Below are 72,089 nucleotides of genomic sequence, written 5' to 3'. Positions count from 1 at the left end.
CTTGGATTTTTCAACACCTGAATATAGACTGAACTCTATGATTATGAATGCTGCCTACCACAGGCTCTATAAACCAGCACGGACCATGGATGATATTCCTTCCAAATCATGCCGCCAGTTCCTTAAGCTCAAATGTACAAACAAAGGAATAGATGCCGTCAATATAAGCAACATTCTTCGTCATAAAAGGGTTCAGTCGTGTATTCCAACTTATTTCAAGTTCAAGTCTACACCCTGTATATCCTACAGCTATACTTCCACTAATGCATCCAAACTTTTTAATTATAAACAAACTTTACAGTGCTTAGATATAGACCATCTTATACGTAATCCACCAACATGTTCTTGATCTTCATCTCCTTTCAACTATAGTGCAGCTGGACATGTCATTACTGGTGATGTTGATATAGTTGGAAATGAGGACCTCAAATCATATATTCTTAAATGTCCTAAATACAGAGAACCTCAGTCTTTTAATTGGCGACGAAACTTCATCTCTATTATGAGTTTTGTCAAAGATTATGCCAAACGATGGGCTAAATATGAAAAAGAAGAACTTGATACATTGTCAGAATGGGTTAAAAGCATAAGAGGGATATTAAAATCCCGCATTAGATTAATTTGGCTCCACGTTTTTGGCACGCTGTTTTTGGCTATATTTAGCTCTAAAACTTCCTAGTTATTTCGGATTTCAAACATTTCGGTTGAGCATCACTGAAGAGATATTATTTGTCGAAATGCGCATCTGGTGCATCAAAATTGGTACCGTATAAGTTTTACATGAAAACAAAAGTACGTATCATCTATCCCTCTGTGTTTAGTAAACCAGAAGTGATAAAATAATTAGATAGGTTACATGAGGAATATGTTTTGGTTCCAGCTGACAAAGCTAGTAACAACATTGTCTTTGTTTGTAAGGCTCATTATTACAACTGTATTTTAAACGAATTTGGCATTACTTCCACTTTTGGTAATCATACTTATACTCCAACTGCCCTTTCAAAAGATGAAATTCTTCAAAACCATGCTTCAGTTTTAAACACAATTAATATTCCAGTCAATGGTTCGAATGAATATGAGTTACCGTACCTATACTGGATTCCTAAACTGCATAAAAACCCTTACAAACAAAGATACATTGCAGGATCCAGTAAGTGCTCTACCCAGCCCCTATCTTTGCTCCTCACGAAAATGTTAACAGCTATGAAGGAGAAACTTCAAACTTACTGTGCGACTACATATGCCACAAGTGGTGTAAATCACATGTGGATTCTGAAAAATTCTAAAGAACTTTTAGTAAACTTCAAATCGCAGAATTTTTCCCAAACCAATAACATTAATACATATGACTTTTCAACACTATACACGACCAATCCTCACGTTAAATTAAAGACTAGACTTTTCGAAACCATAGACAGTTGCTTCTTCAACAAAAACGGAAAAAAGAAATATTCATATCTGGTGATCAGTCATTCAAAAACTTACTTTGTTAAACACCACTCTGATTCCACGCACAAGTACTCTGAAGTTGAAATAAAAAATATGCTAAAGTTCCTCATTGATAATATCTTCGTGGTCTTTGATGATCAGGTCTTCCAAGAGTCTGTTGGAATTCCCATCGGCACGAATTGTGCTCCTTTGTTAGCTGACCTGTTTCTTTATTCATATGAAGCAGAATTTATTCAAAAACTTCTACGTGAAAAAAAAAATATCTCGCTGTGGCCTTCCATTCGATTTTTAGATATATCGATGACGTTTTGTCTATTAACAATGATAGCTTTCATTCATATGTCGATTTGATATATCCCTCTGAGCTCGAAATAAAGGACACCACAGAGTCGTCCACTTCTGCTTCATACTTAGATATTTTATTGAAAGTAGACATTAACGGCAAACTGACAACTCAACTGTATGACAAACGGGATGATTTCAGTTTCTCCATCGTCAACTTCCCATATTTATGTAGCAATATTCCATTATCACCTGCATATGGTGGTTATACATCTCAACTGATTCGATATGCATGAGCTTGTTCTGCGTATAGTCAGTTTTTAAATCAAGGTAAGCTATTGACAAACAAATTGATGGTTCAGGGATTTCAACAGTCTCGATTGAAGTTAGCATTTCGCAAATTCTATGGTCGTTATAACGATCTACTTCGTCCATACAACCTCGCATTGGGTCAACTACTGTCTGACGTGTTTCATACCGATTGTTATACCGTTCTTGGCACATTGATTTCGACTGCTGATAACTCCGTTTACCTGATTAGGAAATAGGGCTCACGGTGGGTGTGATCGGTCACCAGGGGATACTTACTCCTCCTAGGCACCTGATCCCACCTCTGGTGTGTCCAGGGGTCCGTATTTGCCCAACTATCTATTTTGTATTGCTTATAGGGGTTATTAGATTGATCACTGTTTGTTATCTTCACTTTGCATGGAGACGTCACCAAGACAGGTGAAGGACCTCAAATTCAAGCCTTTTCTCGGCGCTTACGGCCATTGAGCAGTGAGGGTTCTTTAGCATGACATCCTACTATGACATGGGACATCCGTTTAAAAAATAAGGTCATCTCTGAGGAACGTTGACATTCACACCTCATGGCGAGCGGTTGGCGATGGAACTGTCACTAACGACTTAGGTCTGTCGTGGCCAGTATTCGAACCCCAACATTCCGCATGCGGGGCGAGCGCTCTACCTCTAGGCCAAAGCGGCGGCTGAAATAGTTTAAAATGTATTTTCGTTTCATATATTTTTTACAATAGTTTGAAATGTATTTTAAAAAGAATATGAATATGATCGATATTTCGTATGCAATCACAAAAAAAACCAAAACAAAAAAAACCCAAAAAGCTCAAATGTATTTTTGTACAAAAATATTCTTACAGTTTAGTAATATTATTTATTTTGAACTTTATTTGCTTTAAAACTGTCAAATCTCCAATGAGGATCCCATCAACTGCTGTAAATCCATATTGAATTTACATGTACTATGAAATACTGAAAACGATTGTGCAGCGTCAGATCGTAAGTTGCGAATATTTTATAAGTTAAGTTTGCGATGGACACTTAAGAACACGTTAGTAAAACAGAAGCATCGTATCATAAATTAAAACGTACAAAATTCTTAAGTCAGAATTTCTTGATAAGAAGAAAAGAAGTTTAGTAAAACTCAACCCTGGGATCTGCTTTAATATGTCTTCCGGGTATATTTATTCGTGTGTCCTGTAAAAAAATCTCTTCTTTAAAGAGTCTGTTTGAAGACACCGACATTGCTTAAAATCACAATTTTCTTCTTGCTGTGTGCTTCAATAACTATCACTTTTTAATTCAACAGGTCTGTTCTAACCGAATCGTAGGACTTACACTTTGCCATGATATACCTACAGAATAGCTAGGTTCTAATACAGCCATAGGTGTTATCACGATATAACTACACAATACATCTGTTCTAACACAGCCATAGAACTTATTACGACATACCTACACAATACATATGTTCTAACACAGCGATATAACTTAATACGATATACCTTACCTACACAATTGGACTATTGCAACATAATCGTCAAGTACCAATTGCAGTATCAGCGGAGAAGAAATGAGTATTGAGTACAATTTAGGCATAATGGAAAATACGGAATAGAGACAAGCTTTAGTAGATAGTAAACACTCACATGACAAGCTTTAGTAGATAATAAACACTCACATGACAAGCTTTAGTAGATAGAAAATACTCACATGAAAAGCTTTAGTAGATAGTAAACACTCACGTGACAAGCTTTAGTAGATATTAAACACTCACATGACAAGCTTTAGTAGATAGTAAACACTCACATGAAAAGCTTTAGTAGATACTAAATAGTCATTTGACAAACTTGAGTAGATAGTAAACACTCACGTGACAAGGTTTAGTAGATAGTAAACACTCATATGACAAGAAACACTCACATGACAGACTTTAGTAGATAGTAAACACTCACATGACATACTTTAGTAGATAGTAAACACTCACATGACAAGAAACACTCACATGACAGGCTTTAGTAGATAGTAAACACTCACATGACAGATTTTAATAGATAGTAAACACTCACATGACAGGCTTTAGTAGATAGTAAACACTCACATGACAAGCTTTAGTAGATAGTAAACACTCACGTGACAGGCTTTAGAAGATAGTAAACACTCACATGACAGGCTTTAGTAGATAGTAAATACTCACGTGTTGTTTCCAGGTTTCTTAGCTGCAGACATAAATCTTATGCAAATGTAATTATCTACGCTTATAATGTCAGGTCGCGGAATTTATCCATGCTTTTAAAATATTTATACTCGTTCGTCGTTTGCTTTGGAAGAGTTATTGTTTTGACAGAATATCCGAGATACCCATTCTCCATGTAGACAAAAGTATGGAACTAAGAGACCTTTTGCCGTAGAGTTTCCCTGCATAGTGAAAAGAGGAAATCAGAAAGAACTTTTGCTGCAACACCCATAATGGATCACTTCAGAAATTTTTAGTTTTGAGCCTAATTAATCAATTAATTTTAAAACACACTGCTAATACATTTATATACAAACTCGAAATGGTATGGGTGCTCAATAAGGCACTGTTAAATCTCTATACGAATTTGAGATTGTATGAATTTCTTTTAGTACTCAAATAGAATCTCAGACCGTCTTTCTGTGCATTATTGTTTCGGAATAAAACATTTAAGTCGTAGAAAGAAAGTGCCAGCTATGTTTCTATGAATGTTTAAATTGAAATATTTAGGGATTATACTAAAAAGGAGCGGACCATTTTGTAAAGCTAAAAGGCACTTATATGAACAAGTGCAAAACGCTATGTATGGTGTGATACGAAAAATTAGACAATTTAATTTATCTGTAGAATGTCAACTTGATCTATTTGATAAAGTGGTTGTACTTGTTTTACTTTATGGGTGTTAAATTTGGGGTTACGAAAATCTAGATATAATTGAACGTGTACATTCAAAATTTCTGAAAACTATTTTTAATTTGAAAAGCTCAACTCCTAATTATATGATATATGGAGAATCTGGGCGTTTTCCGATCTATATCAAGGTTTTTACAAGAATGGTGACATACTGGGGAAATTTGTTATACTCAGAAAATAAAATTGTTAATATTGTTTATAGATATTTTTGCATTCAATATGATAAAGTTGGATATAAAAACCCTTGGATTGACTGTTTTTAAAAATTTTCAATCATGTGTGGACTTTCAAATATTTGGAATGAGCAAGGTTATTGTGTAAATGTTAAATGGTTATCTACAACAGTTAATCTAATTGTGAAAGATCATTTTATTCAAAAGTGGTCTTCTGATGTTAATGACTCTTCTTAGGGTCAGATTTATAAATGTTTTAAACATTGTTTTGGTTTAGAAGAATATGTACCTACTTTGTACTTATTTTGCCTGTAAAATTAAGAAAATTATTTATGAAAGAGGGTGTTGCACCGAAGCGGGATTTTTTCCTAAACGGAGTTCCGTGCCAGCACTCGTGACGTAGAACTGTCCTCATCCACATTTATTCTCTTATTGCGTATTTACCATTTAAATACCTGTATTATTTCCCAGTACTAAGGGCAAGCCTAATAGATTTTATGTGTCAATACATTATACATGTAGTCTAAACATAATTTTTGAAATCGTGAAAATTAAATTGTCTTTCTTTTCTAAGTATCAGATGAAAGTAAACATTAACGGCAAACTGACAACTCAACTGTATGACAAACGGGATGATTTCAGCTTCTCCATTGTCAATTTCTCCATATTTATGTAACAATATTCCATTGTCGCCTGCGTATGGTGTTTGTATATCTCAGCTGGTTCGATGTGCAAGAGCTTGTTCTGCGTATAGTCAGTTTTTAAATCGAGGTAAGGTACTGACAGGCAGGTTGATGGTGCAGGGGTTTCGACAGTCTCAGTTGAAGTCGGCATTTCGCAAGTTCTATGGTCGTTATAACGATCTAGTTCGTCAGTACAACCTTGCATTGGGTCAAATGCCTTCTGACGTGTTTCATACTGATTGTTATGCCGTTCTTGGCACACTGATTTTGACTGCGGTTTACTTGATCAGGATATAGGGCTCACGGCGGGTGGGACCGATCAACAGGGGATGCTTACTCCTCCTAGGCACCTGATCCCACCACTGGTGTGTCCAGGGGTCCGTGTTTGCCCAACTATCTATTTTGTATTGCTTATAGGAGTTATGAGATTGATCACTGTTCGTTATCTTCACCTTGCATACAATGTATACGGTTACATGTTACGAGGGTATCAAATATTTAATATTTTGTACTTTTACGGTCTAAAAGCTCTTATACTCGTATGTATTATTTTCTACAACCAACAGTTGGCAACTGTAAATAACTCTGACCACAAAACAAAATATGGAAAGTTTAATAAGCATTAATAAAGTTCAACATAATTCAAAGTACATTGATTCACCATTATAGGAATTCGCTACTGGAATACATATCATCTTTTCCACTCAAACTGTTTAACAGTTATTTACCTTGTTTGGCCTTAAAGTTTATCTTTCAAAGCTTTGCAAAATCCACAACGGTTTTTCGTAAAAGGCACCATGCCTTTGTCCTCAACTTTCAGTCAGAAAAACATACACATTCTCGTTAGCCACCTTGCATATTAAAACACAGGTATTGCATGCTGTATTCAGCTTGTTTGTTGCGAGTCCTATTCACAAACTAAACAGTGTCCTTAAAAAGAAAACATCGATGACCTTTTTTAATTTATGTTAAAGTCGATGACCTTAACCACTGAACCACGCAGTAGACCTTAAATTACTGTGGAAAATTAACGTACAGGTGAAGTTGAAAATAATATCAGTAAATTTGCTTCGATTTTATGAAATTTACAAAAAATGCCCTCGTGAAACAAAATTTCAAAGCTACAGATTTTTAGTAGAAAACTTGAAGAACATGTTCTAACTAAATTCATTTTGTTTCACGGAGGCATTTTTCATTAAATTCGGGGATATTACCCCTCCATTTTAACGCTAAAAATCAAATAAATCGCTTATTGCTTGATTTAAACTCGAATTCAGAAAAGTCATAAGATATAACATTGCAATTACCTCCAAATTTAGCTCTGAAACTATTGAAAATCAGCTTTTGATAGCTAGTACCCCCTAAAAAAAATAGACCCGTCCTAACCAGGTAGCAAACCTGAGTGAACACAATTTCTTGCTTTCAATTTTAGCTCTCGATGAGTGTGGTCGATTGTAAATCTCGGAGTTTTTTGCTTAAGTTTCTTTCTGTGGAATATGACACATTCTCAGCTACATTCTCCCTAAGCTTCAGGAAGATGTACTCCTAGAGATCAATTACGGGTGGGTATTTCGGATTCAGACCATTTAGATTATGAGTCCTCGGACAATGGACGGGACAGGAGCCTTTCACCACGCTCGCCATTACAGGGCACGAGAATTGAACCGACCATTCAGGGCACGAGAGAAGAAACGCCTATTCAGGGCACGAGACGCTCTCCTGAGAGTAGAGCAACAACCACAAAGCCTCTAAACGCAAACGTAAGCGACAGTAGTTCTGACAGTTCTTCAGAAATTAATTCATCTGAGGGTCTGATTGATTGATAGATTGATTATTGTTTAACGTCCCTCTCGAGAATATTTCACTCATATGGAGACGTCACCACTGCCGGTGAGTGATACAGATTCGGACACAAATTTTAACCCGTCCAACTTGATTGATAAGGGTTGTAAAGTTTCAAAGAAAATCACTAAATATATCGAAAAATATGCGAATTTAGGAATATCCAAGAAGATTCGTCAAGAAGTAACGAAAACAGCCCCTCTCAGACAAAAAAGAACGCACTATTATCAATACCCAATCAAGAATTTTAGATGCAACAGGTCCACTGGCTATTTTGTGGAATGAGGCAAAAAAGCTGAAAAAGCGGTGATCAACATTGTGCAGAGAACACTTATCCTTATTGGGAACGCTCATTTTGTGTACATGACAGATAGAAGGAAGGGTCTACTTAGCAGAATTCTACCTGACTGTGTAGATTTGATCGATGACACTATAGGCAAAAAAGCTTTGCTGAAATCAAGAGGTTACTTGTTTGGTAAGAAATTTCGAAAATGTTTGACAAATGATGGCAAAGATTACAAAGAACTGTCCGAAATGATTCCATTCCAGAGAAAAATGTCGAGTAAGAATTTCAATTCTGGTCCGAATTCTAATTTCAGGGGTGAAAACAAGCAGCAACAGTTTTTTCGCTACGGGCCCCCAAACAATTACAGCCGATTTGGGGGCCAGTCCAACCGAGGTCAAAATCAGAGATGGACCTGGCCAAAAGAACAGTATCAGAACAAGCCAAACAAGAATTAGAACAGGTAAGCAAGAACTATTTCCTTTTTCAAAGTAATCAAAAAATGTGTTTGTACCAATTGGTGGAAGGATGAAACATTTCATTTAAAACTGGAATTCCATAACAAAAGATCAATGGATATTACAAACTGTTCAAGGTTCGCAACTCAAATTCACTCAAAGTCCCCATCAAGTTCAATACCCAGTACAGCCAACATTCAATCAGGTAAAAAGAGATCTCATAGACCAGGAAATGAAATCCATGTAAGAGAAAAGAGCAATACAGGAAGTAGAAGACGATCACGGGTGTTTTATGAGCTATCTCTTCCTTGTAGAGGGAGGGGGCAACGACCTGTAGTGAATCTGCAGGAACTCAACGAGTTTCGTGTTGATCATCATTTCAAAATGGAGGGTATTCATCTATTAAAGGATTTAATTAAAAAAAGATTGGTTAATGAAATTAGACCTAAAAGACGCTTATTTCACAGTTTCAATTCACAAGATGTATCGAAAAATGTCTAAGATTCAAATGGAAGAACACAATATTGCAGTTTCTTTGTCTCCCATTCGGAATATCGATTTTCACAAAACTCATGAAAGTCCCTATAAGTTTATTGAGAAGGTTGGGTATACGTCTAATCATTTACTTAAACGATATTCTCACAATGAACCAATCAAAAGAGGATGTAATAAACGATTACAAATGTGCAGAAAATCTTCTAGAAAATCTGGGTTTTGTAATAAATCACGATAAATCTGTGTTAGTCCCATCAAATTCAATGGAATTTCTGGGATTTTCTGTCAACTCGGTAGAGATGACGTTATCACTCCCAAAACAAAACATTAAAAAAAACAAAGGACATAAGTTCACAAATTTTACAGACCAATCTACTGTCTGTGAGAAAACTATCAGAAATGTTTGGAAACTTAACAGCAGCACTTCTGGGAATATTCCCGGCCCCATTACATTATTGATATCTTCAGTTAGAAAAGAACAGAGTGTTAAAGTCGGGAGGGGGATACAACACAGAAATATCTCTCTCAAAACAAGCCCAGGACGAATTAGATTGGTGGGCAAACCAAGTTGAGTTTTGCAACAGGAAGTATCTTATCATTCCCAATCCCTCGGTCTCCATTCAGAAGGACGCAAGCAAAACAGGGTGGGGTGCAGTGTCCGAAGGTGTGCGAACAGGTGGGTTATGGCTTCAAGGGGAATCTCATCATCATATAAACATTTTAGAGATCAAGGCCGTCATGCATGCAGTAAAGGCATTTCTAAAACACAAGTCAGATCTACAAGTTTTGATTCAAACAGACAATCAGACCACAATGACTTACATAAACAAAATGGGGGGGGGGACTCACTCAGTCCTTTGCAACCAAATCGCTTTAGATCTATGGCATTGATGTTTCCGGAGAAATATAATTTTGAGGGCAGATTACATTCCCGGAAATCAGAATTAAATTGCGGATTGGGTATCACGTCATTATTCCGATTCAAGCAGCTGGATGCTGAATCCAATATTGTTTCAAAACCTCTCTCAGATGACAATGTACTGCGATCTAGATCTTTTCGCAGACCGCACAAATGCCCAACTTCCGACATACATGATCTAGTTCCCAGACCCAGATGCGATAGCGTACGATGCACTGATACACCCTTGGAGGGAGATCAAAGGGTACGCGTTTCCCCCGTTTTATCCGATTGCACGTTGCCTCAAGAAAGTTCGATTAGAGAAAACGACGATTTTGTTAATAACACCCGCTTGGACAACACAGCCCTGGTACACGACCCTCTTAGAGATGGCCATTCAAGACCCAGTTCTCCTACCGATCCAGCATTGGACTCTTCTATCCCCCGACGGTCGTGTACATCCCCTTCTTCAGAATCAGTCCCTACAACTAGTAGGTTGGGTTGTTTCAGAAATAAGCTTAAACTGTATTCATTATCAAAAGGCACTGAAAAACTTTTATTCAGTTCATGGTCAAGGGGAACTAACACTTCTTACGACTCAGCCTGGAATAAGTGGGCTAGCTGGTGTCTGGAGAGGGAAACTGATCCCCTTTTGGTATCTATATCCTCAGTATTAGAATTTTTAAGCTGGTTACATCATCAGATACAGGGAATTATTGGAGATTTATATTGTACTAAGCTATTTGAAAGGTTTACCAGAGAATAAAGATCTTTCAATTAAATTGTTGTCAAAAAAGCAGACTATGCTTTTAGCAATTGCGGAACCGAAACGTGTGTCTGAATTAGCCCGCTTAGACGTACGATTCATGACAATGACCCCTGAATATGTTACTTTTCGTTTGCCAGGTTTGTCAAAAACTCAAAAGAATTGTACATCAAAAGAGGTAACTTATCATGCAATTTTTGATAAAGATCTTTGTTTGGTAGAGTGTTTAAGTATTTACTTACAGGTACCAAAACCATACAGAGGGGAGCTCAAAATTTTGGTGAAAATGACCTTTTCACACCGTAGTCAAACCACACAAAGGGTTATCTGCAAATACGGTGGCTAATTGGGTTAAACAGATTATGTCTCTATCTGGAATTGACACCGATAAATTTCAAGCGCATTCTACAAGAGGCGCTTCCGCTAGTAAAGCCAGTAATAAAGGCATTTCTATAAGTGAGATCTTAAACATGGCAGATTGGTCTAATGCAACGACTTTTAGAACATTCTATTGTAAACCAGTATTAGAAAAAGGATCATATGAGAACGCAGTTTTATATATTAGTGAGGTTTTTTTTATCGATCTTTGAACGTGCAATGTCATATCTTATGACTTTGCTGAAGTATAATTAAAGATTTTATGAAGGTGCTTCAGTGCCTGATATGAAATATAAATTATACGAAGAGAAGTCATAAGATATAACATTGCAATCCCGCCAACCCACCCATGAATTAAAAATTTGAATTAATTCAACACGTCAAAAATTAGAGATGCAGGTATATATTTTCATACTCTTTCTTAGATTTCGTTCTCTAATTTAAGGTGGTGGTGTTCTGGAAAAGGAAGATTCTGTGGGGCGTCTTGACAGTCATCGGATAGACGAATCATAACTTGTGGGATTGGCCATTGCATATTGACAGCTGTTGAGCAATGTTCGGACAGATATTTTGATCTTAGAATTGAAGATGTGCAATAAATTTCTGATTGGAAAACGTATTTTTTTTCGTATTGTATATAATAAGTTTCATAAGCCGTTAAAATTGAAAGCGAGAAATTGTGTTCACTCAGGTGTGCTACCTGGTTAGGACGAGTTTATTTTTTAGGGGGTACTAGCTTTTAAAAGCTGATTTTCAGTAGTTTGAGAGCTAAATTTGGAGGCTATTGCAATGTTATATCTTATGACTTTTCTGAAGTATAATTTATATTTAATATCAGGCGATAAAGCGACTTCATAAAATCTTAAATCATTTTGACTAATTTTTGTCAATACAGTCACGTCTTTAAAACTTATTTTCAAAAATGTTTGAATCAAGACATAAGTTCCGATTTGTTTTATCATATATTTGAATGACTTAATTTTATCGATCTTTCATGCAACACCTTTAGGGAAACTACCATGAGATGTGCAACACCTTCTTTCGCACTTCAAATCACCGTTTACCCAGAGACAGGAAGATGGTATAGTATTCCCCAGAATGAAAGACTATATACATTTTGTAATAAAGGACAAACAGGAGATGAATTCCATTTCATTTTACAGTGTCCAACTTTTTCAGAATTAAGGAAAAATACTTTAACAAATTCGTTTATGAAAGACCAAATATTCTGAAGTTTTCTAATTTATTGTCAACTCAAGATATGAAAATATTAAGAAATCTCTGTGTTTTTGTTTGCCATATTTTTGAGATTGTCTGTTGTTTTTCGTAATATTTCTTCTGCTACCTCTTAAACGTATTACTATTATGTTTATTTATACATACAGTATATATTATGTTCCCCTCTGGTATCTAAGAAAGTTGTTTTGTTCCATATATGAACCTCTGACGAATTTTCTTGCATGTATTATATTTCTTGTACCTGATGAACCGTTTAACATGGTTTGAGCAAATGAATTAAATTGAATTGAATTTTTATATAAACAAGTACCTGCTTCATTTAATTCCTTAAGACCATGTGTTATGTATTGGTGTAGGAGTAGGAAATTATCGTATTACTCTTTAATCAATTTCAAATATTTAGACAGAATAACAAGTTTCTATTTTCATACGAGAGTGACACAAAACTTTCTTTTACCAAAATAAAGTTTAAAAAATGCGAAACTATTAAATACGGAAACTGTTCATAAAATGGAGCTTGGTAGGAATAAAGTAGTAAAGTCGACAAATGCTGTATTACATTAAAATGAATTATTGGATGAGGAACAAAACGTTTAAAGGAATAGCAAATAACCCTTTACGTGTGCACCAAAAACAACATGCGGTCCATTGCATTTGTGTTGTCTGGTAGGTATTCCCTGTAGAACGACAACACTCGCCGTAAGCCCTATAATTTAATTTAGCTATTGAAAAAATCCGTACTCAAAGTTAGTATATATAGAACAACTCAACAATTGGTATGAATCACGTCAGAGAGAATTCGAGCTGATGACAGGTAATTTATAACTTAGTTCATTATAATCATTTGATATGGATAGGTCTTTATGTTTGAATGTTTCCAAATTCAATAAAAATTTATATTGTACTGTAAAGATTTCCATTGTATGTTAAAAGGTGAGTGTTTTATGGCAACATCATAGTTTTCTAATTTGAGAGATGATTGGTGAATGTTGGTCCGTTTGTTGTTTACGTCCCATTGAAAACACGGACATTTAAACCTTTCATACGAAACAGGTGGAGGAAACGAATAATAATCATTCCTATAATTCAATTCAAAAGAGTACAACATTGAGAGCAGAACAAACACTAAACCCTGGACTCACCGGTGGTGGGATTAGGCGCCTAGGAGGAGTCAGTATCCCCTATTGACCGGTCATACCCGCCGAAAGCTCTAAATCTTGATCAGTATCAATGGTGTCAATTGTAGCCCACTTTCGTACGATACTTATGTTGTATATTCTGTAGTATCTGATGATGGGTCACTTCAAATGAGAGGGAAGTTCAACCAGAAATTTCATCTAAGCACTTTTCCAAATCCAATTCCTTGTTTGTGAAGGTAAATGAATACTGGTAGAACGTTGGGAAACATTTTGTTGTTCACAAAACCTATGATACTGCCTTAGTAATGTGATCTTTATAATGGGATAATAATGCGTTCTACCTTTGATTTGATGTTGCTGTTGATTGGTTTATTTGTGATATCACATGCCCAGACAGAGATTCCTGGAGTCTGCTCAAAGTATGTAAACATTTTATTGTATAATACTCCCTTCATGATGTTTTATATATTTTAACATTCTGTTTTGGAATTTTCCATTCATTGCTTTATGAAAACTTTTCCTCCGAACAGAAATGGTAAACCTCTACAATGTTGTCGTAATTACAAAAGACGTGGTGATTCATGTGAAGGTAATTATCAAAATATTTGATATATCACTGAACTCGTTTTATTATGGTAATAGATGTATTATATAAGTAATGTCTTCTAACAGAATGTTGGCCAGGCACGTTTGGCATAGCTTGTGAGGATGACTGTCCTGATGGGTTCTATGGACGTTTGTGTGCAGAAGTCTGTGATTGTTCTTCGTGTAGCAAGGTCTCTGGGTGTCATTCTTCAACTCAGACTGGTAAGAAAATATTTGTGTGTAATTTTCGGTGTTATTTTTCTGAAATCGCAAACTTTCTAAGATCACATTGATAATTTCATATTCCTAACCAATAGGTCTTACAAATCCACTTTTATCTTAAACCACGAAATTGTTTGTTTGGTGCTAATTTATTTCATTTTGATACATCCAGGATCTCCCTTTGTTTATAGTGTGATATGGTTAATATTCAACGAGTTGTGAGGTTTTTTTTTATCGCTGAGCCTTGATGAGGGGATAGAAAACACAACGAGTTGGATATAGATCATATTAAACTACAAACCATGGAATATTATTTTTATCACATGTTAACTCTCCTTCCCCGATTGTTCATTTACGTTGTTGTTTTGCCGGGAATTTTGTTTCAAGACATTTTGTAAACAAACTACGTAAAATTGACGTTTGTTTGTGACGTGACAAACGGCGTAGGAAAACAGTGTAATAATTAAAAATTGTGTAATAGGTGATATCCACTGGATAAAGGAGTAAACACGTGATACATGTTCATGTTGAATCTATCTATTGAAAGATTAAAAGTGAGCGTATGGAACATTATTTCTTCTCCCATCCTTTTATATTGACTGCAGAAAAGAAAAATCTAAACATTAATGTTATAGTAGAATGTCATATACGTGTGAAGTGATATGGGGGGGATGCAAAGATAACAAACAGTGATCAATCCTATAGGGAATACGATGTTGAAATTTGGGGAAACGCGAACACTTAATCACCAGAGATAGGATAATGTACCTAGGAAGAGTAAGCATCCCCTGACGATTGGTCACACCCACCGTAAGCCCTCTCCATCTTTAACCAGAATTAAAATTGGTCACATAAACGTTATCAATTAAATATGTGATAGGATCAGTTACATGGCCTTCCCATTACCTCTGGCTAGTGCGTTGACCCTTTAGCTCGATCTTGTGCCATAGGTCCAGGGTTTGATTCCCAACAGAGGCATATACCAGTTTCGCTTACAAATAGAGTTACCGATGTCAGATAATTTTAATCAGAAACTCATTTATCTCTTATTCTTATATTTCCAGGTAAGGATATCAATTTTATTTCAGAGAATTCCAATAATGAGAGCGTTATCATTGGTTCATCATTGGCAGGAAGTCTTACTTTCATAATAGTTATCGTCATCTACTGCAAAAAGAGGTAAAATGGGAAAATTTCACTTGGCATTGGATGAGAGTTTGGGAAGTCTTAAGAATCATTTGATGATTTGATAATTTTATGGTTTCTATAAAAGAAATTTATCTGGTGTTTTCGGAAATATAAATGTTTCTAGAATTTTTGAATACATGATATGGCGATTCAAATGCCATGTGAAATGGCTTGTATCGTTTTGGCTGTATATCTACGTAGCTCAGTAGACAAGTATCGGGGTACTGACACGCAGATCCCGTGTTCAAATCCGCCAAACCACCGCAGTGGCCGAGAGGTTAGAACGGTCGCTCGCATGCGGAAGGCCGGTGTTCGAATCCCGGCCGCGACAGACCTAAGTCGTTAAAATAGGTAGCGACAGTTTTATCGCCAAACGCTCGGCATCAGGTGTGAATGTCACGAGGACCTTAAAAACGGAAGTCCCGTGTCACAGTAGGTGTGGCACGATAAATAACCAACACTGCTCAATGACCGTAAGCGCCGAGCATAGGCCTAAATTTGAAGCCCTTTACCGGTCGTGGTGACGTCTCTATATGACTGAAAAAATCTCGTGCGGAACGTTAAGCAAGATACAATCAAATCGACCAGCGTCCTTTTTTTTTGTTAAAATAAATTTTTGAAACTCGTGGCTTTTTTCTCCAAATTGCATTTTTTACCCTTTCGACATATGTACTTATTGCCTATCATCAAATCTTTCAAGACTACGGCATTTCGTGCTGATTTGATAAACATATTCAAAGTGTAAAGATACAACTTGCTGTTTCTTCTTCCGTACGAATTGCCTGTTCATTTCCAACGATTTTGATTAAGTATATACTTTTCTTGTATTACAGCGGAAACAGAACCTTAATGACTCCAGATTCATTTATTCAAAAAGGTGATTCTAACTCATATTTCGTATCAAAGATGTTTAAAGTAAATGAATATAATTGGAGAAGTATCAATTTTTCTAGAAATTTGCTAAACTATACACACAGGCGGATTACAAGTCAGTACGATACTATTGAATCGATTCCCTCAACTCAGTCCATCTTCCAGTAACGAAGCTAAAAGTGGTGATCCAGAATCAACATTTCACGGCGGGAAGTTTAAACCGTTAGAACCTCAAATGTGTTGTCAGCAAAATGATTTTACTGATACTTCGATAAGTTCAAAAGAGAATAGTCATGCTAAGCTGTCGTCTTCAGACAGTGTGTACTGTCATATGAACATGGAAGTCGACCATTACGACATAATAGATTTGCCATTCGATAGTAGTCAGGAAACTGATGAAGACTTCTACTCTTCGTCCGTAAAGCAGTACAGTGAGACTCCAAAAAAAACTTCACAAACAGGAGATATATTTGGAACCTATGACATCCACGAAATAGGACATTTTAAAACTGGTATGATGAAGAAAAATGGAATTTCATCAGTAAAGGTGAAAATAGAAGCAATGCACTTAGAAGAATTGTCAAGAAATTTGCATAACTTTAAACAGTACCCTGAAGATACCGAATTCAATGATTTGGTGTAGTTTAAAGTTGCATTCATATGCAAAGAACCTCATACAAATAAAAAAAGTACTAAAAAAACAGATGAACCTCATCCGGACAAATACTGAGATACTGAGAAACATCATACAGAAAATACTGAGATACCGAGATATTGACGAGCCTTTTACAAAGAAATACTTTTTTCCTTCCACGGAGATTGTAGACATCAGGAAATTAAGATATTGAAAGATTCCAATTTAGAAATTTGAATTAGCTATGACAGAATTTCACATTTTAAAATGGTTTGATTTATATTGGATCATTGCATAAAGCGCTGTTTTCGTATGTATGCAGCTAAGGACACCTTGCGCACTGGATTTATGGGTTACGAGTTTGTGAATATAATACATGGTTTTACATTTCTCTGTATATTTCTATTTATCTACATCGCCAACGTATTGTTTTTCTTTTATTTCACAATAACACTAATAATATTATATTCCCCGACACGTCACTGCAAATCAAAGATGAAGCAAAGCACAAACTTGCAAAGCAAAATTGCTATTTAACTGCCAGTCCTAAGGTGCCGGGGTGCAATGATGATGTCAAGATAGCGGCTTCCACAGTTCAAAAGGACGGTGTTGTATCAGTTCAGAGTTTTACTTTTACCGATCGTTTTGGATCAGTGGTCAAATCGTTCGCATCGTGAAGAAAGTCAGTGATTAATCTCTTGTATTCACCAAAGGTGACTTTAGAAGTGAGAGTCATTGGTCTTTTAAATGAGACTTTACAAACCGAGGTACCATGTTTCGCTTGGCGTTGACAAAATAAAATCAACCAATGCTAGCGGTCGGAGCACCATGTGTAGGTCTAAATTTGTGACACTTCATTTGCAGCTGGTGGCATCCCAATTGTAGGGGAAAAATACGAAGAAACACACATTTAAAAAGCATATTTCTTTCATTTGTAAAATAACAGGAAACAGATGTGCAGATATATTTTCGCAAAATGCTTGTGCTATTAGTATATATTTTTAAATTGCATTGCTTGACATTCTTACGTTTCCTGAAAATTGTTTATCCTTTCCAGTTTTTATTCATAGCACGACAATACAAAACGTAGTCTGGAAATAAAGTTCACAGTTACAGAAATGATGAACTTTGTTACATTATGCTTGCAGGTTAAGGTACATAAATTACATAAAGCAGATGATATGATTCTTCAAATCATTCAAACACTCGACATGACATCATGAATTTTGATAAACACTTCAAACATCCACTCCACTAATTAATTGGAATTTTATAACTTGTGGTTGAATCTCCACCTGTCACGATCTAACTCATGGTAACTATATACTCTCATAGTATCCAATGAATAACCATCTAACATATTGGGATGACAAAGAACCGTTGCGTTGGATTACCGAGGTTGCAAGTGAACAGTTATCATTTAAACTGCTTCCCCCACTAGTAAACGGCTGTAGATTAACGTTATTCTAGATGGCATTGGTTGTGTAGTAAATAGGGCTATACGGACCGTGGATTTCGGCCTGGGTAGCTCTGTGGTTAGAGCACCTAACTAGTAATGCAGGGGTCCCGGGTTGGATTCCCGATCAAGCCACAAATTTTCTACTCTTTCCTTTATATACTACAGTTGTCTCGTTACTGGTTTTATGAAATGCGAAGATAACGAACACTTGATCAATCTCACGACTCCTATAAGCAATTTAAAATAGAGAGTTAGGCTAACACGGACCCCTGGATATATCTAAAGTTCTCGTTTCATTTATGAGTGAAAATCTCTATCTTAAAGTTATCGTCATGCTTGCCTGTCGATAGCTCTAGACTAAACTTTTCCCTCTTGCTAATGAACAGCTCAGATTAAACTTCTTATCCTGATTACTAGTGAACAGGTCAAGATTAACGTGTAATATCGCTTCCTTGTGAACAGTTCTAGATACATGTATATGTAATATGTGTTAGATGCTTTTAAATGAATACTGAATTTCAAATGATAACGTATCTTTATTTGTAATTATGGCCCAGATGTTTCTGCAAAAAATCAACAAGCAATTGTCACCAGACCTGTGCCATACAAGGAATCGAACAGTTTTAAATAATTTAGTCATAAATTCATAATGGTGTATTCTTCCGTCCTTTTTTCTTGGACTAAATGTGAGGTTGTATTGCTAGTAAAGAATACCTAACCCTGTAGGGAATAGTGATTATGTACAATATATCTACAATTTAAAGTGAAAGTGAAAACGGTTAAGATCTTGTTTTAATTCTTAATTCCGGTCAACCTGTAACACACTGAACGAACAGAAATAGTCATTATTTTTTAACAGTGCACCAAAAATGACATGCGTTAAAGACTTGTCTTGTCTAAAATTTCAGCCCTACCACAACATTTCTGTACTTTTAGCAGTGGCGTAGCCTGAGTTAATTAATGGGTACGCCTATTGTAAGGTGAAGTGTCTAATAGAGAAAACATGCCGTAACGACAACGGCTTAGACCCGGAAAGTTGTAACACTAACAAGACATCCAAGATATCAGTACCAATAGGGAGACTAATGTACCGCAGATACTGCAGACACTTATTTTTCACCTATGTTTGTAGCATTTAATAGGTTTTTTTATGTGTACGCCCGGGCGTTTTGACGTAATCGTAGCTACGCGCCTGCTTTTAGTGACGGTAACGAACACTGATCAATCTTATCAATCCCATTAAGAATACGACATTACAATAAAGGCAAACAGGGGAATCAGACAAGGCTGTCCTATTTCAGCTATTCTATACCTCATTCTTGTCGAAATTCTGTCAAATAAAATCAAAACGAACAACTCAATCCGCGGCTTTACATCTAAAAACCTAGAGAATGAAATTTAAAAAATCCAACATGCGGACGACATGACAATAGCATTAAGTGATACCGAGTCCCTGAAACAAGCGATTAAAACTCTTAACAGTTTCTGTGAATAAGCAGGTTTAAAAATAAACTTCACCAAATCAGAATACATTTTACTTGGAAACCTTAAAAACCAGTTTGAAACAGTAGAAGGAATTAAAGTAACTTAGAAAGCCGTAAAGTCTTTAGGCATTTATATAGGACAAGACGAAATGAAGGTTACAGTAAAAACTGGATGAAATTATATCGCGAAATTGAAATGTTATTTGAATCATGGAAAAGAAGAGCTTTATCTTTATTAGAAAACTTATTTATGTTGCAAGCATCTTAGAATTACCAAATACTAAGTTTATAAAAGACATGAATACCTGTCATTTAACTTTTTTGGAATAAAACATAGAATTAAAAGGAACACATTGAAAGGAGATATAAAGATGGTGTTATAGGTAAGTTGATCTAGAGTCTAAACTGAAAGCATTTTAAAAAAGCAATGTGGATTCCACGCCTTCTTACAAGTAAACATATCATTAAAAATATATAGAGAGTTTCTGCAAAGTATTGACATTATTTAGTTAACACTTCTGTGTGAGTATAGGCCAATCCGAAAACATGAGTTATCTTTCCTTGATCCGGGACGTAGTGCGCTTGCGTAACAGTAGTTTAAGACTTTCGGGTAGTATATTCGAGAAGAGTCATTATCAACAGTGCAGAAGGCCGCAAAGATATTGCTGTATAATTTTACAGTAATCACGCCAACAAATATTTTAACATTGATAAAAAAAATCCCAATGCATAGGTTTACTTCATGCACGTGAAAATAACCAACTTTGCATGTAAAGACAATAGAAAATCAATGTTGTAAGTAGATGAGGACCCTCCCCCCCCCCCGATAGAATGTTCTATCGTTAAAGTGAAGGGCCTGTCCCGAGACGCTGTTAGATTATTCTAACTACCCCCCCCCCTATTTTCCAAGATTGTACGTGTTTTATGACTGAAATTATAATACATGTATATACTATATTGCATACATTTCCTCAAAATCTTTAGCCTGTGTTTTAATACAGTCAGATTTATAATAGAATATCAGAAGTTACTTGTTCAATATCAATGTAGTACATTCATCAATAAATATGTCGGACTGACACCTCTGGATTTTGAAAATGTCCATCTCTTCGATTGGCGAGTAAAATTTATCCCAACCTGTACTTGTAAGTGAGAGGCCACTGACATATTTCTAGCTGTCTGTCCACAAACTTTATACAGTTTCAAATACAAGTATAACCATAAAGATATTCGTCGTCACAAACCATCTTTAAAATTACTTTTTCACATGCAATGTTTTGAAAATAAAATAACTTATAATTGAAAGCCCTGAATTTATAGTCGGCTAGAGTGTGTACCTGTAAATACAGCCATTTTGGGTAAATTATTTGGAGTTTTACTCAAATTATTATGTAAATTTGTGGCGAAAAGGGGGATCTAAATCTGTCATTGCAATTTCTGTTATGACACGATACGTGCCTATACATAATCAAGTACATTTCAAGGGGGCTAAAACGAGTAAAAGAGGGAAGATACAGAGACGTCAAAAGCATTCTATTCGGGGTTAAACTTACCTTTCCCCAGAGAGTACATCTCAGAATGTGCCAGCCCCCCCCCCCCCCCCCCTCCGGATCACACAGATCTATGAAAAATAATCTATATCAATCGAGCAATATTGATCAAAATTAATTTTAAAAAAATAATTTAATTAACTATTTTTCTGCATTTACAACATATCATTTGATATTAACAATTCCACGTTATGCAGCAGTGTACAAATGATTTGCACACAGAATGAACACGTCCAGGTACTTTGGAGAAAACTACCCAAACATTGTAGTCTGGTTTATTTTTGGAAGAGTCGATTGGTAGTTGTGGAATAATTTTAGCCCTGATAAAACAATGAGAGCGTTGATTTCCTAATTTAATTGGTTTTTTACTATTTTAAAAGTGGGGGGTGTTATGCAAGATCTTTGCACGTGTCGATCCTTGTGAGATACCATCATCTCTTGAGAATCAGAAGTTCTGTTCTGATTTCATACAAAATAATTATGCCAGTCGTAAGTAAGCAAATGAATGCCTGCGTGATTTCCAATTTAATTTTTAACCCCCCCCCCCCCCCCAATCACACCCGATTCGATCAAGAAATTCGTTTTTGTTTCCATTAACATTTTCTTACTATCTCGTACAAATGATTTCAACTGTTTTCGATTTTGAACAGCACCCATACTAATATAACTCTTATAATGTATGCGAAGTATGAGTGTGTTACTACCCAGAAGTTGTCATATTCACACTAAATGTAAGAATATAAAGAGAGATAACTCACGTTTTCGGAAAGGCCTATAAGATGATACAACATATCTTTAAAAAGTTTGAATTCATGTATGAATTTTCTAATATTCCCTATATCAAAGTACAAAATAAAACCAAAACTTTGTTTTTAAAGCAAAAAGCGAAAACGTTTTACTCAACTTTGATAAAACATAAATTTCAAAAGCCCACATTTTTGGATAGACATGGTCCAGTAGTATATAAGAGCCTGCAGTAGGGAAATCAATCAGTGTGATGGGAACAGCTCCAGAAGGGAAATCAATCAGTCTGATGGGAACAGCTCCAGAAGGGAAATCAATCAATCTGATGGGAACAGCTCCAGAAGGTAAATCAATCAGTCTGATGGGAACAGCTCCAGAAGGGAACTCAATCAATCTGATGGGAACAGCTCCAGAAGGTAAATCAATCAGTCTGATGGGAACAGCCCCAGAAGCGCGTAGAGGAGAGAGTAGGTAGGCAAAAAATAAAAATAAGTAATAGGCTAGGGTAAAAAAAAGAGCATTAGTGGAAATAGCTTAAGGAATTGCAGTGGGGTACTGGGTGCAATTATCCTGAATAAGGGTTAGGCACCCTGTACTATCACTAAGAAATAGGAATTTAGCTCAGAAACGCGGTGCAAGTAGCCCAGCCAGCGAACTGCCCTCTGTATATGATTAGAAACCCGAGATAAGTAACTCGGTACCAATCAACGCTCGGAGAGAGAAATAGAAACATTTATGTTAATGATCAATCAATCGCTCAAGTAGAGTAAAAGGAAAATTATAAATATATGACCCCATCTCTTGTCAAGAACCCGGTAACGCGTTACACTATTTATATAAAGAATTGTTACTCGCCATACCATCACAATATTCTTCCGGTTGACTGCACATGTATGTACGACTGCCTTATTTTCCTTAATAATTCATGCAGCATTACATAAACTATTAGGTCCTCCGTGGCCGAGTGGTTAGAGCATTGTGCTCAAAATCACACAACCTCTCACCTCTGTCGGCGCGGTTTCGAATGAGAAAGTGAGAAAGTTTCCCAGGTTACTTTTGGAAGGTCGGTGGTCTCTTCCCAGGTAAATTGTAACTGGGTTCTTTCTTCCATCAATAAAAACAGGGCACCACCATATAACTGAAAAATTATTGAGTGTGGCAGAAAACATAAAAAACAAACAAACACAAACATAAACTATAAAATATTTTATATAGTTTTGGATAATACATGTGCCTAATCCAGGAGGACCCTATCACCCCTGGTGAGAACTATAAAACGATGGGTTCTGAGGAGACCCTGATTGTAGCATGATAAATTTAATTTGAAAAAAATATTTTTACTTTCAAAAAATAGAAAAAAAGGCAAACATGGAATCCTGGACACACCAGAGGTGGGATCTGGTGTCTGGGAGGAGTAATCATCCCCTGTTCACTGGTCATACCCACCGTGGAAGTCTATGTGATGAAAAGGTATAAAGGTTATGATTATACCACACTTTTGTGTGATAATTCCTAGCTATATATCGAGGTATTTGATGAGGAAATTTATACAAAATGAATATTCATCAAACATTGTACATGTCACTTCAAATGATACACAATAAATATTAATCAACATTTTACGTGTCACTTTAAATTAAAAAAAAAGAGGCTGAACCAGTCTGAATCACATTTCCTGTTTGTGAAAGTAAATAAATAATAAATCAACATTCGGAAATATTTCATTTTTCAGGAGAGCTTATGATACTTGCCTTGGTAATGTAATTTTTATATTGTGTATAATAATGCGTTGTACGTACAATTTGGTGTGGCTGTTGAATGGTTTACTTGTGATATCAGATGCTCAGACACAGATTCCTGGAGACTGCTCAAAGTATGTTAACATTCTATTATATGTTACTACCTTTATGGTTGTATACATTCTGTTTTTGAAGATATTCATTGCTTTATAAAAAAATTCCTCCAAACAGTAAAGGCGAACCTCTACAATGTTGTCGAAATTACAAAAGACGTGTTGACGCATGTGAAGGTAATTATCAAAATATTATCTGAGAATTCTGAACTGTTTGGACTGTTTCCAATCATGGTAGTATATACATAATGTAAGTAATATCTTCTGACAGAATGTTGGCCAGGCACCTTTGGCATAGATTGTAAGGAGGACTGTCCTGATGGGTTCTATGGACGTTTATGTGCAGAAGTCTGTGATTGTTCTTCGTGTGACAAGGTCTCTGGGTGTCAGCCGAATTCAACTCAGATTGGTAAGAAAAACATTTCTGAGTATTTTTCAGTACCATTACCCTCGATTCGCACACGTTTGAAATTCACATTGAGAATTTCATAATTCTAACCAATAAGCTTTACAAATCCACTTTTATCTTAAACCAAGGTTAGATAATGCCCCTAGAAAGAATCTTCATCCCATGTTGATTGGGCAAACCCGCTTTGAGCCCTCTACATCTTTGACAGATTTTAATTGATCACATAAAACTACCAAGATTTAATATAGATACGTGTACCTATGTCAATCAGATTTAAAACTCATGGATTTCAGATGCTAAGGATATCAATCGGATTACAGAAACAACAAAACAAGAAAATTCCTATAATAGGGCTGTGATTATTGCTTCATCACTGACAGGAAGTCTGACTTTCATAATAATAGTTATCGTCATCTACCGCAAACAGAGGTAAAATATAAATACTTCATGAGGCATTGGATGAGAACTTCTGAATCATTTGATCAAATACGTTAATTTTGTGGTTTCTGAAAAGAAGTTTATTTTTTGTTTGCGGAAATATCAATGATTTCTATACTTTTTGATAGCATATAAAATATCATGAAGACTATCTTGTGATGCTAATCATGTTTTCCGAAGAATCCACAAGTATTTCTATATTGTTTAAAACGCCATTCATTAAATTCTTTTAAAGATGCTTCCTTTTTATTTTGAATTGTCGCTTTTTCCTATCATTAAGATTAACAATAGTCTTTTCTTATATTACAGCAGAAATAGAATCTTAATAAGTCCAGACTCATCAATTAATAAAGGTGATACTAACTTATATTCCGTATCAAAGATTTTTAAAGAAGATATATACGATAGAATGAAGTAAATGTTTTTCTAGAAAATTCATCAAACTATACATTCAGGCGGTGTACCAGCCAGAACGACACCATTTGATGAATTTCCTCAACTCAGTCCATCCTCCAGTAATGCAACTGACGGTGGTGGTCCAGCATCAACATTTCACGGCGGGAATTTTGAACTGTCAGACCCTCAGATGTGTTGGCAGCAAAACGATTTTGCTGATAATTTAATGAATTCAAAAGATAATAGCCATGCTAAACTGTCGACTCTAGACAGTGAGTACAGTCATCTCAACATGGATATGGGCGATTACAACAGATTAAGTCTGACAATCAAAAACAGTCAGGAAACTGATGAGGACTATTACTCTGCACAGACTTCTAACAGTTGTTGGAAGAATACAGAATGGGGGTTTTCATCGAGAAACAATGAGAATGGATGTTTATTAACAGAAAAGGAATGCAGCAGCGCTCTAAACAAATATTCACAAAGAGAAGATATGTTCGAAACCCCAAGTATTCCAGAACAGGGAAATTCTAAAATCAGTATGACGAAGAAAGATGGAATTTCATCAGTAAAGGGGAAGATAAATGCAATGTACTTGGAAGAATTGTCAAGAAAACTAAATGGCTTTAAACCGAAAGCTCAATATATTGAATTCAATTATTCAGTTTAGTGTAAAGTTGCATTCACGCGTGAAGAACCTTATACAAAAAGAAAAATACTGAGATTCAAATTAGATGGTCGTTATAACGATATAATTGATCAATACAACCTATCGTTGAGTGAAGTGTTGACTGACATGCTTCATACCGATTGTAAGGCCGTTCTTGGCACACTGATTTTGACTACGGATAAATCCGTTTACGGGTTCAGGATATGGGGTGTGACCGATCGAAAGGGGATGCTTACTCCTCCTAGGCAACTGATCCCACCTATGGTGTGTCCAGGAGTCCGTGTTTGCCCAATCTCTATTTTGTATTGCTTATATGACTTATGATATTAATCACTGTCCGTTATCTTCACATTTCATTCAGGAGAACCTCAAACATAGAAATACCGGATTACAGAAAAACCTCATACAGAGAAACACTGACATAAGTCTTGTTTCCTTTCGAAGAGGTTGATGGCATCAATAGATAAATATTAAAGATTCACTTTGTTTTACAAACTTTATAACATAGAATTTTGAATTAGCACTAACAGGATTGTGCTTTTTAAAATCATATAATCTATATAGGGTTTTCCCATAAAACATTGTTTTAGTATGTATACAGCATACCACACCTAAATCAGTGGATTTCTGGGTTATGACTTCGAGGATATATTAAATATTTAGATATTCCTCTGTATATTTCCCAATAATCTACACCACGAACCTTTTATTCCACAACAAAACCAAGTGTCTTTAGAAGTGGGAGTCGTGGTTCTTTCTGGTGAGACCTTGCAAACTGAGGTCCCGTGTTCTGGTAGGCGTTGACACAATGAAACCACCTAATCGTAGCGCCCCGAGCACCACGCATAGGTCTCAAATTAAAGCACTTCATTTGCAGCTGGTGCCACATCCATACGAGTGGAAAACTTCAAAGGGAGGTAAGAACCAATTCAAAACATGCGGGCTTTTTTAATAATCGTACAAATAACATGAAACAAGTTTGCAGATATATTTTCACAACACGTTTGTCTTAATATATGTTTTTAATTTTCATACTTCATATTCTGACGTTCCATTAATAAAATAGTTTATCATTTACATTGCTTATCTAGAGCATAACAGGAAACAAATTTGTTCGTTAATAATTTGTACAGTCACGAAAATTGGACTTTGTGATATTACACATTTTAGATCAAATTACATAAAATACATATGATAAATGACACTCATTATGACATCTCATAAACACTACAAATATCTACTCAGTCATTGACATCTCCGAAAGTGATTTGAACCGCCATCTGTTGTACGTTTTAGCTGGTAGTAACTAGAGATTCACATTGTACCCAATGATGATCCCCTGGGAATGCCGGTTAGAATAGGTCCTCGATACCTCTTGCGTGTCGTAAGAGGCGACAAAATGGGACGGTCCTTCGGATGAGACGGCAGTAACCGAAACGCCATGTCACAGGAGGTACGGCTCGATACCGATCCCTTCCTGCTCAAAGTCTTTAAGCGCCGAGCATAGGGCTAAATTTTGCAGTCCTTCACCAGCAATGGTCTGTATATTAATAAAACAATCTCGAGTGGGACATTAAACAATATACAACCAACCAATCAATGAATATCCATCCAACATATTTAGGATGACAAAGAATCGTTCCGTTAGAATACCGAGCTTGCAAGTAAACAGTTATCATTCAAATTTGTTTCCCTTATTAGTAAACAGCTCTAGATTAAACTTTTTGTCTCGCTCACTAGTGAATGATTCTACTGTTTAAAGTCGTCGTCTCATTTACCACTGGAAACTTCAGTATTAAAGTTGTTGTTTCGCTTGCTCTAGATTAAACTAGTGGTTTTGCTTGCTAGTGAACAGTTTTAAAGTTAACTTTAAATTGTTTTACTACGGATTACTCCGTTCACTTGATCAAGATATGAAAGGTAAATATGATCAAACACAGACCACTGGATATACCAGATGTATACTACTCATGGTGAGTGTCACCAGTTGACCGGGAATCTGTACTCCTCCTACGCACCTTTGGTGTGTTCAGGTGGCCATATTTCCTCTTAATTATTGCATTCCTTATAGGAGTTATGAGATTGATTACTGTTCGCTCTCTCCGCCTTTTCATCAAACTTTCATTATGGTATATTTTCCTACGTTTTGGAACATCGTTAATAATGATCAAAGATTCTCTCTCTCTCCTTTCTCTCTCTCTCTCTCTCTCTCTCTCTCTCTCTCTCTCTCTCTCTCTCTCTCTCTCTCTCTCTCTCTCTCTCTCCGTTCGTGTGTGTTGTAAACATTTGAAGATTTGCAATTTCGAAATTTTGTCTTTTATACATGTAACACTTGTTGCGTATTGGGGCACTTTCGAATTTTTCCACACATTTGAGATTCTGCTCCAAGCGTTTGGTGGAGGAGCAATCACTATCTATGTTTTTGTCTCATGTTTGATGCGGTCATAACATGAGCGGGGACCAAATTCATGACCCCCACGTTAAGAAGCGAGTGTCCTAACACTGAGTGACATCCACCGCTAAGGATGGAATTTAACTCATTTCAATATCGACATGTTATAATATACTTGAATTTTTATTACATGGATATTTATCGTGTTTTTTTACACTTGCATGTCAACTCAGAAAAAATCATGGACCTGCATTCATACCTTTCTCATTCATGTGCGTGCGTACGTCTGATTTCTTGTGAACATTACGAGAAGTTAGTAATTATTACCAAAATCAAACAGATTCCTTACTACATCACATCCATATATATTTTCAAAAATATTAACCCAGGCCTGTCCATCATTGAGAAGTATCTTAGTCCTAGATGTAAGGAGAAGATAACGAACAATGATCACTCTCGTAATTCCTATAAGCAAATAAGCATCCCCTTTCGACCGATCGCTATATCTTGATCAGGTAAAAGGAATTATCTGTTGTCAAAATCAGTGTACCAAGAATGCCCTAACAATCGGTATGAAACACATCAGACAGCATTGACTCAATGGTAGATTGTATTGACGAACTACATCGTTATTACGACCATAGAATTTGCGAAATACTGACTTTAAACAAGGTTGTGAAACTCCAGCACCATCAACTTGTTTGTCAGTAGCGTGCCTCAATTTAAAAACTGATCACACTCAGAACAAGCTATTGCGTTTGGAATCAGTTGAGAGATATAAACACCATTAGCAGCTGATAATGGAATATTGCTACATAAATATGGGAAGTTGACGATGCAGAAGCTGAAATCATCCCGTATGTCATAAAGTTGAGTTGTTAGTTTGACGTTAATATCTACTTTCAATAAAATATTAAGTTTGAAGAGTAAATGGACGACTCTTTGGTGTCTTTTATTTCGAGTTCACAGGGATATGTCGAATCGACATATATGAATGAAAAGTATTATTGTTAACTCATGCAATTCATATGATAAGGATATCAATCGGATAACAGAAACAGCAAAACAAGAAAATTCCTATATTAGAGGCGTGATTATTGCTTCAACGCTGACAGGAAGTCTGACTTTCATAATAATAGTTATCGTAATCTACCGCAAACAGAGGTAAATATATATACTACATGTTACATAGGATGAGCACTTCTGAATTATTTGATAAAATACGTTAATTTTGTGGTTTCTGAAAAGAAGAATACATTTTGTTTGCGGAAATATCAATGATTTCTATACTTTTGATAGCATGTAAAATATCATGAAGACTATCTTGAGATGTTAATCATGCTTTATGAATAATTCACAAGTATTTCAATATTGTTTAAAACGCCCATCATTAAATTCTTTTAAAGATGCTTCCCTTTTCTTTCGAATTGTCGGTTATCATTAATATCAACAATAGTCTTTTCTTATATTACACCAGAAACAGAATCTTAATAAGGTAAGACTCATCGATTCATAAAGATGATACTAACTTATATTCCGTATCAAAGATTTTTAAAGAAGATATATACAATAGAATGAAGTTTCTGTTTTTCTAGAAAATTCATTAAACTATACATTTAGGGGGTGTACTAGTCAGAACAACACCATTGGGTGGATTTCCTCAACTCAGTCTATCTTCCAGTAATGCAGCTGGCGGTGGTGGTCCATCATTAGCATTTCACGGCGAGTATTTTGAACTGTTAGACTCTCAGATGTGTTGGCAGCAAAACGATTTTGCTGAAAATTCTATGAATTCAAACGATAATAGCCATGTTAAGCTGTCGACTCTAGACAATGTGTACAATCATCTCAAGATGGATGTGGGCGATTACAACATATTAGGTCTGACAATCTGATGCACCGCATCCTACCAAATTAACAGATCCAAAACTGGAAAACTCTTATTAGATTTCGTGAAATAAAGAATTATTCAAACCCTAATAAGATTGATTGTATCTTGCTTAACGTCTCTCTGGAGAATTTTTCACTCATATGTAGACGTCACCAAGACCGGTGAAGGGCTTCAAATTTAGGCCTTTGCTCGGTACTTACGGCCTTTGAGCAGTGTGGGTTTTTTTTTTTACCGTGCCACATCTACTGTGACACGGGACATCCGCTTTTAAAGTCATCTACGAGGACCCGTGACATTCACACCTGATGCCGAGCATTTGGGGATGGAACTGTCACTACCTGTTTGAACGACTTCGGTCTGTCGCAGCCGGGATACGAACCCCGGCCTTCCCCATGCAGGGCGAACGCTCTAACCAGTACGCCACCGCGTGTGTTTCCTTTCATTTTTCTTATGACATGCATTTTTTATATGTACCGAGCTGTGTATGGCCAAGACCACACTGAAAAACCTTCCCGATTAAAACATATCGAAGTGCTAACGCATGCGCAGTAGTTCCCAACATCATCAGGCGTACTTATTCTGTTACTTCAATATATTTCTGTTATAAATAAACGTTCAATCTATTTTTAATGCAAATGTTTTGAAGCATATAAGTTAATTTTCTAAACCAATTCAGCTTCATTGATAATAATTCTTTATGCTTTGGAAGATAAACAATGAGTCGTAATGCTTTGAAAGTTTATTTCATAATTGATTAAACAAGTGCTAGCAGGATGTCCTCATTTAAACTCTTCCCATTCTCCGTATCCAAGCTGAAATAAAAAGGAACGATGTGATGTAAATTATTACGATCTCGACATGTTATAGAGTACTTGTAATTTCTATAAGACGGTTAGCTATGGTGTTTATTTGTTTGTTACGTTTCAGTTTCTCCTCCACATCAACACAAAAAACATCTGAAAGGTGAAGATAACGAACAGTGATCAATCTCATAACTCCCACAATAAATACAAAATAGACGTCAATACGTGCAGGCACTATTCTTCCCAAAGGCCTTCCACTTGATACATACAATTATATATAAAAAGTATCAAAAACACGAGCTCAAGGTTATGTAACAAGCTTCAGTCTATATCACTTAATATAATTGAATATCAGTAATAAACAATCAAAAACTTTATTATTCCAGATTGCGATTAAAAGACAAATGAATAGAATTTTTATAAGTAAAACATGCTTAAATAGTGGTACGGCAGCTGATAATGTATTTCTCAACATTATTGTTAACACAATGTTGAGACTGGGAGAGCCTTATGTATTGGGGTAGTTTCTTCCACAGGTTTACACCTGAGTATTGTAAAGAGGTCTTGAATAATTGGACTTAATAGGACTTATCACGACATACCTACACAATGAATCTGTTCTAACACAGTCATAAGACTTATCCAGATATACCTACACAATACATCTGTTCTAACACGGCCATAGGACTTATCACGACATACCTACCCAATACTTTCTGTTCTAACACAGCCATAGGACTTATCACAACAATCCTACACAATAGTTATGTTCCAATACTTTTAAAATATTTATTCTCGTTCTTCATTTGCTATGTAAGAGTTGTAATTTTGACAGATTGTCCTAGAGATATTCCTTCTACACATTCAGGCTCCATTAAGACAATGACATGGAAGTAAAAGACCATACCTTTCCTGTAAGACTTCATAAAAGATGAAGATAACGAACAGTGATTAATCTCATCTTTTGCAGTAAAGTTTTCTTACATAGTGATTTGGGGAAGTCTTGTTACGTTTCGACACAATACTAATGAGTATCCCCTTGTATAAAAAGAAAATATTCACTTTGTAAATGTAAAAACGAAAAAAAAAATACGAAAAAAATACGATCAAAGATGTACTTGTCATTTGTTTTCTCCTTTCTCCTTCGTATTGTGATGATTAATATTTATAGTAAATTAAGTCCATGTCTTCCAAACGGAAGCGATTTATGATAGAATAGTCCAAAGATCTGCTCGCCAATTTTGGATAGACATGGTCCAGTGGTATATAGGAGCCTGCAGTAGGCAAATCAATCAGTCTTTGTTCCAGCTCCAGAAGCGAGTAGAGAAAGGAGTAGGTAGGCAAAAAATAGAAATCAGCAATAGGTTAGGGTGAAAACAAATAAACATTTGTGGAAATAACTTTAGGAATTGCAGTGGGATACTGGGTGCAATTATCCTAAATAAGGATTAGGCACCCTGTACTATCACTAAGAAATAGAAACTTAGCTCAGAAACGCGGTGCAAAGAGCCCAGCCAGCGAACTGCCCTCTGTATATGATTAGAAACCCGAGATAAGTAACTCTGTACCAGTCAACGCTCAGACAGAGAAATAGAAACATTTATGTTAATGATCAATCAATAGCTTAAGTAGAGTAAGAGGAAAATTATAAAATTTAATATATGACCCCATCTCTTGTCAAGAACCCGGTAACGCGTTAGAGTATTTATATAAAGATTTGTTACTCGCTATACCATCAGCATATTCTTCCGGTTGAGTACACATATATGTACGACTGCCTAAATTTCCTAAATAATATATGCAGCATTACATTAACCATAAAATGTTTTATATATTTTTGGATAATACATGTGCCTAATCCAGGAGGACCCTATCACCCCTGTTGAGGACTATCAACAGGGGTTTCTGAGGAGACTTTACCCTGATTATAGTATGATAAATGCAATTTGGAAAAAATTATTTATACTATCAAAAAATAGAAAGAAAGTCAAACATGGACTCCTGGACGCTGTTTCATCAACAAGTGTAAATTTTCAACTAACTAAGTCTTACACCGACTACGTAAATCTAGTTACGTATAATCTTAGTTTAGCGCAAACCGCGTTTCACGAAACGACGTAAATACATGCGTACATTACTACTCGACTAAATTTTCAACTAAGCTTACGTGCTTAGTTACCACGTCCTGAGCATGCGTACATCATACTTTCTTTTTTCACTTGTCGTCTCGACCAAAATAATGAATAAAAAGAACGCAAAGAAAATGCACAAGCGGAATTGCTTGGAGACAGAGGTGGCCATGCTGGCAGAGGCAGTTAAATTTTCCTATACCATACTATTTGGGCATTGCATACTAAATCAAACATATCAATCCATAAACAAAATTTGTTTTTATCTAGGCCTATATAGGCCTATGTACATGTATATATATTCTGCATCTCTTCTTCTACAAAAAGTAGTTGTTTTATGATTTCAAAGGTTATTATATTTTAAGTGCATGTAGGTCTACACGATACATCTACATTGTATATAGATATTAACTATACATTTATACTTTAATTGGATAATTAATGTAGACTCATAGGCCCAAATGTGTTTGAACAAATTGAATATGTATGCATATTTTACAGTTTGCAATTATATACAGGCACGTACCATCGTTTTGCAAAGTGACTGGGGGGGGGGTTGCAGCTGGGACATAAATTAGATGTTGGCTTTTCAAATAATCTTTTGTCCTATCTGCAAAATCCTTATTCGGAGGTGGGGTGTAGTGGGTGGTGTTGGAATCTTTTGCAGTGATTTCCACATTCTTTCTCTCTCTCAGGTTTCATTTTCTTCAATCGTGGGGGTGCTAGAGTCTTCTACCATGATTGCCTCAAAACATTTTCCTACAAACATCATGTGTGTGGGGGGTGGGGGGGTGGGTGTTAGACTTCTGCTATTAATGCTCATGATCATACCTCACTAAATAGTTTTTATTCATAAATACCTCTCATTCACTTACTGTACAAAATTTTAAAAAATCGTATTGTTAAAAAAAGTGGAGTAGCAACGCAGGGTGCCCCCCTCCCATTCACTCCGATTCGTACCTGATGTACATGTACATGTAGATATTTTTCTTTATTTGATAACATAAAATCTATATCTGCACGGATTATCCTGCACATCACTTATCACCGAAATTTGTCAAGTATCAGACTGTTACGAAGACCTTTTTTTTTTTTTTAATTTGGAAGAACTTTATTATCATAATATAGTTATATGATGTATCTGTTAAGACGGGATATTCTTTTCAAGATTTAAGATATACAATGGAAAATAGTCGATCTTAAAGTCACTGTTCATGAAATATACACTACACTCCCGTAAATCCACCCACCATACGACAGAGATCGAATTGAATCGGGTTCGCTAGTCATTTGTTCCAAGTTAGTCAGAGCGGAAGTTTTGAAGAGATTTATAAATAGCCTACATATAATACAACAAAGTGAATGTTCCCTTTACGGTGGACTACTTTACAAAGGGATTTAGGAATGACATTGTACATTCATCATTCATGTACAGATAGATACGTGTGAGAAATAATCATACAATAAAGACAAGCCATAAATTTACTAGTTTTCAAAGGGAAGAAACCCTTATAGCCTTACATATTTATCGTTGTAAACGTCTAAAAGCATCCTGTCTAGAAAAAAATGATCACGACGCAAAGCTCGTCGGTAAAAATTCCATATATATTTACAAACAGCTAACAGTCGGCCATGAGTTTTGCTTCCGTAGGTACTTACGTATGGGTTCGACCTGACGTAGTGTTTCTACTAGTTAGTAGAAAACTTGCGTAAATTCTAATCTTACGCCATTTGATGAAACGGACTTACGTAAAGTATTTAGTCTAGTCAGAAAGTTACGCCAAACCAAGCTTATGCAACAAGTTACGATGTTTGATGAAACGGCGTCCTGGACACACTAGTGGTGGTATCTGGTGTCTGGGAGGAGTATACATCCCCTGTTGACTGGTCATACCAACCGTGGAAGTCTATGTGTTGAAAAGGTATAAAGTTTATGAATTATAGCACAGTTTCGTGTGATAATTCTTAGGTATATTTCAAGGTATTTGATGATGAAATATACGCAATGAATATTCATCAAACATTTTACGTGTCACTTCAAATGATACACAATGAATAGTCATGAAACATTTTACGTGTAACTTCAAATGATACACAATGAATAGTCATCAAACATTTTACGTGTCACTTCAAGTAATACACAATGAATATTCATCAACATTTTACGTGTCACTTCAAATGAGAAGGAAGCTGAACCAGTCTGAATCACATGTCCTGTTTGTGAAAATAAATAAATAATAAATTAACGTTCGGAAATATTTCACTTTTCAGGAGAACTTATGATACTAGTATTGGTAATGTAATTTTTATATAGTGCATAATAATGCGTTGTACGTACAATTTGGTGTGGCTGTTGAATGGTTTATTTGTGATATCAGATGCTCAGACACAGATTACTGGAGTCTGCTCAAAGTATGTTAACATTTTATAGTATGTTTTTACATGTACCTTTAGGATTTTTATATACATAGTCTGACGTGTTTCATACCGATTGTTAAGCCGTTCTTGGCACACTGATTTTGACTGCGGATAACTCCGTTTACCTGATCAGAATATGGGGCTCACGGCGGGTGTGACCGGTCAACAGGGGATGCTTACTCCTCCTAGGCACCGGATCCCACCTCTGGTGTGTCCAGGGGTCCGTGTTTGCCCAGCTATCTATTTTGTATTGCTTGTAGGAGTTATGAGATTGATCACTGTTCGTTATCTTCACCTTGCATGTATTCTGTTTTTAAATTCTCCATTCATTGCTTTATGAAAACTTTTCCTCCAAACAGTAAAGACGAACCTCTACAATGTTGTCGAAATTACAAAAGACGTGGAGATTCATGTGAAGGTAAATATCAAAATATCATCTGAGAATTCTGAACTTACTGAATTCGTTTTATTATGGTAATAGATGTATTACATAAGTAATGTCTTCTAACAGAATGTTGGCCAGGCACGTTTGGCATAGATTGTAAGGATGGCTGTCCTGACGGTTTCTATGGACGTTTTTGTATAAAAGTCTGTGATTGTTCCTCATGTGACAAGGTCTCTGGGTGTCAGCCGAATTCAACTCAGACTGGTCAGAAAAATATGTCATAGTAGTTTTCAGTGTCATTTCTCTCGATTTCCACACGTTTGAGTTTCACATTGAGAATTTCATAATTCTAACCAATAAGCTTTACAAATCCACTTTTATCTTAAACCAAGATTAGATAATATCCCTAGAAAAAATATTCATCCCATGTTAATTAGACACACACGCTGTCAGCCCTCTTCATATTTGACAGATTCTATTTCATCATATAAACTACCTAGATTTAATATAAGTACCTATGTCAGAGAATTTTTATCAGATTTAAAACTCATGTATTTCATATGCTAAGGATATCAATCGGATTACAGAAACAACAAAACAAGAAAATTCCTATAATAGAGTTGTGATTAATGCTTCATCACTGGCAGGAAGTTTAACTTTCATAATAATAATAATCGTCATCTACCGCAAACAGAGGTAAAAGATAAATACTTCATGTGGTATTGGATGAGCGCTGGGCGAATCTTCTGAATTATTTGATAAAATACGTTGATTTTGCGGTTTCTGAAAAGAAGTTTATTTTTTGTTTGCGGAAATATCAATGATTTCTATACTTTCTGAGAGCATGTAAAATATCATGAAGACTCTTGTGATGCTAATCATGTTTTCTGAATAATTCACTAATATTTCTATTTTGTTTAAAACGCCCATCATTAAATTCTTTTAAAGATGCTTCCTTTTTCTTTCGAATTGTCGGTTATCATTCATATTAACAATATTCTTTCCTTATATTACAGCAGAAATAGAATCTTAATAAGTCCAGACTCATCGATTCATAAAGGTGAGGATCACTTATATTCCGTATCAAAGATTTTTAAAGAAGATATATACGATAGAATGAAGTTTCTGTTTTTCTAGAAAACTCATTAAACTATACATTCAGGTGGTGTACTAGCCAGAACGACACCATTGGGTGGATTTTCTCAACTCAGTCCATCTTCCAGTAATGCAACTGATGGTGGTGGTCCAGCATTAACATTTGAAGGCGGGAAATTTGAACTGTTAGATCCTCAGATGTGTTGGCAGCAAAACAATTTTGCTCATAATTCAATAAATTCAAAAGATAATAGCCATGCTAAGCTGTCGACTCTAGACAGTGTGTACAATCATCTCAAGATAGATGTGGACGATTACAACATAATAAGTCTGACAATCAACAACAGTCAAGAGACTGATGAGGAATATTACTCTGCACATACTTTTAGCAGTTGTTGCAAGAATACAGAATGGGGGTGTTCATTGAGAAACAAAGAGAATGGATGTTTATTGTCAGAAAAGGAGTGTAGCAGCACTTTAAACAAAACTTCACAAAGAGAAGATATACTTGAAACCCACAGTGTCCCGGAACCAGAAAATTTTAAAATCAGTGTGATGAAGAAAGATGGAATTTCATCAGTAAAGGGGAAGATAGATGCAATGCTTTTGGACGAATTGTCAAAAAAACTAAATAGCTTTAAACCGAAAGCTCAAGATATTCAATTCAATGATTCAGTTTAGTGTAAAATTGCATTGGTGCATGAAGAACATCATACAAAGAGACAAATAGGAGATTCAAATTAGATGGTCGTTATAACGATGTAGTTCGTCAAAACAACCTATCGTTGAGTCAAGTGCTGTCTGACGTGCTTCATACCGATTGTTAGGCCGTTTTTGGCACACTGATTTTGACTACGGATAACTCCGTTTACGTGTTCAGGATATCGGGCTCACGGCGGGTGTCACCGATCGACAGGGGGTGCTTCCTCCTCGTACGCACCTGATCCCACCTATGATGTGTCCAGGAGTCTGTCTTTGTCCAACTCTCTATTTTGTATTGCTTATATGAGTTATGAGATTGTTCACTGTTCGTTATCTTCACCTTTCATTTAGGAGAACCTCAAACATAGAAATACCGGATTACAGAAAAACCTTATACAGAAAAACACTGACATAAATCTTGGTTCCTTCCGCAGAGGTCGATAGCATCAATAGATAAATATTAAATATTTCACTTTGTTTTACAAACTTTATAACATAGAGTTTTGAATTAGCACTAACAGGATTTCACTTTTTAAAATGATATAATTTATACAGGGTTATCCCATAAAACATTGTTTTAGTATGCATACAGCAAATCACACCTAAATCAGTGGATTTCTGGGTTATGAGTTCGTGTATATACTAAATATTTAGATATTCATCTGTATAGTTCCCAATAATCTACATCACGAACCTTTTATTCCACAACAAAACTAAGTGTCTTGTGACAGTTTTGGTTTAATTAACATTTAAATTGTTAATTCATTACCTATGTTTATGCTATTATACATCCTGTAGATCATCATTTTTGTGTAAAGTCTGAATCTGATGTAAATTGTTCACTTTACAATTTTTCTCACATGTACTGTTTATACTGTTGAATTTGCCTCCATCTTGTCAATCATTCCAAAGTTAATTTGTTTTCTAACTTTTCATTGGTTTAAAGCTAGTGCCTTAAACTCGCCAGAAATCGTTTTAGATTTTCACCCTGCAGTTTTCAAAGTCTCTTAGTTAGAGTCATTTTCATTGGTTAGAGTTAGTATATAAACAGTGACAGTGGCAGTTTCAAGTCACTTTGCTAGGGGCTAAAAAACCCGCAGGTTCGTGCTCTCTCTATTCTTCTCTTCTTCTCTTAGGTTAAATCCCCGACTGCTCGTGCAATCTTATTTTTTATCTGTTTAGGAAATGGTCTAAATTCTTTAAGATGTAATTTAGTCCCTGGATAGAGTCAGACTGGTTCAAGGTTGAATTAGATATACCTTTACAACTTTACTTTATATAGCATTGTAGTTATTTTTTTATGTAGAAATATTACTGAGCTTAGTGCCTCTTTGATACTTAGGAATTTACATACAGTTTTGCTGGTATAGCGAGCCACCATGTGCTTTAGGGTTTGTTAGGTGTTGTATGGAAGCCTATTCCCTTTTCCTTTAATATTTTTAGGCCATAATATTTTCATTTTCCCCTTATTAATTTTTGTTATTTAAATTCATTTTGGTTATTAATTACTCAGTGGTCAATTCATCTTCGTTTTCTAACTCATTGACCTTTCTATCTTGTTTACATTTTTGGAGATTATTTTGAAAACTTATATGTTATTTGTTGTCAATCAAATTATTCAGTATTATACTATAATAAATGATCTGTTAAAACTTTCAAACTCTCTTCTTATTCCAGGGTGTTGCTCATAATCTAGGAATCTTATATCTGAACCTGGGTTGAACAAAAATAGGACCAGTCATTGTAAATTGACATTGTCAGTGGATTTAGTCTGTTCCTTAGTATTACGCCCTTCAGTACAGAGTTTAAGGGTACTTTGATAGTTTTTATGCTTTGGGCAGACTGAGTACACTTTGCGGCCGGAAACAGACTGGTTCCCGTTACAGTCTTTAGAAGTCGGAGTCATGGTTCTTTCTGAAGAGACCTTGCAAACCGAGGTGCCGTGTTCTGGTAGGCGTTGACACAAGAAAACCACCCACTCTTAGCGCCCCGAGCACCACACATACGTCTAAAATTAAGGCACTTCATTTGCAGCTGGTGACACCTCAATACGAGTGGAAAAACTTCAAAGGGACGTAAAAACCAATTCCAAGCATGCCGGGTTTTTTGTAATCATCGCGCAAATAACATGAAATAAATTTGCAGATATATTTTCACAACACGCTTGTCTTAATCAATATATTTTTTTAATTTTCATACTTCATATTTATCATTTACATTGCTTATTTAGAGCATAACAGGAAACAAATTTGTTCGTTAATAATTTGTACAGTCACAAAAATTGGACTTTGTGATATTACACTTTTTAGGTCAAATTACATAAAATACATAAAACTGATGAAATGATTCTTCAAATCATTCAAATACTCATTATGACATCTCATAAACACTACAAATATCTACTCAGTAATTGACATCTCCGAAAGTGTATTTGAACCGCCATCTGTTGTACGTTTTAGCTGGTAGTAACTAGAGATTCGCACTGTACCCAGTAGAGATCCCCTGGGAATTCCGGTTAGAATAGTTCCTCAGTACCTCTTGCGTGTTGTACATGTAAGAGGCGACAAAATGGGGGGCGGTCCTTTGGATGAGACCGCAGTAACTGAGACTCCGTGTCACAGGAGGTGCGGCTCGATAGAGATCATTCCCTGCTCAAAGTCTTAATACGCCTACAATGGTCCCTATATCAGTAAAACAATCTCGAGTGGGACATTAAACAATATACAACCTATCAATCTATGAATATCCATCTAACATATTTAGGATGACAAAGAATCATTCCGTTAGAATACCGAGCTTGCAAGTAAACAGTTATCATTCAAATTGGTTTCCCTTATTAGTAAACAGCTCTAGATTAAACTTTTGTCTCGATAACTAGTGAATGATTCTACTGTTTAAAGTCGTCGTCTCATTTACCACTGGAAACTTCAGTATTAAAGTTGTTGTTTCGCTTGCCCTAGATTAAACTTGTGGTTTTGCTTGCTAGTGAACAGTTCTAAAGTTAATTTTAAATTATTTTACTACGGATTACTCCGTTGACCTGACCAAGACATGAAAGGTAAATATAACAAAAAATAGAGTTGGGCAAACACGGACCACTGGATATACCAGATGTATAATGCTCATGGTGAGTGCCACCGGTCGACAGGGGATGTATACTCCTCCTAGGCACCTGATTCCAACTTTGGTGTGTCCAGGTGGCCATGATTGTTCTTAATTATTGTATTTCTTATAGGAGTTATGAGATTGATTACTGTTCGCTCTCTCCGCCTTTTCATCAAACTTCCATTATGATATATTTTCCTACGTTTTAGAACATCGTTAAAAATAATCAAGGATTCTCTCTCTCTCTCTCTCTCTCTCTCTCTCTCTCTCTCTCTCTCTCTCTCTCTCTCTCTCTCTCTCTCTCTCTGTTAGTGTGGTGTAAAAATTTGAACATTTTCAAATTCGAAATTTTCTCTTTTATACTGTAACACTTGTTCCGTATTTGGGGTACTTTCGAATTTTTCCACACATTTCAGAAAAAGCGCCAATCGACATATGAATGAAAAGTATTATTGTTAACAGATAAAACATCGTCGATATATCTAAATGTCAAATTGAAGGCCACAGCTAGATATTTTTTTCTTGTCACGCTTTGATCCCAAAATACATTAAAACAATTCTCTTGTCAAGATAGATATATCACTGTGCTTGGGGTTTGGTAGAGAAATAAAAAGATTATTAAGTTTTGGTAAAATCAATGTTTTTGCAACTGACCCTACCTATAGAGGTTAATTTTTTTCTATTCCATTTTTGAAGAAGTGCATAGAGTTTTGCAACAATTACTTTTTGGAGGAATGTACTGGAGTGATTCCCAAACGTATGGATACGGTACATGCCCATAATTCAATCCTTGTTATTCCTAAATGGGTTAACACTAAAATTAAAGTTGATAAAAAGTGTTTCATACCAATTGTTAAGCCGTTCTTTACAGACTGATTTGGACAGGGGGTGCTTACTCCTCCTAGACACGCTTATATACGCGAATCGGTCTGCTGTTGAAATGCTCCTAATTTCTGATTCTTTTAATGATTTTCAGTGATTAATCTCATGACTCCTATAAGCAATATAAAATAGAGACTTAGGCTAACACGGACCCCTGGATAGATCTGAAGTTGTCGTTTCATTTATGAGTGAAAATCTCTATCTTAAAGTTATTGTCATGCTTGTTTGTCGACAGCTCTAGACTAAACTTTATTCACTTGTTAATGAACAGTTCTAGGTAGAACTTCTCGTCCTACTAGCTAGTGAGTAGCTCAATTTAAACTTATTACCCTGCTTACTAGTGAGCAGCTCAGGTAAAACATCTTATCCGGCTTACTAGTGAATAGCTCATATTAAACTTCTTATCCCGCTTACTAGTGAACATATCCGATTATACTTCTTATCATACTTACTAGTGAGCAGCTCAGATTAAACTTCTTATCCCGCTTACTAGTGATTAGCTCAGATAAAACATCTTATCCTGCTTACTAGTGAACAGCTCAGATTAAACTTCTTATCCTGCTTACTAGTGAACAGCTCAGATTGAATTTCTTATCCTGCTTACTGGTGAAAAGATCATACTTCTTATCCTGCTTACTAGTGAACAGCTCAGATTATGCTTCTTATCCTGCTTACTAGTGAACAGCTCAGATTAAACTTCTTATCCCACTTACTAGTGAACAGCTCAGATAATACTTCTTATCCCACTTACTAGTGAACAGCTCAGATTAAACTTCTTATCCTGCTTACTAGTGAACATATCCGATTAAACTTCTTATCCTGCTTACTAGTAAACAGCTCAGATTAAACTTCTTATCCCGCTCACTAGTGAACATCTCAGATTAAATTTTATATACTGCTTATTAGTGAGCAGCTCAGATTAACTTGTAATCTCGCTTGCTTGTGAACAGCTCTAGATGCAAGTACATGTAATATTTATTACTTGCTTTTAAGAGGGTGTCCATTATGATATCAGGCAGAGCTCGGCACATGCTATCTCTCAGATTTTCATGAAACTTTGTGCACAGGTTACTACTGACCCCAATATGAAATTTGCCAAATAAAAAGTTTCTATCATGTTTAGTTTGGGTTCAACGTGGAAAAACAACTTTGAGATAATTTTCGGTGCAAAAAGGTCACGAAATATTGGAAAAAAGTGCTATGTTTGAACAGCTCTAAAATGTCATATAACTAAAAAATAGAGAAAAGCAATATTTTATATGTTAGATATACACTATATGCAATAACTAAGAGGGTTTTTGTGTGTATATTCATCCAATGAATGAATTTATTAATTGTTAAAATTGCACATATTCCACACCAATATATTTTACAAAATAATGATCAAAATATAAGATCTCACAAAACCCAATACAATGTCTCAAAAGAAATAGATTATGTATAACCAGAAACTTGAAGATGTGTATTTCAAGTTACAAAAATAAATTCAGTGGGAAAAGCAAGGTTTGATGGTGAAAAGTTGAACTGAAATCTCAAAATTTTCAATAAGTGCAAAAAGGTCAACTACTTAAATGATGATTGTTGAACTACATAAATAGAAATAAATATGAAGTAGATATAACAAATCAATGATTAAATGATTAAAATTCATGAAAAATTACTAGAACATATGAACATTCAGAAATAAATTTCATGTCTTTGTATACATTCTATATAATAAAGGCAAAAAAAAAATGCCTATGTAATTCATTGTATAAAATTTTACAATATTGATTTTTAGAGGTCATTTCTGACACAGGATTTGAGATAATAGTCAATTAATTAACACACATATATGAAGTTAAAATTATCAGTAAATCAAATTTTAATAAATTGCCTATCATGAAGAATCTAAATTCATTCACTCACATTACAAACTTGACATTGGCAGATCCCGAGGGGGTTGGGGGGGAGGGGTAGAAAACACCCTCTCCTTTTCTCTGGGACATCTAGATAGTTATTTAGCATTAACCAGAAATTTTTTGACTCTCTTGTAAAGCATTTCCCTTTGCATTCATGAAATAACATGCCATATTCCATTTTCTGCCTACATCAGATTGGCAGACTTGCTTTAATGCATGTTTACTCTGATGCTGAAATATATATTGACCACTTCCAGATACACAAAATGTTTGGAATTTTACCCAGTGACAGAAAATGTTCATAAAGTATCTTCAACTGATGCATAAAAGGTTACATGTAAGTAACAATCAATAATAAACATATTTACTTTATCAATTCATCGGATATGACCTAATGCAGATTTTAGATCATTTTTCTGGACCCCCCCCCTTTCAAATCACTGTCTCTGTCTCTGTTTAACAAATGACAATAAACAAATCATGTCTTAATGCCTGGTACTTAGTAGCATGGTTTGCAAAGTAAGAGCTAGTGCATATTTCTGACATTTGTTACAAACAAACTTTTCCCCTAGAAATTATGAAAATTGGCACTGAATTTATATTCATACATGTATATTAACAATTGATATATTTCACAGTATGGAATCTTATTTTGCCACCCCACCACTCTCTTCTAATTTATGTATAATGCCATAGCAGTGTTTCTTTTGAATATTGGTTCACAAACAGGAATAAAATTTGTCACTTCAAAAATTGAAATATGCTGCAACCATAGAGTTAAAGTAGTGGTCATCATTTAATTATCTTTGTCAGCTGCAAAGTGTTTCTGTGAAAAAACTGTCAACATATTTAAATTGAAGTGGAGCTATGAGTTCTGCAGTTCCCCTTATAACTTCACAAGTCTTTTGTCTGTAGTAATTCTGTGTTCTCTCCAAAGCCTCTTCCTATCTTGGACTCAGCTGAGATCTAAATAACAACAGTTGTGTAAATTAATGGAAATAAAATGATGAACATGTTTAAATAGCACTGTAAGCAATGCACTAAGAAAGTCAAGATCATTTGTTTGATATAGTCACAAGGTCAAAGGTCATGATATAAAATAAATTCTGGTCATTAGGCATTTCATGTGAAACAAACTAACCCAATACCTTATCCCTCAAGACATAACAGATCTGGTAATAATGAATGTTTTTCAAAAGTAGGTCAACATGGTCAAAGTCAGAAGTTCAAAAGTAAAGCTCTTTTCATTAGTAATCTATAATATGTGAAATATATATCAAAGCCCAATCCAAAGTGGCTGAGAAACTATATCCCAATTTAAAGTTTTTGAAAATCATGCTATTTTAAAGACTAAGGTCAGGTACTAAATTAAAAGTCTGGTAATAAAGAATATACATATTTTGTATATCTTTATGTAAAATATCAATATAATAAAATCTGGGTTAAACTTCAAAACCAAGGTCACAATATCAAACAGCGTGGTATCAAATGAAAGTTCTAGCCATAAGATATCTAAATACTAAACATAAAAGGCTAGACTACCTTATATATAGTTCAGGAGAATTGCCTACTGTAGGTTATATTTTGTTAAAAGTAGGCCAAGCACAAAAGTAAAAAAAAAATGATATCAAAAGAAATGTCTTATTATGCAAGGTGAAGATAACGAACAGTGATCAATCTCATAACTCCTACAAGCAATACAAAATAGATAGTTGGGCAAACACGGACCCCTGGACACACCAGAGGTGGGATCAGGTGCCTAGGAGGAGTAAGCATCCCCTGTTGACCGGTCACACCCGCCGTGAGCCCCATATCCTGATCAGGTAAACGGAGTTATCCGCAGTCAAAATCAGTGTGCCAAAATAATAAGGAATAAAAATATGAGAGCCTTATTACTAACATGAGCAAGTTCCAGACAGATATTGCCCCCCCCCCCCGACTTTAGTCATGGGTGCATAGAAATGAAAAATGAATCAACACAAATTAGGAACATTTGCAGTTTGAAAGGATTTAGTGTGGCCCTGCTAACCTTGAAAAGAATTTGTTTTAATTTCCTGTATATTCCCACATCATACTTTGATCTCCTCCATACCCTAATTCTTTAGCCTCTTTAGCCTTCAGCTCAGGTGAGCAAAAAAACAAAAACAAAAACTATATATTCATTGATTCAAAAATTAAATCACATTCTGATTTCAAAACATCACCTCTGACTTATATATATATATATATATATATATATATATATATATATATATATATATATACGAGCTAGTATTTGAAATTATCTAAACAAGAATTGTCTGAAGAGAGTTTAAAACTTGGCAAGTGGGTTAAAATCTTTTATAACAGTCATGAATTAAAAATGCATGTATGTGTTGTGTGTGGCATGGTGACATCACATAAAACTTCAATATGAAGGGTCAAGGTCGTAAGGTAAAAATGTTACTATCATATGGCATGAAGGAACACACATTTCTGAAATATCCAACCCCCATCTCTAACCATTCTTATGTTATTGTCAAAGTTAAAGTTTTTATATTCTACATGTATGTCTGTCAAGTGAGTTAAATCAAAAGGATTGTGACATCATAACATTGGATGCCTTTGGTCAGGATTTGTCTCAAGAAATATACATGTCAAATGTGGAATTAAGCTCATATCTGTAATAGTTCTAAACTTACATAATTTATGAAATATGACAAGGTCAGATGTACCATGTTCTGAATTTAAAATCTTTTGATTCAAATAAATAAATATACTCACTGATACAGTCTGATAATTGGCTTGCAGTAGGGGTGATTTGACTATAATTATTTTCCAAATCTGTACTGAAATGGGTGTTGTATTCATTATCGAGCTTTGGTAATTGGTATATACATGTATGTCACACTAATACACTTTAGTACCTGTGTGCATGCAAATAAATCATCAGATTTTGTGTCATGTTAAACCATCTGAATTTTATAGTCCATTCAGCTTAAATTTAGAGAAATTAATGATATACATCAACCTGTAACACACACAACACCCCCACCCCCACACACATAATGGTTCTTATAGTTGCATAATTACATGAATAAATATATATCATTATTTTTTTATATTTATTATTCGCTTTTTGTCACATACATACATGTACATATACTACCCTCTCACACTGATTCATTCATCCTTTAATAGTTATTAAATCTAGGAATCCAAAAAACAAACACATGTGAAAAGTAGCTAGTAAAAAAAAAATCAGTCAAAAATAATCTGATATAATTTTAATATATATTATTTTTTATGCATGCATGCTGATATGTACATAGCTTGCAGGACAATAAAAACTTTTCACCACTTTCATCTTGTTTTTGTGTGATTCTATTGTTTCTTAACTCAATGATTTGTGGATAAACATTGTGTTGTAGTACAGATTTTAAAAATCCCTACATTAACACCACCCACCACCCCCCAGATTGATTTAATGGGTTTTTTTACTGTGGGGATTTATCATTTTAATCATTATTATTTTAAAAAGAATCATTTCATCAAATGAATTGTTTGCATTGACACATCATGAGAACTTGCATCAAAATTGTCTAGCAATCAAAAACAGTTTTCAAAGAAAAATAACAGAGAAAATTCGACATTTATACTTACCACTTCCAACGGGAACAAATATTTCCCTTGAAACATTGAAGTTTACTGCTCTGTCTGCTTTACACTTTCCTTTGTGTAGTAGATAACAACATTTGGTGGTGGTTGCCTCCAGTAAATCCCAAAAGAATCGCAATGACCTCGGCATACTACTAAGCATCTGCACCATGCACGATAGTTTAAACAGTTAAACTTTTACGTCGAATTCAAAGTACCCCGATCTGTACAGCAGGAGGTCAATCTCGGTTGAATATTACACGCAGTTCCAACTTTAAAATATCTTGAATATCCACTTATGTCTTTTGAACTATTATTAAGTATTGACAAGTCCCTAAAATAAGGACCACTCCTAGAAAAACTTCACGTTTCTATCACTTGTCAGCCATATCTGTTTACCCACGAAACTTTGATAAGGTCCGGGCTGAATATTTATTTTTCACCATCAAATTAAAAAAAAATTAATTCCACGTTTACACTTGATAAAAAAATCGAGATAAGTGAAAAATGTTCTAAATAAACACTGTTTTCTTCGAAAATTACAATTTATGCAAGTTTCAGATCATTTTACATTTTTTACGCCAAGGGAGGTAACTCAAATTACTGGCATTTTGGCTACTTCTGTCAGTAAATGCTCAACAACAGCGTTGTTTCCCAGCAATTTTATTGTTTCATCTTAATTATTAAGGAATTTCCTTCAAATATTGTTTATACTTTCTGGACAAATTTTATTTTATTGGGTATTATATAACTTTACAAAATTATCTTTTCTATAGTTTATATAGTGTCCTCGAATTTATGAAATAGGCCAAGTTTTGGCATCTAACAATATTTTTTGTGAAATTCACTTTACATACGATAAAATTGGCGTATGACCTTGACTTTTATTGGGTATAAATAAAATTTTGGGGAATTGCATGTGCCAGCCGTATTATAGCTACTGCTTGATATCTCCGTGGACGGCCTCTTAAATGAATACTTACTTTTAAAGGGACTGGTTCACTATTTTCGAAAGAATTTTTTTTTTTCATTTTTGATGTTAAGAATTAGAAATATAACTAATTTAATGTTGACAAACAAAATTTGGACCGTATGAATGCAAGGATAAGAGCAGTATTTTAGTTTGATTATGTGTTATATAAACAAAGACTCGAGTCTTTTTATGTAAAAAAAAAAAAAAAAAAAAAAAACGAGGAAACGTTAATTTAATAATCTAAAGCATCTTCATTTTGTACAATCACAAATTTAACTTTTTTTTAAATGACACATTTTACCGAAAGTATACTTGATATGTAATATATATAGTAATCTTTGATCAATATCTATTTGTTTTGAAAACTTCGTAAACAATAACACACTTCAATCTTTGTTTTCAAAACAAATAATAAACGTTCTATAATGAGCTTCTGTCATGATGAATAACTTTAATTTTTTTGTGAAACCTTATAAACATATTAGAATGTAGATTTTGATCATTTAAAGAGAATCAAAATTTGAGGGTGGAGGAATAGTGAATCAGTCCTTTTAAATGAGAACTTATCTTTATTTGGTAATATCAGGCTAAATGTTTGTGCAAAAAAGAATAAACAATTGTTATCAGTCCTATGCCATACATTTAACAGTATTAACGCATAATTATTATATATTACTATAGATTCTGAATACAGCCGTATAATGGTTGGAAGACATGTACGGTGGGTACAACGTCAATTCAAAAACCCAAGGAAACAAACAGTTTTGAATAAATTAATCATAAATTCATAATGATATTTTCTTCCGTCTCTTATTCTTGATAATGATATTTTCTATTTGGGAAATTCGTCTTTTAACATCAATTCATTTATATTTCTTACGAACACTTTTTGATAATTAAATAAATATCATTTTCCTTCTAAATTAAAGAAAAATAACTGTTGATATGATTATAGTGATTTTAACAAATCAGACTAAACTTGTCTACCTTCCTAGTAAGTAACAAATGTTTGTTTTTTTATAAATGGTTGTCTCGCTTGCTATTGTACAGTTATATAAACTTGCTGGTGAACAGCTCTTGATTAAACTTTATCTCCTCACTTACTAGGGAACAGTTTTAAATTAAACTCGTCTCAATTACTAGTAAGTTGTCTATCTTGCTTAGGAACATCAGTAGAAGTTTTTAAAAGATTGTCATCTCACTTGGAAGTGAACAGGTTGAAATTGAACTTGTCTCGTTTGCTTGTAAACAGCTCTAGATTAAATTTCTCATCTTACTTGCTTTTGACTAGGTCTAAATTAAATTGTGTTCTCGTTTGTTCATGGACAGCTCAATATCAAACTTGTTATCTCACTTGCTAATGAACATCTCAATATTAAACTTCTTAGCTCACTTTTTAATGAACAGTTCTAGATTAAACTTTTCGTTACACTTGCTACTGAACAGCTCAATATTAAATTTGCTATCTCACTTGTTAACAGACAGTTCTAGATTAAACATATCATCTCACTTGCTAATGAACAACTCTAAAGAAAAAAATTGAAATGTTATTTTATTTAGATAAATCTGAGCTTTCGTTATGGTATATCTTCACACAAGTTATTGGACACAATTGGAAAACAATTTAAAGTTGTCTTAGTCTCTTTCCATCTGTCTCTTTTGTATATGGATATACCAGAGGTGAGATCAGCAATGCCAGCAGTAATCATTCACTTTCTGGTCTCTCTGAATGCAACGTCACATTTCATAAATTAGTGAAATGACGTAGTTTTGGCCCCAGAGCGATCTCCCGGCAAATTTCTCAAACATTACATTTCTACTCTATGAGGAAATTTTATTACTTGGACTAAGTACTTAACATGATGAACATATTTACACGACAAGCATCCTACCAAAACAACAGATCCAAAACTGGAAAATTCTGATTAGATTTCGTGAAATAAAGAATTATTCAAACCCTAGTAAGTTTGATTGTATCTTGCTTAACGTCTCTCTCTAGAATTTTTCACTCATATGTAGACATCACCAAGACCAGTGAAGAGCTTCAAATTTAGGACCCGTGATATTCACACCTGATGCCGAGCTATTGGGGATGGAACTGTCACTACCTGTTTTAACGATTTCGGTCTGTCGCGGCCAGGATTCGAACCCCGGCCTTCCGCATAAGGGGCGAACGCTCTAACCACTAGACCACCGCGTGTGTTTACTTCATTTATGTTATGACTTATGGATTTTTTATATGTACCGAGCTGTGTATGACCAAGGCCACACTAAAAAACCATCCAAATTAAAGAATATCTAAGTGCTAACGCATGCGCAGGAGTTCCCAACATCATCAGGCGTGCTTATTCTGTTAGTTCAATATAATTCTGTTATAAATAAATGTTCAATCTATTTTTAATGCAAATGTTTTCAAGCATATAAGTTAATTTTCTAAACCAATTCAGCTTCATTGATAATAATTCTTTATGCTTTGGAAGATAAATAATGAGTCGTAATGCAACGTAATGTAAGTTTATTTCATAATTGATTAAACAAGTGCTAAACAATGTTGAGACTGAGATAGCCTTATGTGGTGTGGTAGTTTGTTCCTAAGGTTTATACCTGAATATTGTAAAGAGGTCTTGAATAATTGGACTTAATAGGACTTATCACGACATACCTACACAATGAATCTGTTCTAACACAGCCATATGACTTATCACGACATACCTACACAATAAATCTGTTCTAACACGGCCATAGGTCTTATCAGGACATACCTACACAATAAATCTGTTCTAACCCAGCTATATGACTTATCACGACATACCTACACAATAGTTATGTTCCAATGCTTTTAAAATATTTATACTCGTTCTTCATTTGCTATGTAAGAGTTGTTATTTTGACAGATTGTCCTAGAGATACTCCTTTTACACATTCAGGCTCCATTAAGACAAAGATATGGAAGTAAAAGACCATACCTTTCCTGTAAGACTTCATGAAAGATGAAAATAACGAACAGTGATTAATCTCATCGTTTGCAGTAGAGTTTTCTTACATAGTGATTTGGGGAAGTCATGTTACGTTTCGACACAATAATAATGAGTATCCCCTTGTATAAAAATAAAATATTCATTTTGTAAATGTAAAAAAGAAAAGAAATACGAAAAAATACGACCAAAGATCTACTTGTCAAAACAAAATGGTCCAGTAGTATATAGGAGTATGCAGTAGGGAAATCAATCAGTCTTTGTTCCAGCTCCAAAAGCGAGTAGAGGAAGTAGGTAGGCAAAAAATAAAAATCAGGAATAGGTTAGGGTGAAAACAAATATGCATTTGTGGAAATAGCTTAAGGAATTGCAGTTGGATACTGGGTGCAATTATCCTAAATAAGGGTGAGGCACCCTGTACTATCACTAAGCAATAGGAACTTAGCTCAGAAAAGTGGTGCAAGTAGCCCAGCCAGCAAACTACCCTCTGTTTATGATTAGAAACCTGAGATAAGTAACTCGGTACCAATCAACGCACAGACAGAGAAATGGAATCATTTATGTTAATGATAAATCAATATCTCAAGTAGAGTAAGAGGAATATTATAAATATATGACCCCATCTCTTGTGAAGAACCCTGTAACATGTTACATAATTTATATAAAGAATTGTTACTCGCTATACCATCATAATATTCTTCCGGTTGGGTACATATGTATGTATGACTGCCAAATGTTCCTTAATAAATGTAGCATTACATAAACTATAAAATATTATATATAGTTTTGGATAATACATGTGCCTAATCCAGGAGGACCCTAGTACCCCTGGTGAGAACTATAAACGGTGGGTTCTGGGGAGACCCTGATTATAGCATGATAAATGTAATTTGAAAAAAATATTTTTACTTTCAAAAAATAGAAAGAAAGGCAAACATGGACTCCTGGACATACCAGAGGTGGGATCTGGTGTCTGGGAGGAGTAATCATCCCCTGTTCACTGGTCATACCCACCATGGAAGTCTATGTGATGAAAAGGTATAAAGGTTATGGATTTTAGCACACTTTTGTGTGATAATTCTTAGGTATATATCGAGGTATTTGATGATGAAATTTATACAAAATGAATATTCATCAAACATTGTACATGTCACTTCAAATGATACACAATAAACATTAATCAACATTTTACGTGTCACTTTAAATAAAACAGAGGCTGAACCAGTCTGAATCACATTTCCTGTTTGTGAAAGTAAATATTAAATTTATATTCGGAAATATTTCATTTTTCAGGAGAGCTTATGATACTTGCCTTGGTAATGTAATTTTTATATTGTGTATAACAATGCGTTGTACGTACAATTTGGTGTGGCTGTTGAATGGTTTCTTTGTGATATCAGATGTTCAGACACAGATTCCTGGAGACTGTTCACAGTATGTTAACATTCTATTATATGTTACTACCTTTATGGTTGTATACATTCTGTTTTTGAAGATATTCATTGCTTTGTAAAAATTTTCCTCCAAACAGTAAAGGCGAACCTCTACAATGTTGTCTAAATTAAAAAAAAAAAAGACGTGGTGATTCATGTGAAGGTAATTATCAAAATATCATCTGAGAATTCTGAACTGTTTGGACTGTTTCCAATCATGGTAGTATATACATTATGCAAGTAATATCTTCTGACAGAATGTTGGCCAGGCACCTTTGGCATAGATTGTAAGGAGGACTGTCCTGACGGGTTCTATGGACGTTTGTGTGCAGAAGTCTGTGATTGTTCTTCGTGTGACAAGGTCTCTGGGTGTCAGTCGAATTCAACTCAGACTGGTAAGAAAAACATTTCTGAGTATTTTTCAGTATCATTACTCTCGATTCACACACGTTTGAGATTCACATTGAGAATTTCATAATTCTAACCAATAAGTTTTACAAATCCATTTTTAGCTTAAATCAAGGAGAGATAATGCCCCTAGACAGAATCTTCATCCCATATTGATTGGGCAAACCCGCTTTGAGTCCTCTACATCTTTGACAGATTTTAATTGATCACATAAAACTACCTAGATTTAATATAGATACGTGTACCTATGTCAATCAGATTTCAAACTCACATGTAATTCAGATGCTAAGGATATCAATCGGATTACAGAAAGAACAAAACAAGAAAATTCCTATAATAGGGGCGTGATTATTGCTTCATCTCTGACATGAAGTCTGACTTTCATAATAATAGTTATCAAAATCTACCGCAAACAGAGGTAAAATATAGATACTTCATGAGGCATTGGATGAGACCTTCTGAATCATTTGATCAAATACGTTAATTTTGTGGTTTCTGAAAAGAAGTTTATTTTTTGTTTGCGGAAATATCAATGATTTCTATACTTTTTGATAGCATATAAAATATCATGAAGACTATCTTGTGATGCTAATCATGTTTTCCGAAGAATTCACAAGTATTTCTCTATTGTTTAAAACGCCATTCATTAAATTATTTCAAGATGCTTCCTTTTTCTTTTGAATTGTCGGTTTTTCCTATCATTAAGATTAACAATAGTCTTTTCTTATATTACAGCAGAAATAGAATCTTAATAAGTCCAGACTCATCAATTAATAAAGGTGATACCAACTTATATTCCGTATCAAAGATTTTTAAAGAAGATATATACGATAGAATGAAGTTTCTGTTTTTCTAGAAAATTCATTAAACTATACATTCAGGCGGTGTACTAGCCAAAACGACACCATTTGATGAATTTCCTCAACTCAGTCCATCCTCCAGTAATGCAGCTGACGGTGGTGGTCCAGCATCAACATTTCACGGCGGGAATTTTGAACTGTCAGACCCTCAGATGTGTTGACAGGAAAACGATTTTGCTGATAATTTAATGAATTCAAATGATAATAGCCATGCTAAACTGTCGACTCTAGACAGTGAGTACAGTCATCTCAACATGGATATGGACGATTACAACATAATAGGTCTGACAATCAAAAACAGTCAGGAAACTGATGAGGACTATTACTCCGCACAGATTTCTAACAGCTGTTGGAATAATACAGAATGGGGGTGTTCATCGAGAAACAATGAGAATGGATGTTTATTAACAGAAAAGGAGTGCAGCAGCACTCTAAACAAATATTCACAAAGAGAAGATATATTCGAAACCCCAAGTATTCCAGAACAGGGAAATTTTAAAATCAGTATGACGAAGAAAGATGGAATTTCATCAGTAAAGGAGAAGATAAATGTAATGTACTTGGAAGAATTGTCAAGAAAACTAAATGGTTTTAAACCGAAAGCTCAAGATATTGAATTCAATTATTCAGTTTAGTGTAAAGTTGCATTCACGCGTGAAGAACCTTATACAAAAAGAAAAATACTGAGATTCAAATTAGATGGTCGTTATAACGATATAATTGATCAATACAACCTATCGTTGAGTGAAGTGCTGACTGACATGCTTCATACCGATTGTTAGGCCGTTCTTGGCACACTGATTTTGACTACGGATAAATCCGTTTACTGGTTCAGGATATGGGGTGTGACCGGTCGAAAGGGGATGCTTACTCCTCCTAGGCAACTGATCCCACCTATGGTGTGTCCAGGAGTCCGTGTTTGCCCAACTATCTATTTTGTATTGCTTATATGACTTACGAGATTAATCACTGTCCGTTATCTTCACATTTCATTCCGGAGAACCTCAAACATAGAAATACCGGATTACAGAAAAACCTCATACAGAGAAACACTGACATAAGTCTTGTTTCCTTTCGAGGAGGTTGATGGCATCAATAGATAAATATTAAAGATTCACTTTGTTTTACAAACTTTATAACATAGAATTTTGAATTAGCACTAACAGGATTGTGCTTTTTAAAATCATATAATCTATATAGGGTTTTCCCATAAAACATTGTTTTAGTATGTATACAGCATACCACACCTAAATCAGTGGATTTCTGGGTTATGACTTCGAGGATATATCAAATATTTAGATACTCCTCTGTATATTTCCCAATAATCTACACCACGAACCTTTTATTCCACAACAAAACCAAGTGACTTTAGAAGCGGGAGTCGTGGTTCTTTCTGATGAGACCTTGCAAACTGAGGTACCGTGTTCTGGTAGGCGTGGACACAATGAAACCACCCAATCGTAGCGCCCCGAGCACCACGCATAGGTCTCAAATTAAAGCACTTCATTTGCAGCTGGTGACACATCAATACGAGTGAAAAACTTCAAAGGGAGGTAAGAACCAATTCAAAACATGCGAGCTTTTTTAATAATCGTACAAATAACATGAAAGAAATTTGCAGATATATTTTCACAACACGTTTGTCTTAATCAATATATGTTTTTAATTTCCATACTTCATATTCTGACGTTCCATTAATAAAATAGTTCATCATTTACATTGCTTATCTAGAGCATAACAGGAAACAAATTTGTTCGTTAATAATTTGTACAGTCACGAAAATTGGACTTTGTGATATTACACTTTTTAGATCAAATTACATAAAATACATATGATAAATGACACTCATTATGACATCTCATAAACACTACAAATATCTACTCAGTCATTGAAATCTCCGAAAGTGTATTTGAACCGCCATCTGTTGTACGTTTTAGCTGGTAGTAACCAGAGATTCACATTGTGCCCAATGAAGATCCCCTGGGAATCCCGGTTAGAATAGGTCCTCGGTACCCCTTGCGTGTTGTAAGAGGCGACAAAATGGGACGGTCCTTCATATGAGACGGCAGAAACCGAAACGCCATGTCACAGAAGGTACGGCTCGATACCGATCCCTTCCTGCTCAAAGTCTTTAAGCGCCGAGCATAGGGCTAAATTTTGCAGTCCTTCACCCGCAATGGTCTGTATATTAGTAAAAGAATCTCGAGTGGGACATTAAACAATATACAACCAACCAATTAATCAATGAATATCCATCCAACATATTTAGGATGACAAAGAATCGTTCCGTTAGAATACCGAGCTTGCAAGTAAACAGTTATCATTCAAATTTGTTTCCCTTATTAGTAAACAACTCTAGATTAAACTTGTTGACTCGCTTACTAGTGAATGATTCTACTGTTTAAAGTCGTCGTCTCATTTACCACTGGAAACTTCAGTTTTAAAGTTGTTGTTTCGCTTGCTCTAGATTAAACTTGTGGTTTTGCTTGCTAGTGAACAGTTCTAAAGTTAACTTTATATTGTTTTACTACGGATTACTCCATTCACCTGATCAAGATGTGAAAGGTAACTATAACTAGCAGTGATCAATCTCAGAACTCCTATAAGGAACAAAAAATAGAGTGGGCACACACGGACCACTGGATATACCAGATGTATACTACTCATGGTGAGTGTCACCAGTTCACCGGGAATCTTTACTCCTCCTAGGCATTTGATCCCAACTTTAGTGTGTTCAGGTGGCCATATTTCGTCTTAATTATTGCATTCCTTATAGGAGTTATGAGATTGATTACTCTTCGCTCTCTCCGGCTTTCAAACTTTCATTATGGTATATTTTCCTACGTTTCGGAACATCGTTAATAATGATCAAAGATTCTCTCTCTCTCTCTCTCTCTCTCTCTCTCTCTCTCTCTCTCTCTCTCTCTCTCTCTCTCTCTCTCTCTCTCTCTCTCCATTCGTGTGTGCTGTAAACATTTGAAGATTTTCAATTTCGAAATTTTGTCTGTTATACATGTAACACTTGTTGCGTATTGGGGCACTTTCGAATTTTTCCACACATTTGAGATTCAGTTCCAAGCGTTTGGCGGAGGAGCAATCACTATCTATGTTTTTGTCTCATGTTTGATGCGGTCATAACATGAACGGGGACCAAATTCATGGCCCCCACGTTAAGAAGCGAGTGTCCTAACACTGAGTGACATCCACCGCTGAGGATGGAATTTAACTCATTTCAATATCGACATGTTATAATGTACTTGAATTTTTATTACATGGATATTTATCGTGTTTATTTACACTTGCACGTCAACTCAGAAAAAAAATCAAGGACCTGCTTTCATACCTTTGTCATTCATGTGCGTGCGTACGTCTGATTTTTTGTGAACATTACGAGAAGTTAGTAATTATTACAAAAATCAAACAGATTCCTTACAACATCACATCCATATATATTTTCAAAAATATTAACCCAGGCCTGTCCATCATTGAGAAGTATCTTAGTCCTAGATGTAAGGAAAAGATAACGAACAATGATCACTCTCGTAATTCCTATAAGCAAGTAAGCATTCCCTTTCGACCGATCGCTATATCTTGATCAGGTAAACGGAATTATCCGTTGTCAAAATCAGTGTGCCAAGAACGCCCTAACAATCGGTATGAAACACATCAGACAGCATTGAATCAATGGTAGATTGTATTGACGAACTAGATCGTTATTACGACCATAAAATTTGCGAAATACTGACTTTAAACAAGGTTGTGAAACTCCAGCACCATCAACTTGTTTGTCAGTAGCGTGCCTCAATTTAAAAACTGATCATACTCAGAACAAGCTATTGCGTTTGGAATCAGTTGAGAGATATAAACACCATTAGCAGCTGATAATGGAATATTGCTACATAAATATGGGAAGCTGGCGATGGAGAAGCTGAAATCATCCCGTATGTCATAAAGTTGAGTTGTTAGTTTGACGTTAACATCTACTTTCAATAAAATATTAAGTATGAAGCATAAATGGACGACTCTTTGGTGTCTTTTATTTCGAGTTCACAGGGATATGTCGAATCGACATATATGAATGAAAAGTATTATTGTTAACTCATGTAATTCATATGATAAGGATATCAATCGGATTACAGAAACAGCAAAACAAGAAAATTCCTATATTAGAGGCGTGATTATTGCTTCATCGCTGACAGGAAGTCTGACTTTCATAATAATAGTTATCGTCATCTACCGCAAACAGAGGTAAATATATATACTACATGTGGCATAGGATGAGAACTTCTGAATTATTTGATAAAATACGTTAATTTTGTGGTTTCTGAAAAGAAGTTTATATTTTGTTTGCGGAAATATCAATGATTTCTATACTTTTGATAGCATGTAAAATATCATGAAGACTATCTTGAGATGCTAATCATGCTTTATGAATAATTCACAAGTATTTCAATATTGTTTAAAACGCCCATCATTAAATTCTTTTAAAGATGCTTCCTTTTTCTTTCGAATTGTCGGTTATCATTAAGATTAACAATAGTCTTTTCTTATATTACAACAGAAACAGAATCTTAATAAGGTAAGACTCATCGATTCATAAAGATGATACTAACTTATGTTCCGTATCAAAGATGTTTAAAGGAGATATATACAATAGAATGAAGTTTCTGTTTTTCTAGAAAATTCATAAAACTATACATTCAGGCGGTGTACTAGTCAGAACGACACCATTGGGTGGATTTCCTCAACTCAGTCCATCTTCCAGTAATGCAGCTGGCGGTGGTGGTCCAGCATTAACGTTTCACGGCGAGTATTTTGAACAGTTAGACCCTCAGATGTGTTGGCAGCAAAACGATTTTGCTGAAAATTCTATGAATTCAAACGACAATAGCCATGTTAAGCTGTCGACTCTAGACAATGTGTACAATCATCTCAACATGGATGTGGGCGATTACAACATATTAGGTGTGACAATCTGATGCACCGCATCCTACCAAAACAACAGATCCAAAACTGGAAAACTCTGATTAGATTTCGTGAAATAAAGAATTATTCCAACCCTAGTAAGATTGATTGTATCTTGCTTAACGTCTCTCTGGAGAATTTTTCACTCATATATAGACGTCACCAAGACCGGTGAAGGACTTCAAATTTAGGCCTTTGCTCGGCACTTACGGCCTTTGAGCAGTGGTTTTTTTTTTACCGTGCTACATCTACTGTGACACGGGACATCCGCTTTTAAATTCATCTTCGAGGACCCGTGACATTCACACCTGATGCCGAGCATTTGGGGATGGAACTGTCACTACCTGTTTGAACGACTTCGGTCTGTCGCAGCCTGGATACGAACCCCGGCCTTCCGCATGCAGGGCGAACGCTCTAACCAGTACGCCACCGCGTGTGTTTCCTTTCATTTTTCTTATGACATGCATTTTTTATATGTACCGAGCTGTGTATGGCCAAGACCACACTGAAAAACCTTCCCGATTAAAACATATCGAAGTGCTAACGCATGCGCAGGAGTTCCCAACATCATCAGGCGTACTTATTCTGTTAGTTCAATATATTCCTGTTATAAATAAACGTTCCATCTATTTTTAATGCAAATGTTTTCAAGCATATAAGTTAATTTTCTAAACCAATTCAGCTTCATTGATAATAATTCTTTATGCTTTGGAAGATAAACAATGAGTCGTAATGCTTTGAAAGTTTATTTCATAATTGATTAAACAAGTGCTAGCAGGATGTCCTCATTTAAACTCTTCCCAGTCTCCGTATCCAAGCTGAAATAAAAAGGAACGATGTGATGTAAATTATTACGATCTTGACATGTTATAGAGTACTTGTAATTTCTATAAGACGGTTAGCTGTGGTGTTTATTTGTTTGTAACGTTTCAATTTCTCCTCCACATCAACACAAAAAACATCTGAAAGGTGAAGATAACGAACAGTGATCAATCTCATAACTCCCACAAGCAAAACAAAATAGACGTCAATACGTGCATGCACTATTCTTCCCAAAGGCCTTCCTCTTGATACATACAATTATATACAAAAAGTATCAAAAACACGAGCTCAAGGTTATGTAACAAGCTTCAGTCTATATCACTTAAAATAATTGAATATCAGTAATAAATAAGTCAAAAACTTTATTATTCCAGATTGCGATTAAAAGACAAATGCATAGAATGTTAATACGAGAAGAAGATAAACATGCTTAAATAGTGGTACGGCAGCTGATAATGTATTTCTCAACATTATTGTTAAAACAATGTTGAGACTGGGAGAGCCTTATGTGTTGTGGTAGTTTGTTCCAAAGGTTTACAACTGAGTATTGTAAAGAGGTCTTGAATAATTGGACTTAATAGGACTTATCACGACATACCTACACAATGAATCTGATCTAACACAGCCATGGGACTTATCCCGATATACCTACACAATAAATCTGTTCTAACACAGCCATAGGACTTCTCACGACATACCAACCCAATACTTTCTGTTCTAACACAGCCATACGACTTATCACGATATACCTACACAATAGGTATGTTCTAACTCAGCCATATGACTTATCACGACATACCTACATAATAGCTATGTTCCAATGCTTTAAAAATATCTATACCCGTTCTTCATTCACTTTGTGGGAGTTGTTATTTTGACATATTGTCCTAGAGATACTCCTTCTACACATTCAGGCTCCATTAAGACAAGGCTATGGAAGTAAAAGACCATACCTTTCCTGTAAGACTTCATGAAAGAAGAAGATAACGAACAGTGATTAAAATCATATTTTGCAGTAGAGTTTTCTTACATAGTGATTTGGGGAAGTCATGCTACGTTTTGACACAATACTAATGAGTATCCCCTTGTATAAAAAGAAAATATTCACTTTGCAAATGTAAAAAAAAAAAAAAAAAAAAAAAAAAAAAAATACGATCAAAGATCAAAGATTTGTTTTCTCCTTTCTCTTTCGTATTGTGATGATTAATATTTATAGTAAATTAATTCCATGTCTTCCAAACGTCAGTGATCTACGATAAAATAGTCCAAAGATCTGCTCACCAATTTTGGATATACATGGTCCAATAGTATATATGAGCCTGTAGTAGGGAACTCAATCAGACTGATGGGAACAGCTCCAGAAGGGAACTTAATCAGTCTGATGGGAACAGCTCCAGAAGGGAACTCAATCAGTCTGATGGGAACAGCTCCAGAAGGGAGTAGAGGAAGGAGTAGGTAGGCGAAAAATAGAAATAAGAAATAGGTTAGGGTGAAAAAAAAAATGTGGAAACAGCTTAAGGAATTGCAGTGGGGTACTGGGTGCAGTTATCCTAAATACGGGTTAGGCACCCTGCACTATCACTAAGAAATAGGAATTTAGCTCAAAAACGCGGTGCAAGTAGCCCAGCCAGCGAACTACCCTCTGTATATGATTAGAAACCCGAGATAAGTAACTCGGTACCAATCAACGCTCAGACAGAGAAATCGAAACATTTATGTTAATGATCAATCAATAGCTCAAATAGATTAAGAGGAAAATTATAAATATATGACCCCATCTCTTGTCAAGAACCCGGTAACGCGTTACAGTATTTATATATAGAATTGTTACTCGATACACCATCGGAATATTCTTCCGGTTGGGTGCACATGTATGTACGACTGCCTTATGTTCCTTAATAATTTATGCAGCATTACATAAACTATTAAATGTTTTATATAGTTTTGGATAATACATGTGCCTAATCCAGGAGGACCCTATCACCCCTGGTGAGAACGATGAACGGGGATTTCTGAGGAGATTTTATCCGGATTATAGTATGATAAATGCAATTTGGAAACAATATTTATACTATCAAACGATAGAAAGAAAGGAAAACATGGACTATTGGACACACCAGTGATTGGATCTGGTGTCTGGGAGGAGTATGACCGGTCATACCCACCGTGGAAGTTTATGTGTTCAAAAAGTATAAAGTGTGATAATTCTTAGGTATATTTCGAGGTATTCAAATGATACACAATGAATATTCATCAAACATTTTACGTATCACTTCAAATGATACACAATGAATATTCATCAAACATTTTACGTGTCACTTCAAATGATACACAATGAATATTCATTAAAATTTTACGTGTCACTTCAAATCAGAAGGAGGCTGAACCAGTCTGAATCACATTTCCTGTTTGTGAAAGTAAATAATGAATTAACATTCGGAAATATTTCATTTTTCGGGAGAGCTTATGATCCTTGTATTGGTAATGTAACTTTTATATTGTGTATAATAATGCGTTGTACGTACAATTTGGTGTGGATGTTGAATGGTTTCTTTGTGATATCAGATGCTCAGACACCGACTCCTGGAGTCTGCTCACAGTATGTTAACGTTTTATTCTGTGGTACTACCTTTATGATTTTTATACATTCTGTGTTTGAATTCTCCATTCATTGCTTTATAAAAAAAACTTTTCCTCCAAACAGTAAAAGTGAACCTCTAAAATGTTGTCCAAATTACAAAAGACGTGGTGATTCTTGTGAAGGTAATTATCAACATATCATCTGAGAATTCTGAACTTACTGAACTCGTTTCAATCATGGCAATATATACATTATATAAGTAAAATCTTCTAACAGAATGTTGGCCAGGCACTTATGGTATAGGTTGTAAGAAGGACTGTCCTGACGGGTCCTATGGACGTTTGTGTAGAGAAGTATGTAATTGTTCTTCGTGTGACAAGGTATCTGGATGTCAGCAGAATTCAACTCAGACTGGTAAGAATGATATTTCTCAGTAGTTTTCAGTGTCATTTCTCTCGATTCGCACACGTTTGAGCTTCACATTGGGAATTTCATAATTCTAACCAATAAGCTTTACAAATCCACTTTTATCTGAAACCAAGGTGGGATAATGTTCCTGGAAAGAAAATGCATTCCATATTGATTGGGAACACCCACCTTTAGCCCTCTCCATCTTTGACAGATTTTATTTGATCACATAAACTACCTAGATTTTATCTAGGTACCTACAGTACACGACACGAGTTTTATACACTCCACCGTGGAAAGACCACGGTGGAAAATCCACGGAGATACACCATGTCCTCGGTGTTCCACGGTGTGTGTTATTTGCGAATACACACAGCTGCTAAGAGCTTTGTTCTGGCCACGGGCGCCTTGCGGGAGATGTGAAAATGTGCCGCAGGCCAAATAATCAAGATAAGGGTGGAATTTTAAGAAAAGAAAAAATGTCAATATTTTCCCCCCTGATACTTATATTGTTTTTCAGCAGATTGAGCCGATTCCAACGATACCAAACACTATATATTATGTTTTTAAGAAAACCTGGTTTTGACTTTTTTCTTTTAGTCTTCTTTCTTCATTAAAATATTCTTAAATTCTATGTTTAAATAATGCGTACTTGCAGGCAATTCCTGTTTTGAATGCGAATTAGTATATTCAGTAAATGAAAAACATACATGTACAACATGTGATAGGGATATTTAATAATTACCGAGTGCTCTCTCTCTCTCTCTCTCTCTCTCTCTCTCTCTCTCTCTCTCTCTCTCTCTCTCTCTGTGACAAATGCGCTGTTTAACATAATTACCTCCATCATATTGTGTTGATATGCATCTTGACAAATATAACTTTATCCAATATAGAAATTAGAGCATTGTCGACGATTAACAAATTGGAATTAATTTATTACGTAATTAATAGAAGCAAAAATACAAACCATCGAATGATTTATTTTTAAAATCCCGAGTTAATTGCATTTAACCGAGACTTATGTTCGATGTACTTTGATAGAGGTTTTCATAAAAAAAAATGTTCATCGGGAATGTCTGGATAATGCAATGATTTTTGTATAAGTATATACCATGCAAATTCCTAGGGTCTTTCTCACAGTATAACTAAATTACGGTTAGCTAGTTTGGGTTTTGACTTCTCATGAAAAGTGTGAAATATATTGGGTCGGCGCGATATCAGATCTAGTCTAAGATCACGGGTATCTTACGCCGACCCAATATATTTCACACTTTCCGCAAGAAGCTAGGCACTTCTGTTGTTGATTTCAAATACACGGATTAGCTGACTCCCATTGTTCTACTGAGGCGAAAACCCCCTCGAATTTGCATGGAATGTACAAGTTATACACAGGTCATTGTTATAGTCATACATCATAGTACCGCTAACCCGACAAGCATTTTTTTTTTTATTTTGAATAAGTTATTGAATGACGAAGTATGACCAAACAGCAGATTGAACTTTATAGAGCCCCGTGCTAACATTACTTATATTTTTCAATGTATCAGAAGGGGTATGTTGCCGGTTAAGTTGTGTAAATTTCTTGACAAGCAATAAAATAACAACAAAAATGGTGCTTAAATTGTCCGATTACGAAAACCTTTCAAGTTTTCAAAGTACACCCTCTCCGATTCTACGTGCTTGTAATCAATATTTAAGGATGTAAATCCTCGGTGTCAAATGCAACTAGTTCATGAAAAAAAACTAATATAAATAAAAACAGAAATGACTTAACGATTATTTGCTTTTATTCATATACGCTATCGATTATTAAAATCTTTAATTTAATCTTTAGATGCATTAGATAATGAAAGCAAGAGAGAGAGAGAGAGAGAGAGAGAGAGAGAGAGAGAGAGAGAGAGAGAGAAGGAGAGAGAGAGAGAGAGAGAGAGAGAGAGAGAGAGAGAGAGAGAGAGAGAGAGAGAGAAAGCATTGGTAATCATAAAAAATAAATAAAAATTCATCTTCGTTAGCCGAGATTATTCGTGCACGAAGGCACAGTTGACTCAAAACCCATTGCTAGCGGAGATTAGATGAATTTTTCCCCCGTATTATGTTATAACTGACCAAAACCTAGTACGTTTGTTTTACAACTTTCATTCAGAAGACGCGCAAGTTATTGAGTTACTGAATAAACGAGAAAACGTCTGCATTTTTATTTCAATCGTTGTCAACTCTTTACTTTGTATTGTGATATTTCAAGACTACATGTACTCAATTCAATTTATTGGATCTCATCACCATTATGCAATGGTATATAAAAATATAAAGACAAAAAGCTGTTATATATACATTTAGTAAATAATACATGCGTGTAATAAAGTATTTATCAAGTTAGAAAAAAAAAACCTAAAAAAACCGTGTTATTATTAATGTGAAGTATGGGCATTCTAATGAAATTTTCCTAATGAAAGTACGGAGTTTTCTAAAGGTTTGTTTAAAAGTAAAGATAGTTTTAATATTTATTTGTTTAAGTGATAAAAATTTGATTCTTTGCTCACATTGCTTCACAGTTCAGTACATAATGAAATTCATATCCAATGTAAACATGTACATGTATATAGCTGACCTTAATCACATATTCCTAATTACAATGAAACCCTTACGTAAAAATAAACTATTGCTTATGGTACACATTTCTTTGAACTGCTGTTTATCAAATTGAAATTACTGGCATGTGATTGTCGTTGTTCATGACACTTCTTTTATTTGGTGAATTTGTGCTGCACGTGCCGTGAAACAATGTACCGACGAGTGGTAGGAATAACACAGGTGTTTATATACAGGATGTCGAGAATTTGGGCGTTTCATAAAAAGGTGTGAACGTCTGCAGGGAAGTCTACATACGGATATGAACCGAAAACACCAACGTATCATTAAACAACAATTACAAGAATTGAATGATTTATAGCTAATTTCTAAATAAGTAATGGGGTGATGGCATGTATGCTGGCCAAGCGAAAAGGTTTTTTGGGAGAATCATTTCGGAAATTATTTCTTTGTTTTATCACACGGAGGTACACGGTGTCATCGACGGAGGTACAGGTGACATCCATGGAGATCCTCCGTGGACTTCAATGTCTAGCTCGCGAGGAAAAATAGGACTTCAAAGGTGCCGACAATTTTAAAGGTCCACCGTGTTTGGGGCAAATTTGTTCCACCGCGTTGCGTGGAACACGCATAAAACTCGTGTCGTGTACTGTATGTCAGATAATTTTTATCAGATTTGAAACTCATGTAATTCATATGATAAGGATATCAATCGGATTACAGAAGCAACAAAACAAGAAAATTCCTATAATAGGGGCGTGATTATTGCTTCATCTCTGACAGGAAGTCTGACTTTCATAATAATAGTTATCGTCATCTACCGCAAACAGAGGTAAATATAAATACTTCATGTGGCATAGGACGAGAACTTCTGAATTTGTTGATAAAATACGTTAATTTTGTGGTTTCTGAAAAGAAGATTATTTTTTGTTTGCGGAAATATCAATGATTTCTATACTTTTTAATAGGATGTAAAATATCATGAAGACTATCTTGTGAAGCTAATAATGTTTTCTGAATAATTCACAGGTATTTCTATATTGTTTAAAACGCCCATCATTAAATTCTTTTAAAAATGCTTCCTTTTTCTTTCGAATTGTCGGTTATCATTAATATTAACAATAGTTTTTTCTTATATTACAACAGAAACATAATCTTAATACGTCCAGACTCATCGATTCATCAAGGTGATACTAACTTATATTCCGTATCAAATTTTTTTAAAGAAGATATATACAATAGAATGTAGTTTCGGCTTTTCTAGAAAATTAATAAAACTATACATTTAGGTAGTGTACTAGCCAGAACGACACCATTGGGTGGATTTCCTCAACCCAGTCCATCTTCCAGTAATGCAGCTGACGGTGGTGGTCCAGCATCAACATTTCACGGCGGGAATTTTGAACTGTCAGACCCTCAGATGTGTTGGCAGCAAAATGATTTTGCTGAAAATTCTATGAATTCAAACGATAATAGCCATGTTAAGCTGTCGACTCTAGACAATGTGTACAGTCATCTCAACATGGATGTGGGCGATTACAACATATTAGGTCTGACAGTCAACAACAGTCAGGAAACGAATGAGGACTATTACTCTACACAGACTTCTAACAACTGTTGCAATAAGACATAATTAGGGTGTTCATCGAGAAATAACGAGAATGAATGTTTATTGTCAGAAAAGGAGCACAACAGCACTCTAAACAAAACTTCACAAAGAGAAGATATACTTGAAACCCACAGTGTCACAGAACAAGAAAATTTTAAAATCAGTATGACGAAGAAAGATGGAATTTTATCAGTAAAGGGGAAGATAGATGCAATGCTCTTGGAAGAATTGTTAAAACAAACTAAAGGGCTTTAAACCGAAAGCTCAAGGTATTGAATTCAATGATTCAGTTTAGTGTAAAGTCGCTTTGCCATTGAAAACCTCATACAAAGAGACAAATACTGAGATTCATATTAGATGGTCGTTATAACGATATAATTCGTCAATACAACTTATCGTTGAGTCAAATGCTGTCAGATATGCTTCATACCGATTGTTAGGCCATTCTTGGCACACTGATTTTGACTATGGATAACTCCGTTTAACTGTTCAGGATATGGGGCTCACGGCGGGTGTGACCGGTCAACAGGGGATGCTTACTCCTCCTAGGGACCTGATCCCATCTATTGTTTGTCCAGGAGTCCGTGTTTGCCCAACTATTTATTTTGTATTGCTTATATGACTTATGAGATTGATCACTGGTCGCTATCTTCACCTTTCATTCAGGAGAACCTTATACAGAGAAACACTGACATAAAATATGTTTTCCTTCCACAGAGGTTGACGGCATCAATAGATAGATATTAAAAGATTCCACTTTGTTTTACAAACTTTATAACATAGAATTTTGAATTGGTACTAACAGGATTACACTTTATAAAATGATTTAATCTATATAGATTCATCCCATCTAACATTGTTTTCGTATGTATACACCAAAACACACCTAAATGAGTGGATTTCTGGGTTATGAGTTCGTGTATATACTAAATAGTTAGACATTCCTCTGTATATTTCCCAATAATCTACATCATCAGCTTTTTGTTTCATTTCTTTTATTCCATAACAAAACCAAGAATATTATATTCCTCGACCCGTTACTCCAAACACAAAGGAAAAACAAAATTGCAAATTAAAGGTCTTATTACACTGCCAACTCTGAGGTATCCGGATGTAATGATGACATTGACACCGTGGCTTGCTCAGTGCAAATGTTTGATGTTGTATCAGTTCTACTAAGTTTTAGTTTTACCGATCGTTTTTGATCAGTGATCAAATCGTTCCCATCATGACAGTGGCCGTGTCAAACTCAAAACGTAAAGAAAGGCAATGCTTGATTACTTTTATTCACGAAAGTTCACTTTAGAAGTGGGAGTCATGGTTCTTTCTGATGAGACCTTACAAACCGAAGTGCCGTGTTCTGGTAGGCGTTGACACAAGAAAATCACCCACTGTTACATGTAGCGCCCCGAGCGCCATGCAAAGGTCTAAAATTAAGGCACTTCATTTGCAGCGGGTGACACTTCAATACGAGTGGAAAAAAACTTCAAAGGGACATCAAAGTCGATTCAAAACATGCGGGTTTTTTAAATCACCATACAAATAACATGAAACAAGTTTGCAGATGAATTTTCACAACACCCTTGTGTTAATCAATGCACTTTTTTTTATTTTCATACTTCATATTCTGACGTATTCCCCTATCCCTTATATTTCCCTATATGTCCCTATCTTTGCTCCTCACGAAAATGTTAACAGCTGTGAAGGAGAACCTTCAAACTTACTGTGCGAATACATATGCCAGAAGTGGTGTTAATCAAATGTGGATTCTAAAAAATTCTAAAGAACTTTTAGTAAACTTGAAATCACAGAATTTTCCCCAAATCAATAGCATTAAAACCTATGACTTTTCAACACTATACACGACCATTCCTCACGATAAATTAAAGACTGTACTTCTTGACATCATAGATAGTTGCTTCTTCAACAAAAACGGAAAACGGAAATATTCATATCTAGTGATCAGTCATTCAAAAACTTACTTTGTTAAACACCACTCTGATTTCATGCACAAGTACTCTGAAGTTGAAATAAACTCTCCCCATTCTCCGTTTCCAAACTAAAATAAAAAAGGAACGATGTGATGTAAGTTATTACAATCTCGACATGCTATAGAGTACTTGTAATTTCTATAAGACGGATAGCTGTGGTGTTTATTTGCTTGTCACGTTTGAGTATCTCCTCCACGTCAACACAAAAAAACTTATGAAAGGTGAAGATAACGAACAGTGATCAATCTCATCAGTGATTTTTTGAGGGGCAAAATGTCACCGATATTCGGCTGTTTCCCCTCACTAAAATTAGCTATTTTTTCACAATTATATATATATTTTTTCCCCAATTTCAAATCTAGGGAAATTGGGGCATTTAAAAAAAAGGTTACCGTATATTGCTGACAAAGAGTAAATACGTTTTTTTTTCTTCAGCTTTATACTCCAAACCACTGCACATGCAAAAGGTTTTGTAAAGAATATGTAAAACAAAGAGGCATTCATATAAGCACATATGCAGCGAAGTATATAGTTTCCAGATACAATATTATTGACAATTTAGTTTGACCGCCATTATATGTAGGGTCAGGCTAATAACAGGAAGTGGCCAACAGTATAGGGTTTTACTAAAATCCGAAAAATACAAACAGGAGAGAGACCCTAGAAATTTGATTATTAATATAATATTCACAAGATTATGGGTACAAATGCTGGTGAATTAATAATTTATTATTTTGTTGATGAAAATAGACAATAACTCAGGGTTAGGGTTAGGAGAGGGACTTGTAAGTTGTCAGAACTTGTCAGAACTTGTTCCCAATCCTTTTGATTTCATCAATAAAATATGTTCAAAACAAACAACAATAAGTATTTCTTAGAAAAAGTAAATAATATCTATACAAGGTGTGACCTCCAATACATATTTAATGTTAAATAATGATTTATTTGATGATTTTAAATCAGATCTGAAATAAACCTCAAACAAAAAAAATGTTATTTGATTATCTTATGCATCTTTACCATTTTAATTTACTATGAATGATTTTTCCCAATTTGAGGAAAATGTCGCTAATTTTTCCCAATTCAAAAGGAGGGGTGGTAGTTTGAGAAGCAAAAAAAATCACTGCTCATAACTCCCAAAGCAATACAAAATAGACGTCAATACGAAAACATCTAGGCTGAGTTTTACTAAACTTCGTAAGTTCAAGATTTCATCGTAACCTTAACTTACGATAAAAATCCGTTTCATCAAACTTCATAACTTAAGTTACATCAAAAAAGTCATCGTAACTCCACGACAGCCTATGAGCTATCTTAAGTTAATATTTTTTTCGTAAGTTATTTGTTAACTAAATAAAAATGGCTGTCCTCATGTTGTTCGATATTCCAGAGCATTTTGAGACAAAATGAAAACAAACCTAGTTAGAACTGTGTCCTCGTTGAAATTTTAGTGACAGAAGCGAAGTTCTCACACTGTGACAAATATAGAACTCATTGAACGCTAGGCTCTAAGTTTCCAAAAACACGTAATCAGTACACTGTGGGATTTTCCCAAATTTTCACCTCCAAGAATACTTTTTAGGATACCACAGCCATATTTTGACACGGGTTTCAAATCGAGTTCAACCTCCACACAATACATAATGACATGTGACGTCATATTCTATGTTTTGACATCATAATGCAAATGATGAAGTGGCGTATCTAATATTGAAGAAACTGATCTGTGTAACATAAAATGCAAACCGCACCTAAAATCAAAGGAGCAATCTCTCTCTCTCTCTCTCTCTCTCTCTCTCTCTCTCTCTCTCTCTCTCTCTCTCTCTCTCTCTGTTACTGTTTGACTTTGACGATGTCAATTTTGCGTAAATTGTACATACAAAATAACATATATAGCCTATATATTAATTTACGTGACCCTCTCCCGGACCAAATTTGTGTTCCTCCACGCCAAAATTGAGCCTTGCTACTATACATGCTAACAAACTCGGTATATCAAATTCTACTGAGGCTTTTGAATGAGTCTCAGTGTATCCTTATAAAAATGAAGGGAGGGATCCTAACATGGTAGGTCTACATATAGCAAATTATTTATATTTTATTATACGCAAATGCTGTAATATAATTTATTCATTGTATTAGATATTCGGATTTTGTACAATATGGTGTTGTTTTGATTTCTTCCTTGAAAAATACTCCAACGCTACACTTGGATTATTTTACATTTATTAAATTTCGGGATTATCACAGCCGGGTTTGCTATTAAACAGAGAAATTTTGACTATTTTTTCCTATATACTGATTCAACAATAATGTGTAGGCGAGGGTCAGAACGACCGTCCCCCGAGCTTGGAATTAAGAAAATGAATAGTTATAACGGTCTACACATAGAGATAGGGGTACACAATATCCACCCCCACCCCCAAGTTGGTAGAACACATATTTGTCTATTTCCAATGCATGTATACTTCCACTTTTAAAATACTGAGGCACGTTTGATTTGTCTACACCGACCACATAGTGTACAGCCTTCCTTAACCAAGAGCAAAAATGTACATTTTCTGGTGTACATCTTCTACACCCTTTACAGGGCATTTGTTGGTAAATGCACCGAAAAATTCAATATCGCTGAAAAATGGTGAGACTGAAAATTTGTAGGTTTTTCTCTTCGTACATGTTCATATGTACATATAGTTTGTTATGTGAAGTATATATATTAAGAGGATGGTCCAGTGTATTGTACAGTGTATGTAGTCATTTACAATAGTTTGTTGATTGATTGTATCTTGTTTAACGTCTCTCTCCCGAGAATTTTTCACTCATATGAGGGTACCGGTAAGGATTTTAGAAAGCAATTACCATCACACAAACAACCCTACATTAAGCATCCCTTTTCGTAGACAACGAGAAGATTACTGGATCAGGACCCTAGACACTGCATTTCCATATGAATGTAATGATAATGTATATGATGTGGGAAATTTGACTAGTCCACAAGGAAATAACGTGAATGTGATGGGACTCTTTCCCAATACCCAAAGACGGAAACGCAGTCATGGACATCGTTCATATAAAAGACCAAGTATAAATGATGTCAGGTTTGATTCACTTTTGCCTTACGTCAACAGACAATTAGGTCCACATCATATTCGTACAAAACTTTACTCTATTCCATTGAGAGTTTTACACACGTTATTTGAAGAAGCTATGGCTAGTTTATACTTGGATTTTTCAACACCTGAATATAGACTGAACTCTATGATTATGAATGCTGCCTACCACAGGCTCTATAAACCAGCACGGACCATGGATGAT

General features: G+C 35.2%; 1 long non-coding RNA gene across 1 annotated transcript; it reads right to left on the bottom strand.

Annotated features, from left to right (window-relative positions):
• Positions 1-44,397: 44,397 nt before the first annotated feature.
• Positions 44,398-47,740, bottom strand: LOC125658211 (uncharacterized). Its single transcript, XR_008798824.1, has 3 exons — positions 47,167-47,740; positions 46,288-46,347; positions 44,398-44,490 (listed from the first exon to the last, which is right to left on the bottom strand). It is a non-coding gene; the product is annotated as an uncharacterized LOC125658211 (long non-coding RNA).
• Between the last annotated feature and the right edge of the window lie 24,349 nt (positions 47,741-72,089).

Source organism: Ostrea edulis, chromosome 9 (assembly GCF_947568905.1).
Source record: "Ostrea edulis chromosome 9, xbOstEdul1.1, whole genome shotgun sequence".
Taxonomy (NCBI): domain Eukaryota; kingdom Metazoa; phylum Mollusca; class Bivalvia; order Ostreida; family Ostreidae; genus Ostrea; species Ostrea edulis.
This window is presented reverse-complemented; position numbering and strand designations above follow the sequence as displayed.